The following is a 72,089-nucleotide window of genomic DNA, read 5'->3' as shown; positions in this document are numbered from 1 at the left end:
TTGTACAAGTAACGGACTACACATTTTCGAAGAAAACCTTTCCAATTACAAAGCACTGTCCAGCTGAAAATATTTGTTATTGTGGAGTTATAGTATTGCTCACTTCCTGTGGCGAGAAGAGTTAGTCACCGTCTAATTCTCCTTGTTTTGTTAGAGTACAGCAGAACACAGAGGTTTCATGACTTCAGCCAATAAGATAACAATCATACTTACGCGCTATATATGAATAAATGACTCGCTGTGTGTAACAATCCCACTGAGTGGATTTATGAGCCTGTGACATGCCTTTGTAGTTGAAGTATACTTACAGTAAATATGATACATACTCAAGGACTAAAAGCTTTCCATAAAACTGTCATCAAAAGAACGTATTAACCCATCTTTGTTTACAAGGGGTGAGACGGGGGAAAAGACAATTTGGTGCAGCGGTCATAAAGCATCTTACTCCAGTCTCTGCCAGACACGCATGAAGAGACACTGATACACACTCATAAGAATCTCTCTCTCTCTCTCTCTCCACACGCACACACACAACACACACACACACACACAGGCACCTTTAAGGCTAAATCAAGAAGGAACAACAGCATTTAAGAAACAGTGTCACATTTCTGGGTCATAAATACTCAGATTGATTTGACCCCCCGGTTGGTTTCAGTCGGTGACTTCCACAGCTGTAAAGAAAAGTGGAAACCATGTTAGTCCCGGGGGGTCCATAGTGGGAAACCCAATAGCCCACAGCGGGTTTAAAAAAACAGCCTGCTAGTATTGTCAATATGGTCTCTCTTTCTCTCTCTACACACACACACACACACACACACACACACACACACACATTGTGATACAGGACAGACGCAGGAGCACCACACACCAAACATGTCCAGCTGTTCTCAGGATAGGTTTCAGTGTCTGTGTGTGTGTGTGTGTGTGTGTGTGTGTGTGTGTGTGTGTGTGTGTGTGTGTGTGTGAGTGTCTGGGCACCCATAGCAAAGAGCAAAAAGGTTAAAAGGTTTCTGTTACTGATGAGTACACAGATGCATTTCTATTATTAATAGTAAACTCATCAATACCATTCTGCATGTCACTGCTTAAGTCAAACAGAATTAATTAATTAATGGTAATAATAATAATAATGAAAATAAGAAGAAATGTTTTTTTCCTGAAAAATTTATAATAATAAAATAATAATAACAACAATATATTATATATATAATAATTATTATTGGTATTAATATTTATTGCTAGGTTTGTGTGTGTGCGTTTATATTTTTTATTACTTTTTGGAGGTACTCTTCTGTTAAACCACAATCAAGATTTATCCCCAAAAAAAAAAAAAAAAAAAAAAAAAAAAAAAAAAAAAGAGAATACAATCAATATGGTGAGGGAGCGAGCGAGGAGTTCTTCTACCTGGGCAATTAGTACAATGAGGCCAAAGGCAGCATCATCAGTCTTACTGCAGGTTACCATAACAACGACCTCTGACCGGACACATGGGACATTTGTCAAATAAACGTGGAACCAATAGCAACATAAGACACTTTACTTTATCTATTTGACACAACTTTGTCCAAGGTGAGGTATTTCAAAGAATCAGTGATCTGTGGCAGCATGAAATGTACATAATGCTCAATAAAAGCTCATTAATGATACATGTATGCACGTTGGTCTTTCACACCATTCATGCGATTTGCTTAGGAAAAAAAAAATGGACTGCGATTTTCCAAAATAAATTTCCGTCTCTCTCTAAACAGGTTTTTGATGAATGATAGCTGTAGGGTCAATGAGAAATCAGCGGAGAGCCCTAAATGCTTATCCAGGCTGCTGACTGGTGCAAATAGTCTTCTGGAGCACCATCAGGTTTCAGGCCAGCTACCCTGCATGGCTGCACTGCCACTATAAATCCACAAGCTGATTAAACAGTAAATTTAGCATGCCTATCAACTTACCATTAACCAGGTTGCTGCTTTCAAAAACATCATTAATCAAGCGGCAGATATGGAGGAAAATATCAGTCATCGATCCTGTGCACTTATGACAGTTAACACTGCAGCATATTAGCATTGAGCGGCCGCTGATCTATCAATTACTGAGCGACCACACCATTCGCCTGCCGCCCGCACTCATTCTAATTCTGCATTTCCCTCTTCGCTAATGCATTTCAACTGTTATCTCATAGGCTAATGAAAGCAAACAAATCAATAAATATAAATTATACATGCGAGGATGTACCGCTGCCAACATAAAGCCCCTAATTAATTGCACTTGATTAATTTATATACTTTAATTATCTCTCTAAGCCGCACGAGGCATAAATATCAGGACAATCTGCTTATTGCTATGTCAGTCATAAAACGGCAGACGCTGGGAAACGATTAGCACAGCCAGAATATCGTCAATGGGAAACGCACAGTTGCTGACAGAAAAAAGTCAAAGCACTGAATAATTTAAAAGTAAGCAAAAGCAGCACAAAATGACTGAAGGCCTGGAACAAGACCACTGCTTTTATTTTATGCATCCTGGCTTTAATATGGTAAGTGATTCGTTACTGCATGTTGCTCGAACAACACGAACAAGGAAACCAGCACTTTCTCCTCTCGGTTGCTGTTCCGCATCTCATTCAGCGCATTAATATAAATAAAAATAGGAGAAATTACAATTATATGATGATGACAATAAAAATGGTTTGCAGCAGCCGATTTACTTTCAACTGTAATTTAAATTAGTTCGCTATGTTTTGTTATCTTTTGGCCTACGTTCAGTTTTAAAAGAAATAAATTAAAAAAATAAAAAATAAATATTCCCTCCACCTTGGATGCGGCATGCTCTGGAGAAATTAACAAAACTGAACGCGCTGCTCTCAACACGTGATAATATTCCATTATGAAGAAATCCGAGGAACTAAATCAATTTATGAGGCTGTCTCGCGGCAGCGGCCTTTGGGGAGAGACGGCCTAAGCAAGGAAAACGATATAATCAAAAAAAAAAAATGTAAGACGGAACGAGTGTGGAAAAAAAAAAAAAGTGCAAAAAAAGTAAAGGGGGTTGCAAATGAGTTTTAGGAAAGTGAAAGAGGAGTTACGTCCTGATTCCTGTTAATTACGGTTTTTAGAACAATTAGCCCAACAGGGAGCATGACAGAATAATTATGGTATCCGTGGTTACAGTGGAACATTAACGTGTCCAGGTACAGTAAATATGTCTGAAGTCGAGGTGACGCGACCTTGCACCCCTCACAGCCATATCCAGATACGTGCTCTCAATTGTCTGCCCTTGTGAAACCGTGTCCTAATGGGCTTTAGAAAATTACAGTGTCTGCCGCGAGTCTTATCTCTTCAAACAAAGAACTTTTTATTTTTTGAGTTTGCGCTAATTACACATCTTCGGCATCGGATTTGTGAGAGTTACGGAGACCGTTGATGTGTCCACGGTTTTGCAGTTAAGCGTCAGACCTCCGACACAGCAGCTCGCCTGGACTTTATAGAGTAACAGAAGCCGGTGTGCCGCATAGGTGCTTGCAGACAAAACAATTGGAGCACATAAATGCCAGACTGTACGTAAAAACACCTGAGAGAATTTGGCTGAAACATCAAACGCGTCCTATACACCGCATACACACATTCGTCTGTTAGCGTGCCAGTGAGCACAGGGAGAACAGAGCTCCTTGTCTCTCTTTGATTTGGCCGTTTAATCTATAGAGCTACACAAGAGAAACAACTCGGCTGACAAACTTTGTATGTTTTCAACATAAATAATATAAATGCGCCGTTTCATCCTACAACTGTACATTTCTGCCATGTGGGCATTTCTTTATAGTTACCTACACATAGAAACTATATCTACTCTGAAGCGCTAAAAATAAATAAAAAGAAGCCCATGAATTAAACAAAGAAGTCCAACCAATGCTGCATTCATTTGATCAGAAATACAGTAAAAACCTTTTTTTGTCTTTTGATTAAAAGCTGAATTTTTGGCAGGCATCATCAGTTTCAGCGTCAAATGATACTTCATAAATCATATTCTGATGTAGCGTAACTATAAATATAAAAGGTTACAGTTAGTACTTTGGCGAAAACCATGCTTTTTTTTTTTTTTTTTAAGTTAAATACACGCTTTTATTAAAAAAACAAAAAAAAACAAACACATTTTCTGTAAATTTGTTTGAAAAATCGAGTAAACTTTTGCTGAATGAAATATGATTTTATTTTTAAATCATACCGACCCATAACCATAAACAATGTCTTGCTAGAAGAACTTCGAGGTATTGTTTCTAGGTAAAATTCAATTAGTTTAACACTAAGCTGAAATATAAACATAAATACTGCGAGTGAATTTAAATAAACAGCTGGAATCGGCGCATCTGGGGCGCTACTAATCATGTTGTGTTTCGGAGATCAGCACACGCGCAGAAACAAAATGATTCACAAGAGGATTTAACACATATTATGAAAAACGCACCACTACAATGCCTTTGAAAGCAGGCTAAAACGCTTCCGCAAGCCACGCTTCTCTTTTGTTTACATAAACATGTTCTTCAGACAGGCCGAGTGTGTTAATCATCCTGATATGATACAGTCACTGTTAAAGCATAATGACGCTCCGCTGTGTCATTTAGTACTGGTGATCAATCAGACACTCATTTAGCTTTAATTCATGTAGATGCACACCTAATACTCATTACAAAGACACAATTTCCCCCAGTCACAGCAGATTAATGGTAGTCCATCTCCCAGTGTGTCCTGCATCCCGTGCGAGTGTGTGTGTGTATAGATAGATGACTCTCTCTCAGGGAGAGCAGCTCGCAGACCGACTTTTCCTAAAGACATGTTTTATGACAAATGGTCTGACACAGCATAACTTCATCAGAGAAGACAAGACAATGAAAGTGAATGAAACATCCGAAACAAGACTGAGAAGAAAAGCTCGTTTTATTCTTCTTTTTAAATGGCATACATGTAACCGGCTGATTTGTCTCCAAATTCAAACATGTTTTATAAACGAGTGAAATTATATGAGGTTGAACATTTACATTTTGACGAAGCTAAATAGTGGCTAAAAAAATAAATAAATAAATAAATAAAACTTTTTCTTAGTGCTAATTATGCTCAACAAGGCATTTATTTGATCAAAAATACAGTAAAATAATATTGTGAAACAGTTAAAGATACTGTGAAGTATTACAGTTATTATTGTTTTAGTACTAAAATATGTTTTATTCCTGTGATGGCAAAGCCAAATTTTCAGCTGAAACATCTATTTAAGTCAGTTTGTAACTTTACTGTCTCTTTTGATCAAACCCTATCAATGTGTCCTTGCTGAATAAAAAAAAAAAAAAAAAAAAAAAACTATACAAAATGTCTGAAATCTAAACATTCACAAAATTATGTAAACTGTATTTAAAAAAAAATAAAAAAAAAGCGTAACATAAATGTATACCAGGCAGAACAGCTACAGAAATATCTAGTCTAATTATTGCAAGCCAACACAACAGTCTTCTACAAGGCCATGCATGTACACACCCCACGTGCGCATGTGCGGCATTGACCTTTTCGGCAAAACTTCATCAGTCTTCAGTCAGTCGTCTTTTACCTAAAGTAATTACGCCCTAAGGAAGCTCACACAGGGACAAACGGAGCGGTTCATACCTCAGAACTGGTCAAATCTCCTCCGCTGGTCCTTTCACAGGGAGTGTACTGGCATAGAAAACCTCTTCCTGCCTCTTCGCTTTGAAAAAAAAGCTAAAAAAAAAAAAAAAAAAAAAAAAAACGTACCTCCACAAAACATGGCACAGGAAGTACCCACACACAGTGTGGCACAGCACTGGCTGCCTCACGCATTCAGTGGCACTTATACCCCTCGGCTTCAAAGGCAGACAAGCAAGAAAACAGTTTGGTATTTTTCCACTTAAACAAAGAGGCCTTTAAAAAGAAAGAAATCGAATTCAAACCATTGTGAAATCCACAACTTACACGAATGAATGGACATATTTGGTAAAATAAAGACAGGATACAAGCACAGCATGATGTGATGAATTCAAACACAATAAAGGCTGGACTCTTTCAACACTCATTTCTGAAATAATACACAAGCTTTATTATTACAGGTTATGGACCATAAGGCAATTCGGCATCAGTTAGTAAAATCCCTAGTAAACCAGAGAGAAAGATTGATCCCAACTTCTTGATAATAGAGACAGTGTTCTGCCTTTTTCCTGCGTGTTTGTGTGTTACACGCCGTCTCGCAGCGTGAGCGTGGCTGAGTGGGGATTAACTCTGAACACTGCCAGAATACAGCGTGTGTGTGTGTGTGTGTGTGTGTGTGTGTGTGTGTGTCCTCGGAAACACTAACACAAGCAAACCACGACCCACTGCCCCTGCAGACACGAACACTCATCCAACCTCTCTCGCACAATTCTCCTGCATTATTCACTTAAAGACGTACTGTACAGGAATTCCTGTGTCAGACTCTCGACCTGCGGCCCACGCTACGAGGAGAGCAAAGGGAGCCATGCAAAAAAGAGAGAGAGAGAGAGAGAGAGAGAGAGAGAGAGAGAGAGAGAGAGAAAGAGAGAGAAGCCGGTACGGTGGGCAACAATTATGATAATTGCCAGGGCACTCAGCTGAAGGATCAATCAGCTGTGATTACAAACCCTCCTGCATGATCAAATATTAATCTGCTGTACCTTCAGTCTGACCTGCCAGCACAGAGCCTCTTACCGACTTATGCATTAAGCGATTTGCACAAGCTGAACTCATAGCACCTAATAATATTGGACATGCAAGTCAGGGCATTAAAGGGATCTTCCAGGAACTGAATTGACTTACAATAAACAGGGTAAAAATAGCCCGGCATAACAGCCAGGATAACCCTTATATGACAGTCCAATTATATTAAACAAGGTATGACTGTAAAAACCAATTAGGGCAAATTCCATGGGCCACCTGATGGATTTTGTTCTTGTCATGTCCCGGAGAGCCGTGGCTGTAAAGTCAAAGACAGAAAGGTCAGCATTTAATCACAGTAAACAGATGCGATACAGCAAATGATACAGTTCATTTCACTACTCGATTCCGAGAGGATGAAGAGAAAAATTAGCAAATCATTCGTTTTTAAACGGACTGAAAGTTGCACACAAATGAGAAGAGATGACATTATTAAAAAAAAAAAATACAAACATTTCTTTACAAATCGTATATATGTGTTTAGTATAAGTTGTGTGCTAGTTTTACTTATACAATAGTGTTTGTAATTCAGACAGGGTTTATATTATATAATACCATTTATTAATATTAGTTTTACTAACATTAAAAGCAATAATGACGAATAAATTAATCTGAATATTTTATATTTTACATTAAATATAAATATTTCCCTGTAATCGAATTTAAGACTACTAGAGTACAGTTACATTAATGGAAAAAAGATTGATTGAGACGCTTTCGAGACATCCCATGAACTTAATCTCAATTTAATCAGTATTCCATTTAAAATGAACATATGCGTTGAGATATGATAATCCATTCTGACTGGAATATCACATCAAACAGGACGATGAATGAATTAATAGCCACATTAATTACTTTGTATGCAGACATGTATTAAAAGACAAGTGTCTGTTTCTTTTGTGGCAGACAGCAAATGGTGGTTAACAGGATTAATATGACATTAAATCAACTCAGACACTCGACATTTAATAACACAAAACAGCTTGTGGAAATCATAGGATTATTCCACTGGATTATAACAGTGCCCCCCCACCAGCACAGACCTGGGAGCAGATAGGGACTCCAGATTACCTAATCTACTTACATCTACAAAGCATATTTAAGTCAATATATATTTTTTGAATTACACAGATAAGGCTTATTCGACGATCATAATCTTATTTGAAACCATATTGTTTGGTCTGTTGGGTATTAGAGATAACAGATGTCACGGTTAGCCTCCTGTAAACACTGTTTGCGCTACAATAGTTTGCGTAGACGCATCAGGGCGCTAAACGCTGGAAAAAAATGCGGTGGGAAAAAACTAAATGTAGAAACAAAAGCAGTCAGGGGAGGAGAAAAAGTTTCATGTCATAATTTCTTCGTGAACCGCAGAAATGATTACATTAGCATTTAACAAAACAACTGATAAGATAAACGTGTTTTTACTTCGGGGTGATTTACGCGTTTAAAAAAAAAAGAATAAATCGAGCACACACAAAGTTAGCGTAAAATATATAAAATGAGTCCAATTTTACTTGATTATTATTTTTTTCATTTTACATAAAATAAGTGTTGATGTAATTCGTTTTAATATACACACAGGAGAAAAAAAAATAGCTTAATCTCTTATACTAGCAGGTCTAATTTCAGGCCTTTATTCAGAAAATGAATCCCACTAATAATAGATTAACCCAAATGCTGGTTGGGGGCTAAAAGAACTCTCAGCAGGGAAAACTTGGCAGTGTCAGGTACTGAAACGCTGTAGCAGCCCAGTGAGAGAATGTGTGTAAATACTCTGTCGTAAACAGGGTGGGAGATGGTCTGCTCTTTGAGACACAGCCACGTACAAACAAGAGCCCAAATGTAAACCAGACTATAACAGTGAAACCCAGACCCCACCGGATCCTTTTCCAAATAAATCAGAGAAAGTAAAGGGAGTCAGCGTTTATTTGGCATCTCGGCTGAAATTTTAGTAATTCTGGTCCCTCAAATAAATATCACATGATATTTAAAGAGTTCAGTTTCTACGGTACAGTAGTCTCAAACAATTACTGTACTGACCTCACAACACGGCAGCTTTGTGTGTTGGCGTATGTTGGATTTAAATATACTAAAACAGGCGCAGCGTTCAGTAACCAATAAAAAAAAAATGACCGTTCAGCAATTAGATTGCTGAAATTAGCCCAGAGAAATATCAAAGCACTTTGTACCAGCTTGTACGGTACATACTGTATGTTTTAGAAAAAATCCTATTCCCTTTCTTGTTTTTAGGTGGCTCATGTACGAACAAATACAATCGTTGTGTTAAAATTATTCCACTAATTATTAGGTCAAAGGACTAAATAAATGACTTGTTTAAAAAAAAAAAATTTAAAAGTCAAATTAATTTACTCTAAATATCTTTTTGGAGACTAAAACACTTAAAATCCCGTAAGGCAATATCAAAAACTGATTTAGAAATGATCAAAAATGAGCCCCGGTGCGGTTTTGTTTAGGCAACATAATAGTGTTTTACGTGTGAACACAGACTACGTGAAAAGACACAAACACAAAACATTTATACACTATTAAAGCGCACAGAAACTTGTGGTGAGCAAAAAGGATTGTATAGGATTATTACAATCCTACAGCTTTGTTTGTCTGTGAAAGGTTACAGAAGGACGAGCCATAAAGAGTTTTGGATTAGTTCTGATAACTGAGGAATAATTACAGTAAGTACAATCTAAATAATGCACATTATATTAAGTGTATGTTAATATACAAAATCCTCAAATGCGTCACCGATTTCTATTTTGTGTCTGGATGATATTAACCATATAAATAAGTACAAATACACCCTTTAAATGTGTAATTAAATCTAATAACAGAATCTGAAATTATCTGAAAAGACAAACTGTAAAAAATGACTGTGCAAAAATAAGAAACTACATACATTGAGTTGCTACACGCAGAAAACGATTCAATTATTATAATGCGACTGTAAACTATATATTGTATTCTTTATTATTTATGTTTTTAATGTTACGTTGGCATCAGCTTCGTTCTTCATTTTACCGGTCCGCAGTTTCACTAAGATGAAGTTGCTCATCTTCTACATGGCATTAGCTCATGTTGGGGTCAAAGGTCAATGGTAGAGACTAAGATCCTCTCCCCTTGTCACTCCTCTCCCCCTATTCCTTCTCTAATTGCACAATTGGATTAGCACAGAGCCTTCCCCCAATAAGAGAGCTCCCCCAGATTTAATATGGCGGTGGAATCTAGTATATAAGATAATTTAGATAGAAAACGCATGACTCGAGGCTTGTGACATCCAATTCTAGACAAAGCTACAGACGAGTGTGTGTGTGTGTGCGTGTGTGTGTACCCTATCATCCATAAGACTTCCAGCACACCTGAACACACAATTTAAGACAGGAAAATTAGGCAGACTGTTGAGCACCGTTTTCGCTGCAAGAAGAGCCAAAAGAACTTTAAGAATCTCTTCCAATTAACTTCATGAAAATGACTGCAGCGTGTAATGACAACTTCCCCCTAATTGTAACTTTAAAATAGAGTTGCAGTTCTCCAAAGATACACTCCATTAGCTGTCAGCTAAGAGAAAAACGGTGACAGAACCGCCACACAATCAACAGTTATAAGACAGCCAAGCTGTGAAGAGACTTTCTTCTGAACCTGAGCGAAAGCTTGGTTTAAACTGCTAAAATCATTGGCAACATGTAGATGAATGTCAGAGAGTTTTTCGCAAAACATAAACACGCACGCAAAGGTGTGTGTGATGCTGACACTGTATTTGGTAAAAGCTGCTGCACGGGACCTGAGTTTAGTTAGGATTTCAATCCATTATATTTAATGCTCACATTTTCACGCTGACGTAAATTAAGTATGGAAATGTTACATTTTTCGAGACGTATACCAATACGTTCACATGAAATTAAATACATTTCTTCCCACACTAAAAGTGAATAAAAGCTTATTTTTATTACCCTCACCACATACGTCGTTAACATTATTTCTTTTTCTTTTTTTTTTCTCCCACCTGTTTGTAAATTCATGGCAACAGGCATACGATCTCTACATTTATCTTTGAGTGCGTTTTTTATAATATATATATCAGGATGTGCGTTAATAAATTCTGCGTTCTATCTACAAGAAATTGTAAAGACAAATCTTGTCATATACACGTACAAATTACCATAAAACATCATTCATTCATCCATACCCAATACATAAAAACGCAGCCTATTACCCGGCTATTAGCACAGTTATTGATCCCAGATGATTTACAGCCAAACTACTATGTTGAGAATATACGATATAATATATATATATATATATATATATATATATATATATATATATATATATATATATATATATATGACAAAAACAACACTACTACAAACAATATTAGCAATAACAACAGGAATAATAAAGGAGGTCATTGTCAATTTAATAAAAATAGACAGATGTGTTTTAGATGAGTAGGCCTCATACTGTACGGTTCCCTACCATACTACAATCAGTAAAGACACTAAACATAAATACACACCTCTCTCCTCTGAATACTGAGAACTCCATGATACCGGTGCTTCCCGCCGCATCACTGCTCGACTGCCCCTCACTCTCCCCGAGACCAACAACAATTTCTTTTCTTCTCTCTTTTCCTGCTTCTCTCCCTCGCTCTCTTTCCTTTCTCTTTCTATCTCTTTTCTAGAGTCAATGTCACAGAACGAGACTCTAAATGCTGCTGCATCACACACAGCACAGACGAGAGAAAGAGGGAGAGAAAGAGCGTGTGAGAGAAGAAACAGAAGAACAAAAAGTCTGAAAAGCGTTAAATGTCGAAGCCGGTAATGACACTTTTCTTCTTAATCTTCTCGTTTATGCTCATTTACAACAAAACGAAAGCAGGGAACCGTATTTTAACAAACGCTTTGAGTGAGGAACAAATCAAACTTTCCATCACTATAAAAAATATATATATATATTTTATCTCTTTCTCTTCACTTCTCAGGGGATACTGTACACTAATTGTGTGTGTGTGTGTGTGTGTGTGTGTGTGTGTGAAAGAGAGAGAGAGATCGTGAGCACCGGGAAGCAGTATGAAGCTTGTTCTGTCTGAGCTTTTTTAAGCTTCATAGTGAAGATGCAGCAGCACCACCTTCTGGTAACAGCAAGTATGAGTAAAGAAGACACCAGAGAGGGACAGAGTTGAACTGTAAGGTAAGAGAAACCAGAAAAAGTGTGAACCATTAAAAAAAAAAAAAAAAACTTTACAGTGATTACATTAAATGATACTTTTCATCATTTTCATCATTGCGTAATGAAAACAGAAAGCTTACCTAGACCCCACCAAGCTGTACATTCATATTTCTCTACCTCCTCCTTCTCTCTATTCCAGCTGTGGTTAGAATAGAGGGATGTAAATAATCATCTGTGTGTCTCACCCCCATTTCCTACAGAGGATCTCCTGCCCTCTAATAACAACTTAATCAGTGTGATTACACATTCATCACCGCGTGTGTGTGTGTGCACACGTGTGTGTTGGGTGTGTGTGTGTGTGTGTGTTTGAGAGAGAGGGGGGGGCGTTGTTTTAGTTGGGAAATGAAATATTTGGGACCAGGTCCTATGGCCTGAGAGAGGACAGCAAGTCACACGGCAGCTGTATAAACACCCGGAATGTTTCTGCGGACAGGTACAAGAGAGACTCCAAATCTGCAACAGCCCAAAACCATTAAGGTGCTACGGAAAAGAATGAATAGAAGAGTCATATTAAAAACATGAATGATTAATTATTGAAAATACGACAGTAATGACGTTGCCATGGCTAACAAGGAATCCAAAATAAGAGAAAGCAATGGCATTTTTCATTCATTCAGCGAATTCGTTCAGTTTTAAATACGAGAACTTTGCACGCAGGTTGCTCACATCCACACACACAAACTGAAACTGCTGTGAGGATTTTTCTCTGTGTGTGTGTGTGTGTGTGTGTGTGTGTGTGTGTGTGTGTGTGTGTGTGTGTTATACAGACAGAGACTCCAGAAGCAACTATTAATAGGAAACTTCTGGATAAATCACAAAAAAGCTATATAACTCACTATCTTTTTGAACAAATCAAAATGTATAAAACATAAAAAATTACAATCCAGAAATGTTTCCGTAGTAAAAAGGATTAAAAAAAAAACGGAGAACTACGTTGTTCACTTCAGTCATCAACTTAATGATACAATCAAAAAATGTATGTTGTTGTTCATTTGTCTTGAATTAATTAACACTTTACTAAATTTCCTTCATATGCTCAAAAATAATAACTGAAATGTGACATAATTAGCTTAGAAGTGAAAATTGTTTCAAATTCCCATGACGTGTATTTAACTGCAATAAAAAAAAAAAAAAAGCACCAGCACCTGTGCTATAAATTATGCTACTTGAAAAAAAAAGGTTATGTTGACAACAACCTAGGCTAAAAACTTTTTCAACCTTGCTGCATAAATCACATGCATAATAATTGTGCAAAATAATTATGCAAATGTTTTTCAGGGCTGTGTTCACAACCTCGCACCTTTGATAAATATATTAGATGCCTTTTTGCATATGAAAAGGTGAGAGATATGCAAGCGAGATGGAGGTGTGGGTACGACGCAGGCTATAAAGTTTCAAAATGATTTTACCCCTTAATGCAGTCACACCTGTTGAGAAGACGCCAGCTCGGGAAGGTGGTGTGAGCGGGAGACAGGAAGGAAACACAATTACAGCATAGACAGAAAATCATATCGACAGCTTTCCATGTTCCAAGAATTAAGCTGCACACAGAATTATTAACGAGACGCTACAACGATGATAAACTTGTGTGAACCTTTCACACAAAGCGGCTTCTAAAGTTTTTTGGGAAAAAAAAAAAAAAAAGTGATGACAAACCACTGTCTCACTGCAGCTTGGAAGTCGTTGTCTATCTTTGAAAAGGAACAAACACATCTTCCCGATCTTTATCTTAACATTAATTCAAAACAACTTCGGTTCAATCACAATTGCTCGTGCACACGGAAGCTAAAATCAAGAATGATTGACTTTTGCTTGTCGTTCTGCTTGCTTTTTGCTTACTATCACTTCCTCCGGCATAGATCTGTGTGCTCTAATCATCCTTTATTGAAGCCTCTCCCTCTGCAGCCTTTTCAAACCCTCGTCAGCAGTAATGGCCACATATTGTTTCTGTGAGTGTGAATTGATTTATATCAGCAGTAAAGCATCCCCAGACATGCAGAGAGGGTCATTGGAACCCAATAGCAATTATATGTGTTAGTCTGAACAGAGAAGGCCGGGGAAGAAGTCGGATCAATACTGCCAGCAAAGGTCAGGAAGATCCAGGCAACAAGGAACAACAAGGAAAACATTGTGTGCATGTGTTACACCGTCTGGATGTGTGGAAGAATATTTGGACAAATCCAAGAATCAACTTTGCGGAAATCGCCATTGGATTCAAACGCGGCTATTTATATACAGGAAATTGTAGGAACCGATGCGGAAGCGTGCATTCGTCCAGCCCCTGTATTGCGAACGAGGCCCATTAGGTCAGACGGCGTTTTTCTCTGACGGCTGGAAGTGCAATTTCATCTATATTGCCATTTGAGAAAGGAATCGCTCAAAAGTTTTGTGTTTGAACTTTGTTTAAACATTCTGGGCCTTGCATATGATCTATCCCTTTCCCTCAGCCTTTAATTACATCGCCCTCACTCCCGCCATTAATATGCTGATCTCATTATGACCTACATTACCCGGATTAACGGATTCAGTAGGAAACTGGAAACCAGCAGCAAACAGTGTTTCCTTCCAGAATTCCCATTACCCAAGATTTCAGCTGCTTTCCTCCCTTTATTCTCCACCATACTCTTCCTCTCTTATTCTATTCATCTAAAGTTCTTTCTTTCTTTATATTGAGTTCAAACCAGTGCCAGATCTCTCTTTTCTCCGCATGTGTGTGTGTGTGTGTGTACGCATGAGTCTCTAAGGAGGGTTTGAATCCATATTAATTTCCTCTCTGGCAGTTATGTGCTTTTGTATGAACTGTGGGGTTTCACTTCTAATCTGTCAGTAATTCAGTAACGTGTAAACTAATTATGCCACACATATTTATGTAATTGGTTCGGGGGCCAGAAAAAAAAAAATTAAAAAAAATCAATCTGTTGGTAGAGAATGCATTAAAGAGAATGGAGTTATTATAATCATATGTCAAACGCTGATTATGTTATGAAAGTAAAAAGTGGATGTCAGCCACAGGTCAATACGGAGGCCCCCCGGCTCCATAAAAATCCACACTAGCGCGTTCAATAATGGTAAGAGCGTGCGCACACACACATCTATTAACTCTTATTCACTTTCTCATACACACACACACAGATCATTGTGCTCTCTCTGGGGCACGGATGGTATTGATATTGCTTCACATAAAAAGCAATTCTGAAAAGTTTGATCTAGTGTTTAGGATTAGCAGGGCTCATGACATCAGTAAAATGATTCCAACTAGAGGAAAATACACACACCCGAACACACATACTGTGTCTTGAGTTAGCATGGAACATTATCCGCAACATGATCAATAAGGAGCAATAGCCAATCAGGGACTAAAGATGCTATAGAAAAGAGTGACAGAGAGAGAGAGAGAGAGAAAATATTGTTGTAGAGAAGAGAAAGGGAAGAGAAAGCTTATAGCTTTAAAAAATGTGCAGCATTTTATATGACCCACGCCTATTTTAAAATAATCAAAAAAATATTTTTCAAGTGAACTTTTAGCTTTGCAAGGTAAACCAAACTCAAATTGCCAAGTTGCTTTCTTCAGTAATTCGCAACAGTTCTGTGTGCTGTCCATTTCGTCAACTTCAATCGCTTCCCTGAATGATTCCTGACCCTGATCAATCTAATCAATAATAATTAGAAAAATAAATACCATTGTGCAACGTAAAAGGCAATTTAACCATAGCACAAATAAATCCTGACAGATAGGTCAGGTTGCAACTACTGCAAAAAAACGTTTAACTTTTTTTCATAACGACAAATTTACTCACTCGCTTCATGTGACAGAATAAAAAAAACCCCACTATAGAGAACGTTCCCTTAGCCCCATTAAACAATGTTTTAATATATAAAGTATTAAAACATATAAATGGTTCGATGCCGTAAGCGTCGAACACAGTGCTAGCTCACAGCCAGTCTGGACGCGATGTATGCGAACGACCGCGTTACGCTCATCAAGCATCCTCTGCTGATCTGGTAACAATTACAGCTGACAAGGTTTATGATTGATAACCTTTGTTTACAGTGTTTAAAGAGGGGGCAGATTTCAAAACATCATTTCCCTGAGCACATAAATAACCGGGACTTAAATTGACCCCTCATCCGCAGAAAGGCATACTACGCCTGTCCCAAAAATGTTCGACAATCAAACAACAATAACAGTTTCCATCTTCAGCATGAAATTATGTCCATTTTAAACCCCCAGTCATACATCTTCAGCTGACAGCTCTCAGCCAGCTGTAACGAGCGCAGACGTAAATACAGGACGTAGCTTTACACTGTATCCTCATCTAGAAGCCTGCGCTGATTACTAATGTCTAGATTTCCATCTAGATGTTGCCGACAATGATTGCTAGTGTCTGACTCTGTATTACACAGCAGGAAAGGAAAAGAGGTGCTAGTATGCGATATGATTATGAAGACACTGAGGATTATGTATTACATCGTCTATTTTTAATTATAAGCATTTGGCTGGTGATTAAACGCTAGACTATTGTGATTAAATTCACATTTATTATACAGATTAAAGGAAAAGTGAAGAATTACAGGAAAATCCAGCAGCGTCGTGTAAACGTACAGAATAAAATGTCTAAGGTGGTCCGACAGGCTGCCTGTAGCTCGTGCAGCCGGCAGCAGAGCGGATGTAAGTCAATACGGGCTCATATGGCACGCTGGAGGCACAGAGACTGGAGTCTACAGACCAGCAATCTTCATCTGAACATCGGTGGCTCCAGATATGGATTTGAAACCGCCGGTGGGAACTCACACTTCATGACAGAAACTTCCTGTCTCTGTGTGTCCTCCTTTTCTGTGGCTCACCGCTCGCCAACGACACGTTCTCTTTCTCTCTCCTTCTCTCAAAAGACGGCTTTCTTCTTGTTTTATGGATTACGGCGCATCAGCGCTAATGTGTCTTTTCATTAATTATGGATGCAATTTTGTGTCCTTGTCCCGCTCTTATTTATTCAAAAGGAGAGCGGCATCTGAAGTCTGAGCTGAGAGAGGGGTGGAAAGAGGAAAAGTGTAATCTCCCGCCGCACCTTTTACACATTCATAGCTTAGGTCTCATTATTCACCCGGGCTTGACGCTCGGCAAACACACACAGCCCATCTGCTTTGAGAAACCCCTTCTAATGAATTCACCTGTCCTGGGAGCAGAGAAGTGGCCGCGGTCTGATCCGGGAGGCTCAACATAAATGGCGATCCAAATCCATACAGATCCTGCGAAACGGAACGGATAGCGGAGGTCCATGCTGGGAATATGTGCTTTAGGGTTAGCAGGGCATCTCAAAGTAGCTTTCCCTCTCCCACAGGCGCACGCACACACTCGCTTTTGCTCTCCCCTTTTCCTTTATTTCTCTCTAAAGCCCTCTCCTGTTAAACAAATTGCTGGTACAGGGATGTGTAGTCTGGGTTAGCTGATCAGGCTTTGATGTGAACAAGTCAGTAAGAGGTCATCTGTCTCTGAAAGCACTGCCGAGGGCTCCAGCGAGCTAATATACTTGGCATGGGCACGAGTTGAAGACAAAGAAAGAAAGAGAGGTACATAGATAGACCGAGGGGGGATGAGAAAAGGAACAGGTTGCGTAGCGCAAACGGGACCCGTGTGTCAAATATGTCATACAAAAGGCACAAGAAACTTTAAGCATGAAATGTGAAAAGGAGGGTCAATAATTAATTCTATAAGATATTATTAAAAATGTTATATTCATTATACTTCAGTTCTATTGCATTATTATTATTATTATTATTATAAAAACAATACCATTGTATGCATTATTAAATATAATAGGAATTATAAAAACAACAAGAATAGTAGTATATTATAAAACAGTATTTTTTTTTTTTTGTTAAGCACTTTTAACTGCATCCCATGTATGAGGAATGCTTCACATATGTGACCCTGGACCACAATACAAGTCAAAAATTAAAATTTATACATCATCTGAAAGCTTAATAATTAAGCTTTCGGTTCATGTATGGTTTGTTAGGTTTGACAGAACAATATTTGGCCAAGATACAACTATTTGAGCATCTTTACTAAAATATATATACAGTCAGAAATTTACAAAACATCTTCACAGAACACAACCTTCACTTTTTTTGGCGTAAAAGAAAAACGTATCATTTTGACCCATACAACATATTTTGGGCTATTGCTACAAATATACCTCACTGACCTAAGACTGGTTTTGTTGTTCAGTTCGGGGTCACATAAAAAGTTTGTTTATTATGAATTTTGCCTTAACGTGTAATGAGACATGAAAGAAACAGTCAAGTTTTATCCCCACTGTAAAACACAAACACAGAATGAATTTCCATGTTCAAGATTGGTTTATGTGGTCTGGTGCTAGTCTAGCTCTGCAATCCATTTCTTTCCCCAGGCCTAATGAAGAGGCCCGATGGGAACATTAGCATCCCAAGGACTTTTCAGCAGGGAGTGCATGTGTGTGGAGTTTTCTCCCCTCTTGAATGTTTCCTTGTCAGTCACATGATGATGATTACACCAATTAATTTTGCTTGAACTATACTGCTGAGACAACACACTCTCATAATTACCATTTTACCCTGTAACCCTGTAATCTTCAGCTACCTCTCGCCATCTCACCAAAGAAGTTAAAAACTTATAACGGGAAGCATTTATCAAACGCACATTCATCCCGTCTCTCCCATCATACACACATAAAACACCTTCATCTCACACCCGCCTGATGTCTTGGTTCATGCTGTGCGTGCTAGGATGACTCACACACACACACACACACACACACACACACACGAAGCCTCACACTATTTCAGCAGGCAGCAACAGGAAAGAAGGAGATGGGGATTTTAGTGACTCATTAATTCCACCTAATTATTCTCCATGACATCCATTTCTGACATTTCCTCTCAGTGTTACAATTCACTGACCTTAGACGTGAGCCCAGCGCTAACGGCTCTCTACTGAGCTCAATCCTGTTAAAAGTGCTCTTATCCAACAAATACACGTTGACCATTAAAGGCATTCTGTTTTAAGTCACGATGGCCAACTAGTCTCCAATTGACTAATCAGAGCGCGTGGTCTACTATTTATTACTATTATTATTATTGTTATTATTATTATTATTTAGCATTGACTAAAGCTGTCAATGCTAAATAATGGAGGAGATGATGGAAGAGATGGAATAAATTTACTAGCTGCAGATTTTGCAAAAAAAAAAAAAAAAAAAAAAAAAAAAAAAAAAAAAAAAAAAATGGTGTTTAACATCCCAGAGTGCAGGAAGTGCATCTGTAAAATAACAGACAAAAAGTTCTGGAATCTCATTATACAGGATATTAAAAATGATATGGTTAGTTTTTCTGTGTTTTCGCATCTTTAGCAAACAATGATGAAAAAGGCACACAAAAATGTTGGACTCAGTATGCAATGATCTTAAAATACAAAAACACTTGTAAATATATAAAATCCTATTTTTACAATCATTAAAATAATAGTAAATAAATAAAATTATAGTAAATATAGTAAATAAAATTAGCATTTTCAGAATTTTTTTAATTTCTTTTTGTAGTTTGCAAACAAGCAATGCGTCATGGAGTTCAAATGAGCAGTGACAGTCCTCTACAATCCCACATTACTTCTTGAATGAGTTTCCTAATGCGCCTATGTCACGCTTCATAAACAACATTTGCTATAGTCAATCTCAAGGTTGACTATTATAACACAGGAGCAATGGTTTAGAATGTCAAAGGCAAAAAATATACATTTCTGTATAATACAAACCTATCATTTCAATTCAGAAGACACCGATTCACCCTTTGTGATTGTGATCACTTTGTGTGGTGTTTGAAGTATCAACTTTTACGTTACTACCCACTTCCATTATAAAGAAGAATCACAAACTTTTGAAAGAAAGTTAGAAACATCTCTGACGGTTTTAGTGTAAAGAAATCGTTTTTTAGAAAACGTAAGGGACAGCTTTCACAATCTTTCACTGTATTAAAACCTGAAACCGACCTAATGATTAGCTGACCAGTCGATTCAGAAAAACTAAGACTGGAGTATCATTTTATTCACGACACAGAGAAACAGCCAACATGATTTTAGCGCTGACCAGAGAGGGAGGGAGAGAGACAGACTGGCTGACTGACAGATGGAGACAGCGTGACTGAGAGAGAGAGAGAGAGTGGCAAGTCCCATCACCTTCCTTTTTGATCACGTTCATCGGCTACCATCACCCCAGCGCAGCGGAGGGGTTAGATTTACCCAGTTTACCTACTTTCAGTACAACAGAGGAGCCACACGCATTGATCTCGGCTGAGAGGGAATCGAGAGAAAGATGAAGAGAGAGCGAGGGAGAGAGAAAGACCATTAACTCTGCTGCTGTACAACTGTACAGCTATTGATTGATGGGGGTGATGCTGTTAATATTATTTATGGAGGAGCAGCTCCTCTGCTCTCTGCCTGAGCCACAGCCCATAATAAGCAATAATTGATGGCTCGGGAGACACGACTTCCCCCCACACGACCCCAGAGCAGTGGGAACTAGACGGATGGCCTCCAACGCAGTTATGATTGATATTATCAGATTACATAAGCGGCTGACATGAGGCCAGGCCGGCCAGCTCAAGTGGGGGCATTGATTTTTGATTAGGACGGCACTCAACACATCATAGAGCAGGGAGGCAGGGGGAATGCACCCCGCAGGCCTGGATATGGGATGATTATCAGGGTATGTCTGCGGCTGCTGCTGCACGGAGACGGTGGCTGCGCAGCGAGAGCGCACGTTTGCTAAAGTCGGCAATATTAAAGACTGCATGTGCAACAAACCAAAATAAGCCGAACTGAAGCCTTTCATTTGTCTGATGTAATTGTGCATATGTGGCTGTAAATAGGCAGGCCTGTAGGTCGTAAGTATGCATGTGTTTGTGTTTGTATGTCCGTGCACGCTCACATATTTCAGAATAGAGACACGCAGATGTGTGCATCTAATTATCCCAAAGATAATAACACCGCAGCTATACTATTAGACATCGCGCTGCACATGATGAGCAAAACTGAAGTTACATTTATTCAGCCTCTCAAACCTCAAGCCTGTAGTTAGCTGAATTAAAGGTGAACTGTGTAATTTCTGTCACTAGCGGCACCAAACCGAATTGCAAAAATTATGACTGTTGCCAAACAAGTCTCCAAAACTCTCGCCCAAGCTGCCATTGAACAGAATAATTAATAGTCCCACCCTACATTTTTTGAATATTAAGTTTAAAAGGAATAATTTTTAAGTAATATTTGGAAGAAATAATATTGGAAGAAAAATGCCTGTTATATTGTTTTTCTATCTATCTATCTATATATATATATATATATATATATATCTATATATATATATATATATATATATATATATATATATATATATATATATATATATATATATATATACACACACAAACACACACACACAAATCTGTCAAAAGTTTGAAAGGTTAAACAATTTTTAAATGTTTTAATTAGTGCTGTTAAGCGATTATATCGCATCCAAAATTAAAGTTTGTTTACAAAGTATATGCGTGTGTACATTTATTATGTATATATAAATACACACCCATGAAAGTATACATTTAAGAAAAATATGCCCATTTTTATTGGGTCACTTGACAACTACTATTTAAAACTTTTTTTTATATATAAAACCCTAGTGGAAACAGGGCATTGAAGACATTTTACCCTTTACCCATGATCCTCTGCTTGACCCATGCAACAGCTGGATGACTCTTTGTTGGACCACCATGACAGGCAGTGGCCATTAACGTGTCATTTCCTCCTCCTTTTATCTGAATGAAGAGTGACCTCTCCATTTGACCCCAGCTATCATAACATCCTCTGTTTAAAAATGGAGGCTATTCACTATGGAATAACAGTTATCAAACTGCCCAGAGGCTGCTCTCATCAGGCCAGTGATTAGAAATGATCACAAAAATGAAAAATGAATGGAAAATTAACCCCAAAATGAACTCTCTCGATCTTAAACACACACAATCAGCCATCTCTCTTTTTCTTATTTTCTCAAGCCCCACATTTACTCATACACAGTCAAATGACTACGTAGTGGTCATCTTCGGGGTCTTCATGTTCTTTTTGGGGTCTGAGCCAGTTTTAATAGCTCAAAACATAGTTAGCATTGACGCCAGGTGGATACTTGATGACATTTCATAATCTTATAAAAACTCACATTTTTGAAAATCAGATTAATCATCCATTAATCAAAATGTTACATTACATTATGATTACCTCTTGTCTCAGAGATACTAGATATAAAACGCTAACAAATGTAATTAATGTTTACATGCTAATATTGAACAATGTACACAGAAAATCACTCCTGACAATTTTTAAATGATATTATAGCACAGCTACTACTGCTGGACAAGAGTTATTTCTGAAAAGTGCTTAAAACGCTTAAATAATATCTGCCTACATTACTTTAAGTCAGAAAAACAATTATTTGTCTAATATTAAATTAATTATTATCTATTACTATTATAAGGACATCACTGTGGTCTTTGTGGTCATTTAAAAAACTTTGTCACGCTAAGTACACTACAAGTACATTTTTACATTTACGTAGTAAAATAAATTTCTTGCAACTGTAATTTTAATATATTACACTGGTATATTTATTCTGCTAAATTGGAGAAATTAAATTTGTACCTAATGTATATTAATTGTGAAGAAGTAATGCTAAAGTACAATTAAATATTTGTTTGGTGTAATTTATTGTACCCAGTGTAACTACTGCATGTATACTTCAAGTACACTTTAAATATTTAACATTTAAAATCTGGTATTGTTCAAAGATTATACAATCCCCATCAAGAGTGGCAATAAAACCCATTTTAGACTAAATATTAAATGCATTGCGGCCAAATAATATGCAAAGTTTAATTATATCAGCAAGTCTCAAGTTATCTGTCATCAAATATATTAATTTCAACTTAGTATGAATTATTTTATTTTATTTTTTTTTTTTTTAAATATACTACTTTTTTTTTTTACTAGGGATGTTTTTTAATTACCATTTTTTTTTTTTACATATATACAAATATGACTACTTTTCAGCACAGTGCTTCCACAATGAACCAACTGTTGTGCATCAGACTGTGTATGACCCCTCTAACCTTTCCCCAAACACACACCTCCCTGAGGTACCAGCTCAATTACTACAGTCACATGGTTTGTGCTCAGAGCCGCAAATTTCTTGTGTATGATCATGTGTGTATGATCATGTAGCCAAAACAGACAGATTTTAAATGAAAATGTGCGTGAAAACCATAATAAAGTACTGAAAAGAGTTCAGTGTGCTATGAGCGTGTGTTTGTGTGTGAGAGAGAGAGAGAGTTCATGATTAATGCTTCTTCATCACTTCTCTGACACCTTTCCTTGTAATGGTTCTGTACTTTAGAATCAACTAATTATCCTTATTTTAGATGTCTCGTGAGCAATATTTTCTCTTTTCCTCACTTATTTACCAGCCATGGCTTGACGGAGATGTATCGAAATTGAAACTAACTGCATTTGGGTGTATTCAATAAACGGCATTAGATTTTTATTTGCACAGTTCATAACGGTATAATTGAATACAAATAATGGGCAGGTATCTGCTTAGCCATCATGAGAACTGACCCTTGGCTGACCACCTGAAGAGAGACAAGGCCAAAGCTATGCACACCACCTCACACACTAGAAACTCTCTCGGCTAACAAGAGCAGGTATTCATAACCATAATATTTCCAACATTCCAACTAAGTAACGTCAAATCAAAGCAGAGCAGAAAAAGAAGTCATTGAGGGAATGTTATTTCAAATTTTTTAATTTCCAAAATCTTTTCGCCAGACAGAGGTAACACTCAGTCGGGTGAGAAGGTGAGAAGAGTGGACTTAAATATGATGGATGACTTTTTTCATAATTACATTCCAAACATTACACAGCGGAATTCAGCAGTGGTGTTACTTTACCATTAACTATTAAATGCAGCTGGGCTTTCTAACATGAATCAACTAATTCATATCTTTCACTTCGCATTCATATTCAATTCATATCTTTCATATAGGCTTCTTTATAAAATAACACAATTTAAAGGTAAGTCCTTCTGTCTTTGATAAAACCTCTCTTAAAAATACTGATGATAATAATAATAATAATAATAATAATAATAGTATTTTTTTCATAATTTACTCATCTGCATGTCTTTCCAAACCTGTATAAGTTTCTCTCTTATGGTGAACGCAAAAACAGATTTTTCTTTTAATTTTGAGGTTTTTTTTAACTGTTCAAACCAAACAGTTGTAGATAAATAATTACTATAGAAAGTCAATGGGAAACATTAAATGTTTAAATCACTAGCTCTTATTAACAAATCTTGTTTTATCTTCAACGAAAGAAACTAATACATGTTTGGTGAGGGTGAGTAAATGATGACAACATTTTTATTTTTTTATGAGCTATGCCTTTAAAACAGGACAAAAGAATACCACCAAAAAACACAAAACAATCCACACAATTGAAAAGTATGACTATTTAATATAATTTGCCTTTCATTAAGGTTGAGGCTTTGAAAGGCTTTAAAAGACCTTAGAAGACTTGGAATGTTTAAGCCGATCTCAGTCCAGTGGTTTATTGTGGGGCAGCAAAAATGATTAATTCAGACATGATTGGGTTTAATTCACCCCATGATGACTCACAAATCAGCCTCTATGGATTATCTGCTCTAAGGATCTATTGTGCTGAGTTGAGGGTCATGATATTGGCCTGAACTCTGAAATTTATACCACTGAACTAAAAGGCTTTACTACATGTGTTAATGCAATGTATAATACATTTTATAACCTATCACAAGTTCATTATGCCTTTCTACAAGCTTTGACCAGGAACTTTGACTTAAGGTACAGCTGTAAAGATCGTCAATTAATTAGCAGCGTCAATTAAAAGCCGCATCTAAATAGCCAAGGGCCAAAAAAAAAAAAGCACTAATCGTCTTATCATTTTAATTAATATCAGTTACAAATATGCATAGACACCAAGGCCAGGCCAAACAGTCAAGTCTGAACACAGGCCTGTTCATTGCAGGACAGTCTACATGATTAATGACCCCCAATTAAAGGCAGGATGACAGATTTGACATTCAAATGATGCAGTCCCCAAAGATAACCTCTCTCTCACACAAACTCATCGTCTGCGCCAGGGCTGCCTCAGAACATCAGCACCGACAGATCTTAAATGCTTTAAAGCTGGGCGTCAAACAGCTCAACATTTTTCCTTACTCAACAACATTTATTGATGTCCAAGCAGACAGCTGTCAAATACTGACAGAAAGGACTGCACTGTCGCAACTTTGAAAAACCCACACGGAAGAACGAAAAGACAAAGCAGCAAAACGATGCAGTTATATAGAACGGCTCCAAAGATAATACCACAGCAATTTCACCTAATGCACGTTTAATTGCTATATTCACCAATTCTAAACTAAAAAAAATCTTTCTAAAAGCAAAACGCAAACCTTTATCTGTATCCCACGTCAATAGCGGCAAGAGTTTTGCAATGCATCAAAAACGCAGTAAAAAAAATTGTACCTAACAAGGAAATTGTTTTAACGCATTTTAAAATGTGGCAGGCAGATTTTGTAAGGATCTGAGAACAACGCAAAACTTCCCAGATTCCCTGGATCCCAGCATTGTTCCGGGTCCAAACACATTATTGAAGATCTTAAGGCTGCTTTCGTCTCTAAAAAACACCCTTAATAATCCCCGTGGCTGGAAGTGTGTGTGTGTGTGTGTGTGTGTGTGTGTGTGTGTGAGAGAGAGAGAGAGAGAGAGAGAGAGTGAGTGAGCATACGACACAGTGCAAGAAGCAAAGAGAGGAAAAAAAATCTGCCAACAATTAAACACAGACAGCGTTTTTACTTAGGGAAAAAGTAGCTGTTGTACTCCGAGCTGGAGCTGCCCGTGGGCAGCCGCGGAAGTGTCATTAAAAGGAGAAAGGATGCGTGAACAGCTGTTTTCAGTGCTGGCTTACACTGCCTGCCATGTTTCCCTTTTGTAGTCACAGCGCGGGAATACCACAAGCCTCTGCCACGCCCACCAAACTACACCTCACATGGCCAACATATGCCTTGGGACGAGGGATGGAGGCCGAGACTCAGAGAAAAAGTGTAGGAGAAGAAAAGGCGGGAAAAACGACACGCTATTCGGCTTACAGTAGCCTTGTGCTGCCTCATGTAGTAGTGGTCACTGACAGCATGATCTCTCAATCATCACAGCATGTGTGTTTTATGTAATGGGCTACACTTCATAGAAACATGCTGACTGAGAAACAGATGTAACGCTGGCTATGTTCACAGTGTCTGGGCGAGACAAAAGTTCCCAAAAACAAAACTATCTTGCAAAAGTTTGGGGTGTATATACATATACATGTACATATACATATATATTGTGTTAAATAGTGGTATCAAACAATTAATTGCATCCAAAATAAAGGTTTATGTTTGCATCAGGGGTCACCAAACTTGTTCCTGGAGGGCCAGTGTCCTGCAGAGTTTAACTTTAACCCTAATCAAACACACCTGAAGCAGCTAATCAAGGTCTTGCTTGGTATATGTGAAACTTCAAGGGTGGCGTGTTATGTTGAGGCAAGTTGGAGCTAAACCCTCCAGGACTGAATGCGCTAACCCCTGGTTCATATATGTATGTATTTATATACATATAGTTTCTATTTTAGATAAATATATATGTAAAACAATTATAACTAGTTTTTTCGTAAATATATGAATTTGTGTATGTATACTTACACATGTGCAAACAAATACTTATTTTCAATGTGATTAATCACGACTAATCATTTGATAGCGCTAACACGCATACACAATTATATATCGTTTTGAAGACATTTACATACACTGTAACAAACAAAACTGAAATACATAATTTTATTTATTATGAAATTACGGATTTGTGAACATAACCGACTTCATTAATGAACATTAAAATCTTACCAACCCCAAACCCATGAACATGACTTTTGTACGCCCACTTTTTTTCTTATGCGGCCAGATGCTCAATATGAATTTTGTTTTGCTTGGCAATCGCGCTACAGCTATTCAAAACATTTTTATAACCTGACAGGGGCTGACAGCAGCCTTAACATTAGTAATTGCCCGCAAAAGAGAAACTTGTGAAGCATGCTGCTCATACCATACATTCTTCACGTCGATAACATGAAAAGTCGTAGACATTTGTCTAATTCAAACAGCGCATACTGTATGAGCTCTTCAAACCTGGCTAATGTAAACATTTAAACCTCCCTACACCTATAGAATGTGATTGTCAATCATGTCTTTCATCACCAAACTGCGTGTGAACATGAGTCTTCGCACTCCAAACAAAACTGACACTCGCATTCTGCAGCTGAACGTCGACACTTGGCCTGAAATCAAACTATTTGTGAGGTTATTTTTCATCCAAAAGACGCAAGCAACATTCCGGTTAAACTTTTCATTTCCAATGTTGTGACTTAAACGGTGTACTAACCCATCAGCAGTGTTCAGAGTTGAAGAAAGCCTGTAGGAGAGAAGATAGAGTGTGTTTATATGGCCCATCAGTGCCACTCAGGAGCAAGCCCACCTGTAGTCTGCAAGCCATTACACTAGGGTCACGGGATATCCTCCATGTAAACGCACACTCACTTCACTTCAAATTGGGTGTAAAGATCCCATTTCCTCTCATTGGCAAACTGAAACACCTGTCCAAGGATGGGATGTGTGTGTCATGGTACCCTGCCATCCGTTACTGCATGTCCCCATTACCTGCAGATAAACAATGTTCAGAGACTGTTTAAAAAAAGTTATATAGACTATGATATTATTCAGAAAATCACTTATAGTTAAAGGTTACTCCACCACAAAATGAAAATTGTTTTCTGGAATCTGGACTGTAGGACAGTCGCAAGCCTCACAATTTTCATCCAAAATATCTTTAATTGCGTGTTCGAGGACGAAACTAAGCTTTGGGAAACGACTCGGAGGTAAGTGATTAATGACAATTTTCATTCTGCGGTGGAGTAACTCTTTAAACGCATTACATTTTGTTAGCAGCAGTTCAAATAATCACATTTTTAGATACCGTTACTGTTGTTATGAAACAAAGTCTCCATTTTTTCAGGAAATTCAAACAATGCCGTACTGACGCTCTTTGATGTGGCATGACAGACAGCTGTATTAGCGCCGCAGCTCAGCCGGCAGCGCCAAGCGCCATCCTTTTTACTGCTTGTTTAAATGGGAGATAAACATGAATGCACGTCTCATGCCTCAATCAAGGTTTCAACCGCAGGAAGACGTAAAAACTAAATGTCACGCAGCATTTCATTTAGTCATCAGTGTCCACGGCTTGCTAGTTCACTAGAAAAATTTTAAATATTACACCATGAACTCATACTTTACAATACTTGTTAGTGGTGCCTTAATTATTTAATGTATGTTTAAATAAATCTGTTATGAAACAATCTTATAAAATCCAACGTGTAGGGCAATGTACAGTAGTCTACTTCAGCAACAAATAGAAAGAGTATAAGAAGTTAATTTAAAAACTGCATTATGTGCAACACTTTTTTTTTGTGATTTTTTTTTTTAATTCAATTTTAGGTTTGGTCTCTGTTCTTATTAAAATGGTAATGATGATGAAGATGATTATTATTATTATTATGAATGTGTGTGTAACAGGTATACTAAGTAATTATTAAATTATTTTTTTTGAATATTTTTTACATGCACACGTACAGTACTAGTCTTTCCTGGGTCAGTTTTTATACAGTAAACACTTAGAGCTATCACAGCAGATGCCAGAAGATGATATAACAGCCACATCACTTCACATTTAACTTGCTTTGCTTTGATCACTTCCATTTCCAAGGCTAAAACCCGCAATGCATTTGTAAAAATTGGTTATTAACAGCAATGAGAAGACGGCTAAACGGAGACTCATTTTATTCTGCGCCATACCTCGGCTAACCCTGAAATAACTTACAACCCAAGGCCTGTTTGACACCACACACCTCACAATCCCCCCTTCACCCGACATGCTTCTCCGCACTAAATCACAGGAGCTGCTGTGACCGCTGACATGCTAGATATGGCCTGCAGTCACAGCACTCAATCAGCCCGTGTCACTGCGATAGAGCTCCGTCCAGCGCCCTGTGTTTCTCCAGCAGAAGAGCAATGAGTAACAGACAGCAAGTCCACTCGCGTGGATAAAGAGATCAACCGAACCATCTAGCCTGGAACTTCACTGAGCAGCAGAACTTGTCTACTTGCATAAACATTATCAATTAATTGCCGCTGACTGTTGTGTGAAATACATTTTAGTTTTATCACGAGGGATTACATCTACTACACATCCTAATCAGATTCTACCAGATATCTACGGTGGTAAGCTGCTGTTATCGTAAGCCTAGAATACTTTGGCGCCGATAGTCTTTTGGGCAGTGTGCCAACATAGAGGGTGGTTGCGCTACAGGCATCCCAAGTTCAAATTCAAGATCTAAAATATAAACAATTTCCGCAATGCACAAAAACATGTAAGGAATCACAGAATCCAGTAATACACAGGGAACTTACAGCATAACACGGAATGTCACAGAACTTTTGTCAAATTTTGGATGAATAAATAAAAGCATTTCACGAGTTCGCACTTACATATAATTAATCATAGTAACGGTAAAAGTAAGCGTGTTTGGCGTGCTGTCAGAGAGAGGGCTCGGAACTCGGTGGACTACTGAGTCCGGAGTTTTTTCCTTTTGTCCGTAAAAAGCGGACAGGGCTCTGCGTCCGACCCGATCCCTGAGTGCCACCCCCCTGAGAGGGAATAGTACAACTAGGAGGAATGGAGATTGGGGTGGTGGAGGGACGCTATGAACGAGATATCGAGGTAAGAGGCATGTGTGAATTTATAGTAGGCTTCTCTTGCTCTGGTTGGATAATTGCGTGATTGGGAAACGAGAAGCCAGCCGGGTTAATTATCAGGTTATTAAACTCTCTCTCACTGGATATTAAACTACAAAAGTACTATTTGACATGGCACTTTTCATTTTCATTATTTGTAGCACATGATTTAAATTCAATAGACATGCTGTTTGTTTACTAAAATGTAATATAACCATTAAAACTGAATCGAAATAAAAAATAACAACAATTAAAAGAATAATTAGAAGAAATTAAATACATTTCAAGGCCACTAAGAGAAGGACAGAAAGTAAAAAAAAAAAGAGCATTTTGAAATGGATAATTATTATTCTTTTTTAATTATACTACGGGGTTGTTGAATGCTTGAATCTGATTGGCTGACAAACATTCTAGGGGTGCAATTATTTTCAGGGAACCACACAACATCATAATCAAACAAAACACTTTTTTTCATGTTTTAATATTAATAGTAAATAAAAATGAAATAAAATAAAAAAAATAAAACAATTTTGGGAAAAAATGAAATGGATTTCATAAGGCCCTACATAAGACATAAGCACTTTAAAACCCCAATGTCTTATCTACGGTTTAACAAAGTGAGAATAGATTTGGTTACTGCTTAAGACAAAAGTTCTACTTAAGTTTTCTATTTTAATAAATTGTAAAACACAATTATTCCTGATAGAGCAATATTTGCTCCAGCATCACAAAATCAGGATCATTTAAATATGCTAATTTGATGCTTAAGAAAATAGTTCTCATTATTATCAATGTTGACAACATTGCTTAATATTTGCTGCTTAATATTTTTGCGTAAACTGAGACACAAGGCTTTATGACAAGTAGAAACTTCAAAAGGGCAGCATTTATTTGAACTAGAAATATTTAGTAAAAATAACAACGTGACATCTGAGCCTGAGCTTTTGAACAGGAGTGTTTAACAAACACAGGTTACAGTAAAAAGCCAGTTAAAACAAGCCTGCAGCTGTACAGGCCATTATGTACAGTATGTATGCCAAACAGGTGTATTTACAGCAGGTGTTTTCCTAGACAGCTGTAATCAATCCTTTAGGCAGCCCGTGTTGAATTAACAAGAAATCATACACAAAAAGTACCAAATATAGTTAGAAAACATGCTGCTCACCTGCTAACAAACCAACCCAGAGCTGCCAAACCGAATAAACATGCCAACTCATTCATACAATCACAAAGCCACAGAAACACAGATGTGAGCAGCTCGTGATTGATCAGTCTGTGGATCGCGAGCGTAGCTGCACACACATCCAGCAGTTCTGGAATGTCTGATAAAATGATATTAATTCCACACATTAATGAGATTAATGAATTTCAATAGTGAGAAGACAAGAGAAGTACGTTTTCTTTTTGTCTGGACCTGAAATAATAACACAAAGGCAATTACTGCGCATCCATCAATCTGCAGCAGACAGTCTAATTATCTCTCCATTTCTGAAGCACTTGCAGTCCTACAGCACTCATTTGTATTCTTTGATATGTTATTTTTTCATTAATAGTGGGCTGCATTAAGGCTGTGCAGATGAGTACAGTGGGACTCAGATGTTTCAGAATTGTGACGGAGCTCTTCCCCGCTCCACTCCGAGAGTTGCCGAATTCTTATGATTGATGACGATGTCACCGCGTGAGAAATGGCCGTCCCTGCAGCTATGGATAAGTCATTGTTTTCCTGCTACAGGAAATAAAGCCATATCTACCACCTAGGATCAGGCTTATTCCTCAGCCAGGAGTCTTCATTTACATCGTCTTGAGAAATAAAGAGTCATCTTTTGAAAATTTTGCCTAATGACCGCATTCCGCTGGCCCGTTAACATTAAAGTGTTTACAGACCTGCTTTGACCAAATTGTTAGTAAAATTTGTAGTCGTTTGGAATGCACAAGGATGATCGCTTTGATTTGGAATATGCCTGTGAACCGCTCGGAAATTTTCACAACACGGCAAAATCAGCACAACACAATGCAAAGCAAAATTGTTTACCCATTTAAAAATATATTAAAACTCATAATAATTATTAACTCTTTTGTTTGTTCTCAGTTGTTAAACCACATCATCAAATAAGTACCATTTTGTGTCGTGACCCTTGACATTTAATAAATGGCCCCTCCTTTTCCTCATATCGGTTCTTTGCATAGACAGCTGCAAAAATAGCCTCCAAAACTATAATCTCGCTTTCCTAAAACAAACACGCAAACGCTGCAGGGGAATTCTGCAACAATTATAATTTTTTTTTTCCCTTGCTGCACCATTACACTTCAGGCTAATTGAGTGCTGAGTGAGAAGGTACTTCCTGGTTCACTCTTACAAATGAGGAGGAAAATTTTGGTGATTGTATTCTCCTCAGTGGCCCACTGTCCAACAGTGAACACATACCTAAAGGCTTGAACAATTCTGCCTGCTTCGATTTATGACGGCCTACTGATCCTCACGTGCGTTCATTTGGTCTGTGGCAACTGTAAGCAGGCATCACATCAGTCTCAGCATTTACTTAGGAAACACAATCTGGCAAATATCCCAAGTGCCAATTATAGCTAAATATGCTTTTCATTTTTCATTACCATGTTTGTGGAACATAATGCGCAAAGCCGCATCACACAAGTCCAATTGAGTTTCCATTCCAGCAGCGAGAGGATAATAAATAAATATTTCCAAGCCATTAGGGGTTGGACGAGCTCCATACAAGGGACGAGACAGCGTTATGATGTGTATAGTGTTTCAATGGAGGGTTGTCCTCGGGGCACAGACAGTCAGTCTGATAAACACTCTACATGAACATCTCAGCTTTCCATTAAAGGTTGCAGAAGTCGACGCGAAAGTGTGCGGCAGACGCATGTTTTATGACAGAGCCCGGCAGCGTAGACAGGTTAACTGTAATAACCAAAGCGGTTTCAACTTTAATTTCAATAAACTCATTACAATCACGGCCTGCCTGGTTCCCCCCTGCGTGTCCGCCGGTTTCAAAAGCCTAACGGCCCCCTCATAAATAGCCATTACTTTTCATAAACATCATCAAAGTTATTTATTGAGCAAAAGAGTTATTTATTGAGGCGGTAGAGAACACACACTCATATATATATACACAACGTGTTCTCAGCTTTCTCCTCCGTGAATTAGTCATATGTATTCCATTTTGGAAAAAAAAAAAAAAAAAAAAAAAAACCCTAAAAAGATGGATGAGGGAAGAACAGAGTTCTTCCTCAGAGGGCAGAGCGCTGTCATTCACATATTATACCGTTACGTTTTTTAAATTAATAGGAGCCAAGCATTTAAATTCACAAAAACGGTTTGTCATCCAACACTGAGGGGATCGATTGTCTGTCACTGTCAAAACCAAGCAGCCCATCATCATTAAGTCACTCCTGATTGAAGCCATTCTCCTTCAGACAGGCCCATCCATTACATTCACACATAATCCACAACTCATCTCTCTATCCACAGGCTCCAACCCCCCCGGCCCCTGAGGACCCGTGTCCAGCAGTGAAAGCGGGGGCCTCTGGTGTTTCGACCAGACCCTGGAAGACCTCTCTACCACAACGAGCCATATGTGTCATCAAGTGGTCAAAACAGATGCAGGGTTAAACCCCCAAGCGAAGTCTGCCGTTGGGCTAGACACACTTTTGATATGTCGAACCACTTTATGCAATGCCACTGTGCCAGATTACTACATTGTGCCATAAAAAGAAGGATAATAATTAAACAAGCTGAAAGTTTCTTATTGGCAAATGCAAACGCCAACTCTAGAAAGCACATTGACAACCATGAAAAGAAATCAAGGAAAACCAAAAACGCCATTAAAAAAAGAAATGTATACCGAAACGACATTCTTAAATGGAAAGAACGTTTGAAAATGACTCAATGCTTACTAGAAAAGTTAAACTACTGAAAGAGGATCATTCTAAAATGTACTGCATTTGAGTGTGAGTTTTTTCTAGTTGGCCTTTTTCAACAATAAAAAGCATTTTGCTCAGCTTCTTGCGGTAATAAAACGGGTTTGTGTGGTTTCTATTGTGTCTATTCATTGAGTTATTTCCTCAGCTCTCTGACGTATTACCCAACAGCTCAATCCATCTGCTTTGGGGCGATTTCCTCTCTCACCGGATATCTGAATGGATCACACAATAATCTCTCCTGCCCTCAAACCATACGCACAATGATTATTTTGTCTTCAAACATCTCTGACAGGAAAAATTAGTAATCATCATGGTGAGAGCAGGTGTTTTTCTTTCCCTGCTTTTCTTTTCTTTCCTTTTTTTTTTCCTCCCCAGAGCACCGACACAGATGCTTGTGTACAAGGCCAATATTGATTTTTAAACCATTTGACGCGAGCTGAATAAGATGGGAGAGAAGGGAGGCTTTAGCCATGAGCTTTTTTATCAATCAACGTGTCAAAGCTGCTACTAAATTCGATTCTTATTTATCAGAATTGCCCGGTCGGACAGTGTGCCACGCACAACAGTCACAAATCTTCACGCAAACTATACCATAACTCACCGTCTTAATCCAACGCAACGCTACTTCATCGCGGTTGCCAAGATGATTGACTTAAAAACAAATCCAGCATTATTGCCATGTTCTAATATGATGTGATCCAGACTCAATCAAATAAGTAATGATCTTCAGCTGCAGTGTAAGACCAGGTAAACGGGTTAAAACAATTATGACCGGGTCAAAAACAGGGTTTAGAATTTATTAGCAATATTAAATCACATGTAAACGGCATAGTTTGTTCCTGTTGTCTGTCTGGGAGGCATTCGTGTAATGCATTTACCGAGAAACGGCAACACACAAATCGTAAACATGTTCGTGTCAAAAATTTCAAGCCCAAAGGTCAGGACTAAGCTGTAATTTGCCCGCAATACAGCCTGATGAACAGGGAAACATTACTTTCCATCTGATCATACGTGCCTGATTACCTTGTGTACCAATCAATTTCTGAGTGAGTTAAAACACCAGCACCAAACAAAGGACATAGATGGAGGATAGTAAATAAAGCCGGAGTCTAAAACACATGAATCACGGTGTTATTACATTCCCACACCTCTCTTAACAGGTATTGATCACAGAGTGTGCTTGAAATATAGGTTGCATTGTTAAAAGACAGCACGGGTGAGATTTGATAGAGGGAAGAGCGCGATCAAAGGCAATAAAGACAAAGGCCTAAGCACTAATATGCACACACACATACACACACACAAAGGAAATCCAGAGAAATGCAAGTTTTACATCTAATAATATACTCTCAGAGACAAGAAACTAATTATGAGGGCAGCTCTTTCAGATTTATCATGGAACTTCTTTTTTTTAATGAAAGACACTCAGTTTTTCCATGTAGCATTTAACCAACACACACACACACACACACACACACACACACACACACACACACACACACACACACACACACACAAAAGTGAATTAGATTAGCATTTGAAATCCTCCACCTCTAATGGAAAATACCTGTTTGTACTGGTCCACAGAATGTTATAAAACCTTTCAAGCCAAGCAAAGATTCAGCAGATTTAAGATGAATAGTACCTTGATGAAAAGATGCAAAAGATGCATGAAAATGTATCTTTAGAAGTGATTTAGCTACAATCTCCCTCAAGCTAGTAAAATGTAAAAAATGGATCAACTGGGGAAAAAAACGGCAAAATTATGAATGAAATGTCACATCCAAATGCAATGGTGAAATGAGGGTGATCAATCTAAGGCGCTTATGACGATGAACAGAGTGGAGAATAGAATTGAACCTGTGTGTTTTGACAGCTTTGATTGGATTAAACACTCACTAATGGGATCATTTTTCATGGGAAAAGGTATTCCTTTAAAACAGGGGCAATCAATTATTATGAATTATACATAGCTTGAGTCAAAGTCAGCCATCATTAAAACATCTCATTATCATTTTCTTCATTTTCTCTCAGAACTGCGAGAAAGAGAACAAGAAAATGAGAAAGATATCATCTTTTTACTTTGTGTGTGGGTGTGTGTATATATATATATATATATATATATATATATATATATATATATATATATATATATATATATATACACACACACACACACACATATATATACATATATACACATATACATATACATATACATATATATATATACACACACACATACACACATATATTTTTTTTTTACAAATAATATTACAAATGTATGTACAGTGTACACACACGTATGTATACATTAAATGAATACTAAGGGAAAATAAAAAAAGACTATTTCATTTGTATTAATGTCGGATGGCAGAACTTGGTAGTTCCTGTGTGTCTGTGTTATTGTGTTCGGAGCATGCGTGTGTGCATAAACATGTAGAGATTACTTTGAAATATTTTCCACTGACTGATGCGTTAGTGTTCGGATTTTCCAGTTCCATCTTTCATCAGGCAGACCTGCGTGTGAGAGTATATGTGTGTGTCACCCAGTCAGGCCGGTGTGTCAACACAACACCACACACTTAACTATGACATCATTTGACTAGAGGTTATTGATGGTGATTTTTAGAGGGTCAAAGTGGCCTTGTTTTCTTTGCACGTCTCCTAAGCTGCTCCTGGACCGTGAGCTTCTCCTGTGCCTCCATTAGGCTGATGGATGTGGAAGGCATGCAGGCCAAAAAGAAGGGAGATGGTCGACTGGTTTTAAAACAAAGGGAACCCACAGCACTGATTGGAGGGTTATGGGCAATGGCTGCTTTTACAATGGAAGATGTTGTTAGGGAGGTTGTTGCTTAAAAAGATACCACACACATAACATAAAACCACACAACATAATGAAAACATGCGAGTAAGATTACGCAAAAATTCTGAATGGGCATGGATGGAATTGATAAAAATGGGGAAAAAATATAATAAAAACGGGTTTGGTAAAGTACTGTTAAATAATTTAAATATAAAAAAGGTTTTACATTCAGTAGGTCATTTCAGTAATAATTAAAATAATTATGAAAATTGGAAGTCTAAGTCTAAAAAGTGAGGACAAAAACCATACTGTACATTAAGAGATATGCTTGGCAGTTATTTAGCAGAGCAAAAGGTTATAGACACAGATTTCCTATCCGCGATTCCAAGGATAAAATTCTCCGTAGGAAATCTCAGTAGAATCTGACATGACTGCCACTGATCGTTGATTCTGATTGGTTATTAAGTGTCAGTAATGCAAAGGCCTTGGGGTGTAATGGGCAAGAAGCAAGCGGTTTTGTAGTTATTCCTGGTCATGTTCTCAATGGTCTTGTGAGTTACAATACACAGACCGTTTTATTCCAGACACACTCTCTCCCTGCCCAAAAGCATCCACCAAGCATGACCATAACGCATAAAACACTGCCGCCTGGCTCCGCCGCTCGGCCATTATAACTGCCATTAGAGAGCAGGCCTCACAGAGAGCATCAGAGAGAGGCTCATTGATTCAACTGCTTAGTCCAAATCACGCACTGAAATGACCCGAATAATTCACAACACGAGTCTCAATGCGCAGTAGCAAATTGGCATATTAGCACTACACCGTGTGTGGGACCATTTTGGAAAATCTGTGTTGCTGTAAATATCCACAATAATGTAAAATAACCACACTAAGTAAGAAAAATGTAAACCGTGCAGAAGAAATAAAAGCATTTGATCCTGTAAAAGTCAAAAAATGGTGAGGGTGTGATGAACAACTGAATTGCATCATAAAAGTGACCATATGATGGAGCTAAGGCAAGTTATTTAAGGTCTTACAAGACTTTCCTAACTGACCAGCTACACCCAATAAATAAACAATATCAAGAATCCCTTATAAATTTCTATACGTGTTCATTTTACCAAAAGCAAAACAGAAATTTAAGTTAATGACATATTGGTAACACTTTACAATTATCAGTCTAACTGATTATCAGCTTGTTATTCTTAATTTTGACATTAACTTTCCATTTTAACACCAGGCCTTTTTACTGGTAATCCGTCTACTTAATATTAATAATCTACTTAATAATCGGTGTCAGAGTTGGCCCTGAAAAATGCTTTCTCACCCCAGTGAGTAGCCCATACAAACCGGCTACTCATAAAATTCATATAATTTAGCAAAAATCATATGAGGCCGTACAAATTAGCCACCTCGTAAAATATGTATGAATTGCTGTAAGATCAGGTTGGGGCAACCAACCTCTGTGAAAAGAAGATGATGAAATGGAAAATGGGTGTAAACATTGTTTATAGAGGCTTGCTCTACCCTAACTTCAACACAAAAGCAGTGACGTTGCAACATTGCTAAAAGCACTGAGGGCGGATTTGATTCTGTAGTGAAAATGCACCGTTATTAATAATCAGTGAGATAGTTGTTAGGTTTAGGTATTAGGCAGGATTAGGGATGTAGAATATGGTCATACAGAATGAGCTTTATAAGCATTAATAAACAGCCAATATGTTAATAATAGGCCTGACAATAAGCTACTGGACAATAAAAACCCAAATAAATACTGCAACCGAATGTATTGCTCATTTAAATAAATATTAAATAACTAAACTTGTTTTAAAAAACACTGACTTAACATTGACATAACTAATGAGATCTCACTGTAACATACTTAATGTAACATGTTTTATTCACTACAACAATCTGAACAGCTATGAATGTATTCATCTTTTTCCTCAACGTGAGCCTATGGGTGAGGCTTCGGTTCGGTAGACGCCATAGGTAAATAACAACATAATTTATCTTCATAATTACGATTCAAATAATATGTTAAGACACAGCCATTTTTAATAATCAAGCAGCTAAATTTTATTTTAGCTTTTGTACAGCTAACAATAGCTACATGCTGGCGAGACCGGAAGCTGTACCCATAGAATTTACAAATGGCGGCATCCATTTTTACAACAGGAATAAAGTGGATACATGTCATTGTTTGCAACACCGATTAGTTAAGGCTAAGCTAAGCACAAATATCAGGCACCTTAGAGTGAGCAGGGCATATCGTTGCCCACTTTCAAATGTACTTTGCCCCGAGCATCTCTTCAAGCGCTATAAAGACAGTCGCTGCAAACTGAGATGCTTCATCTCCGCGAGGTAAGGGACCTTCTTTCTCTCTTTCCGATTCTTTTTCTCCCGCCCTCATTTTTTTCTCTTGCCTTGTTGAATTCAATACAGGTCCACTTTAATTAATTAGCCCTAAATAAATAATGTGGGAGCAGCCTATTTAGAGGTTTTTATTCTCCAGACATAAAAGTCATTAATTATAACACTCGGTGCAAGAGAGTCTGATAAGAGACACTAAGTGCTACTTCAACTCCAGGCAGCACATGTCCACCTGAATATCAAATTCGGAATAAAGCACGACAACACAAACAATGACAAACAGCTGCAGGAATCACTTAAGTCATACTCTGATATCATTCTTTGTGTCTGTGTGTCAAAAATCAATGTTAAAATGTTGTTGGAAGGGAATAATGGAAACGGATCGGGAGTCGGCAGTCAGAATCACTCTTGTTTGTTTGTGAGAGGCTGAGGAGACAGGTGAGATTTGCCCTTATTACCAATGTCAGAGATTCGATTAGGCAGCAGGAAAGCAAATGATCCCAATGAACTTGTGATTAATCCGGCTAAGGTCTATTCACTAATGTAGCAGAATGCATTAAAGGCATAAGCTAATGGGGACAGGACATCAATTCAGATACAAATGAACCGCATTTGCATTGGGCGCTTATTGACTGCTGTAACAAAACGAATTACAAAAGGTAATCTACTTATGAACCGCCTGTATGGATGAAGCATGATTTCCTCCATATCTGTGCTTCCGCTTAGAATCAGGCCGGGGTTTGCCTCTACAAAGGATTTATTTTGTCAGTGCCTGTTGACTGACAACTCTGAAGCTGAAACACAGGTGTGCACTGTCTGCTCACAACTTTGAAAATACAGATTAAACCCCTGTAAATTGACAAAAAAAAAAAAAACATCTAATATTACACTGATTTGTCACAAGCTATTCACAATGTTAAAACTACATTATGTCTTATACAGTAGGTTCCTATTTGTTTTTGTTATAGTTATGAACTGAAACAATTTAAAATGTGGTTCGACGTTTGTGGTTCAAGGAAGTTCGTTTAGCTCACCAAGGTTGCATTTAATCAGTAAAATCGTGAATTATTATTACAACTTAAAATATTTGAACAGCCTAAAATCAAAAAGGTAATTTATTCCTGTGAAGGCAATACTGAATTTCCAGCAGTCTTTACTTCATTCTTCAGTGTCACATCCTTCGGAAATCATTCTAATATGATTTGCTAAGAATTACCAATACATTTTTATTACCAATGTAAACAGATTTTTGTGTAAACTTTTCAGAAGTCATTGATGAAATCATGCTCAAAATACATTTGCAATGTAAGATTTGAAATATATTTTAACTGTCTCTTTTGACGAATTAATGAGCATTAATTAAAAAAAAATGTGTATACAGTATATAGATGACCACAAAAATTTGAACGAAAGCATGCTTTGACAAATATAAATTGCTTTGCGTAGAATGCATACATTTAAATGCATTAACTATAAAACGGCACCAATCAATGACTTATTTTTGTTTGTGTGTGTGGCCATCTGTTAAAATGGGGCTACTTTTCACCTCTGTAGCACCCAAATATCGTAAAACAATATATCGAGTTGTTTTGTTTTTTTTATATTCGTGCCAGGCCTTTCTCGATCTGTAGCGTGTGTAATCTGTCTGAGAATACATTTTAAGTTTCCACTCTCCCAGAATGTCATTTCAGGCATCAGTCAATGCCGCCAGGGGCCCGGGGTCTCACGAGATCTTCTCCGTTATGCCACATCATCCCAGACACTCTCTCTGGCACTGCTACCTCTTTTCCGGATGCCTACCTCCTGACACCTCCACCCCTGGATGAAAGACAGTGCATTAATCCTCGCTTTGTTCTGCTGCACACACGGACATGAAAGAGCTCTCGGGTGGATTGCTCTTCTCCGAGTCCCCTGGCAGTGGGACGGTCCGGAGAAGGCGGTCTTATCAATAATACCACGCTCTTAACGTGAGGGCTTAGTGCACGGGAAATATTCCACAAACCGACAGGAATCTATCTCGCCTCTCTTTCCCAAGGTCCCTCTAGTAATGACACTTTTGCAAGCCTGTCTAATACCACCTAGTAAGTGATTTTTTTTTTTTTTTTTGGAAAGGCAGGAGGGGGAATGGGAAGGAGGCTAAAAATGAAGTAAGAGAGCACGGTTCTATTTGATGTTTCGATCGGGGATTGATCTAGGTGGAGAAGCAGGGATGGAGAAAAGGGGATTATTGGCTTGCAGAGATGCGTTAGATGTAGAGGATCTGTGAGAAGTGTTGCAAAGAACTGCTGTTTCCACACAGATTCTGAACTGCTCATGAACTCCTCACAAAAGCACCTGCGTCCATCTGAATGGGCGTCAAAGTCCACTAGCTGAAACTTCTTTCCCACACACGTATATATGAATGTATATCTAGACACAAACAGACACACGGTGGAGTAAAGAAGTCTCAGACCACACTGAGAATAGTCTGGGATTTTAAATATTTAAATAAACAAATTTGTACATGAAATGTAGAACTCTTTATTATTATTAGGTTACTAATCAATTAAGCAAATTTGTGACACTGATCTTGTGAACAGTAGGCAAAGTGGTCTAAACATGCTCTTTGAATAATTCCAGAAACTAAATCTCAAATTTCTTTTTTTTTTTTTTTTTTTTGGATGGGGGATAAAATATATATAAAAAAAACGTACTTATTTGTTATTTCTAATTGTAGTAATTATAAGTGTATACACTTGTATCTCTCATTATATATTTAACACATGATATAATTAATAAAAAAAAGTAACACTTTCCACTTTCCCAAGTGCTAACAGACTTTTTAACCCCATTTTATACACTCACACAAAGAATGCACGTTCTCAATGACAAGTTTTCTTTAATCAAGACCTGTGCAAATACAGCTTTGAAAACATTGTGTACAGCGTGCTGATATAGGTGACACCTCAAATCAGAAGTGACTACAGTAAAATAACACCACAATGCCTTTTACTTTTTTTTTTGGCAAGAGAGAAAATTCAGCGAGCATGCCAGCAGGAAGCCAGACATCTGCTTTCAAATGAACATGCTCCACACACAGGGAGGGTGAGATGAGTGTCGTGTTCTCAAATAGGGAAGATAGAGTGATTTGTGTGTATGTGTTTGTGTGTGTGTGAGGGAGATAGAGCGAGGTGGAGGGTGTCTGGGAGGTTGTGGGGTGTTAGCAGAGCTGTGATGTTGCCAGTCACAGTGAGGGGGTAGTATTTGTGTGTGTGTGTGTGTGTCTGTATGTGTGTGAACTGTAATGGATAATGTAAAAGCAGATGGGTATCTCCTGGGAGACGGAGAGAAATTCAAACAGATGGTCCTATTGCTTCTTATTTATGTCTTGCCGGGGACACACACACACACTTATACACAGACTCTAACCATATGATGGATCATTATAGAGTGCATTGCATAAACACCAATATGTTTTTAAACCTGGATGGCAAAACTTAAAAACCGCAAAGGGAGAGAGTGAGGGTAATAACTCAAAGCCCGCTGACAGGAAGTGAACCCCATTGCCATGCTAATATGAATAAACCTCGTTACAGCCAATCCGGTCACTCTATTAAGAGTTAAGTTAAAACAGACTGAAGACGAGTGACTGGCATGTAGAAGAACTCAAGAAAGCTGCCTGTTTTTATTATAGAAATACATAAAACAATATTGTAGAATTGCCAATTTAAAGAGATTGAAATTTTTTCGGAAATTACCATTATGTTGCTTAAAACCTTTATCACTTACATTCTTCTGTGGAACATAGCCGTTTCCGTTCATTCAATCATAAAAAATACAAAGACTACTACTTCTAAATATTAAATTAAAAATATTTTGTCATTAACAATTGTCATTTTTCTTTCCATTTCTTCCATTTTCATGTCTTGAATTCAATTCAAATACTTTTTTTTTCTAGTGCAGTCAAAGTAAACAGGGTCCAAAACAATGTTCTTAAAAAAAAAAAAAGAAAAAAAAAAATCGAATGTCCTTTTTAAGGGAGATGACATATCATAAGAGCAATGATGGTTATGATTTAACGAATGACTAAATTAAAATCCTTCAAGCCGACACAAACCAAACTGACCAACGTAGTCACGACCTGTAATCCTACTGCAACATTAACCATTGCGCAACACGTTTATTGCTGTTCTGGAGGCTTTTTCTGTACGCCATTACCATAATTGTTCCCTTTTGTTAATGATTGGCAATTGCATGCAAAGGCCAAAGGGTGAAAGGGGTCAGTGTTCAACAGGCACACACACTCTCACCCACGCACAGGCAATGAAAGTGGTTAGTGGTTATTCTGACTCTTTGACCTCCTCAACCTCAGCAGGGTTAATTCTGTCTCCATGGACACAGACGGATTGGGTAATATGGAGCCCTCTCAATCCAGCAGGTTATCTCCATTAATAACACACACACACATACACACACACAGACATAGTAATTGGTGTAGTAATGTGGGAGCACTGAAGTGAGGACCATCTATTGGATCCAAGATTACATACTGCCCTCTCCCTCATAAATACAGTCCAATACTAACCCACTTTCTGCCCTGGGAGATTACCGCTTAGAGCTGCCTAGGTACATCTATTCGCTGAACAGTTCATCTTTCTTCCGAAATGTGTAAAAATGACTTGGAAAAACACAGGGAAGATAAACTGTTGTATTACAATGGCAACGGGTCTAAATAAATTTCTTGAGGCTACTTTTCCATTGCGATGGACCCTGAATGTAGCGAAGGAAACTCTGAAAAATGTACTTAGAAACAACAGCAGTAAACACAAAGCAGTCTTTTTTTCCCAGTAGTTTTTTTTTTTTACTCATTTCCACTTACTTTTAGATTTTTTATATATTTTAGTTACACACAAGTTCTATACGTTATCTGTATATGTTATTGAAATCAATTTACAAACATTTTTTTTAGCATAATCACACTAGGAAAATGTCTAAAAATTACATTTTTATTAAATTATAGCCAATTTAAGTGTCCGATAAGATATGCAGAACCAAAATATTTACAAAATACAACAAAATAATAATCTACCTTAGATTACAGTAATGAGAATATAATAAACATCATTATTATTACAAAGACTGTTCATATAATTTATATAAATATTGTAAATATTATTAATATCAATAATCAGGCAAAGTTGTTTTGGTGATTTTAAAAGCCTACAAATGTAGTCTGTTTTGGGTTTTTTTTTAAGCGACATTTCTTATATATATATATATATATATATATATATATATATATATATATATATATATATATATATAAATAAAATATATATATATATATATATATATATATATATATATATATATATATATATATATAAAAAAAAGAAACGTTCATGTATCTCTAATGTAAACGTGAATTAGCAATTTAAAGCAAAAAAAAGTGTGCCTCTATGATGCCTCCCACCCATATCATCAGCACACCGAAGTGTCTGTTCAGCATTTACAATATATTTACTGTAGTAGCAGAGAGAAATTACTTGCTGAACTCCCAAGCGCAAGCTGTTATTAATATTTGCTTTTCATTTTAGCCACGGGCACCACACGGGACAGGAGTGTGTTCTTCCATAGTTAACATGACCCCGGAGCAGGATATTACAGCTGAAACGTGTACGGCCCACGCAGGTGAACACATTGAGCTGTTGTTATTTGATTAAGTTGCTTCTATTTTACGTGCATTTAACTTGATGATGCAAAAAGGAGGACAGAGAACACACAGCAGGACCCAACCTCATACACGTACATCACCGTGGAGGAGTAGACGGCACCGAGTGTGGCGTTAGCAACTTTTCTCTTCGCATTTAGAGGAGATAAAACACTGAAACACAAACACAGATGATTCCTCCTCTTCAGACGTTTATCAAAGTTCGGGAGCTGCGTTGTCTTTTCTAGCACCCTACATTTGTTTTTCCGCTGTTAATCTCAGGCAGTTAGGGCCGCTACCCTGTGATGATGAGAAAGAAAGTGTCCTGCTAAATACAACCTTTCTATAAATGTATAGCAGTTAGAAACAAAAAAGATCATTTACAACACACACACACACACAGACGGAACAGAAGCCAACGCTAACTATTAAAATACATGGTTATGCTACTTAAAGCAATCAGTCCACGTAAAGACTGTACCATACTACTTCTGAAAAGATAATCTGTTAAATCTGTTAGATGTTGTCAAACATAAGCGTGTAACTGGATCAGTCATACCATGTCAAATGCTGCTCAAATTTAATTTGACGAATTCCAAGAACGCTTTGGGAAAGCATAGAACTAACTATTGTATGAAACGTGCAGTTTTCAATTAATTTTCCTTACAGATGTCCCACCAACCCCCCCTCGATTGCATGCGCTCACAAAGGCTTTCCTTGCGTTTAGTATCATGTGGAACGCTTTAACTCTATCCTCACAGACAGCGACTTCAACTAACAGCCCGTTCTGTCTTTTGATAAAAGTGTGCTTTATCAGACAATCCGCCCGAATATGGAGCGAATCAGCCCCTCTGTACATTCACGCAGGAAAAAAAGCAGGAGTGATTTTTATAGCATTCCCCAAATTTTCCATGATCAAAAATCATTCCTGATCTTCCCTTTGTTGTTGAAAATTAAAGCAAACTAAAACAGGGAGTTAAGGAGGGTAAGCGAATGATAGTGCAAATGAGGCAGAACTTTAAGGGCTTGTGTAGCTCTCCGATTCCATGGACGAGTCTGTATTCTGCACTTCAAAGTCCTCTGTCTGATTCCGCAGGAACAGTGTTAGAGTCTGCACTCAATTTCAGAAATAATTTGCTTTGAGAAAGAATCTGGAAGCAATTTGTGATAATGCGGCCAAGTCTCTTTACTTTTTTTTTTTTTTTTTTTTTTTCCTTCCTCCTTTTTCACAGAGAAAGTTATTGTAACTATTGACCTCTCTGGTGCTTGAATGGCATTTCCAAGCATCCCGTGTGCCACTGTTATTACAGAACGGAACTTTTTAATCCAGAACGTCAGTGTTGTTCTAAGCCTCACGTTCCATATACAGTGTGCAACTACAACAGCTATCCTTCCACCTCAGCGGAAAGCAAAGTCTGCTAAAAACACTCCTGAAGATGTCCCGAGTATCCTCAGTAGGCTACTCGATATCATATGTCTGTGTTTTATTGAGAAACAAATATTCGCATTTCAAGCGTTACTGGCAACAGCTATTCAAGCACCAAATAAGTATTCATCTCTTCTCATGACTATAAACGATTTTATTCTGCCAAAAAAAGTGGTCTCTGCATCTATTGTATATAATCATCAAAATGCATCAATCTGCCGGCAAAAATGCAATGCAGAGACAACAGAATTAATATTGATTATAATTGCTATAATAATACCCATGTATTATGCATTCACTGCTTATCCAAAACACAATTCCTGGATCTATGAATGTAAAAACTGGTTAATTGCTTTTGTCAATATTCCATTACAGTGTAAATCCACTTACTACTTCAGCAAATTTTTTAAAATAATTTACATTTATTCAATAAGCACACACTTCTATCTAAATGGACTTAAAAATGAGGAAAACCGCAAGCGATTTATCTTAAAGAAGCCACAATATTAGAAGTGTCACTATCTCAAATTTTAATAGTACTTCAGAACAGTGCAAAGCTAAAGAAGCAAAGCTATTGAGAGAAAAGTTTATACACATATACACACACACATATATATACATATATCTAAATTGTTAAATGTAATTATGTTTCCTGCCTACTAGAATTCATTATCATTTAGTATCTCTTGGTAATGAAACAAGCTTGATAGAACAAACCCTTTTGTAAAATAATTAATAACAGTAATCTCATAATAACCATAAATGCATATATATATATATATATATATATATATATATATATATATATATATATATATATATATATATATATATATATATATATATATATATATATATATATATATATGTGTGTGTGTGTGTGTGTGTGTGTGTGTGTGTGTGTGTGTGTTTCTCTCTATAGCTTACAAATAGGATAAAATTGGATATAAGCATTAACACGTCCACTTATTCAAAGAATTACTACTCATAATTGAAATATGTATACAATTTGGAACTAAACTATAGGGGAAAAAATCATTTATCTGTTCTACCTAAAGTATGGCTGACAACAAAGTGAGAGAGTGTGATGAAGGTCTTTGACAACTATTGAGAAAAATAAGAAATGTGCAGTATGAAAGGATTGGGAAGCCATATCCAGATCCATTCTGTACTACTGAAACAACAGCGGAGAGAGAGGAAAAAGTTGTTAAGTGGAGACACAGATCAGGATTACAAAAATTACAGAAAGAATATACTGAAATACATAATTTGCTTTGAAAGTGGAACGGATAATATATAGAGGCATTATAAGATGGAGCATTACTCTACATTTGATAAATACATTCCTGCAACCTGTCATTCTGCTGCCCTCCTGTGGTACATATAACTAGTGTGACATTTGTACTATACTGTACCTTCACATTAAGCTAAGAGAATCATTCAGTAACACTTGTTAACTATTAACTATGACTTTTCCCTCAATAAAGTCATAATTTACTGCTTATTACTAGTTAGTAAGGTAGTTGTAAAGGTTAGGCATTGGACAGGATAAGAGATGTAGAATAAGGTCATGTACAATAAGGCATTAATGTGTGCTTAATTAGCAAATATTGCAATAATATACATGCTAATAAGCAACTAATATGTGTAACCGTAAAATAAAGTGTTACCAATCATTTTATATAATATATATATATATATATATATATATATATATATATATATATATATATATATATATATATATATATATATATATATATATATATATATATATATATATATATATATATATATATATATATATATGTGTGTGTGTGTGTGTGTGTGTGTGTGTGTGTGTGTGTGTGTGTGTGTATCACGTTATGGGGACCAAATGTCTCCGTAAGGATAGGAATACCAGTAAATTGTGACCTTGTGAGGACATCTAAAATTGCCAATAGTTTCCTGTAAGGGTTAGGTTTAGGTGTAGGGTAGGTGTGGGAGAATAACACATACAGTCTGTACAGTATAAAAAACTTTACGCCTATGGACAGTCCTTATAAAATATGAAAAATAAGAAAAAAAACCTTTAATAATGAGAGAAAAATTATAAAAAAAAAATTACCAGTGTCTACATGACATGAAAGCTCGGAGGAAAAATGTTGATAGCTCAGTGCATGTTAATTAATTAGTGGTAAATAAATGGCCTGTCATATACAAGACACTAAGAACAGCCGTGTCTTCTTCTTCCTCTCGGTCAGCACACTGCCGTGACACCAACAGCTTGCCTACCTCATTCACTTCCTGCTTTGGCCACCCAGTTTTCAAAAACATTTGTAAAACCGCTTGCCCACCTCGACCGCCGAAGACCCCAAAGCACTCCTTTACAGGACTTTTACAGAGCGTAGCATGCGAGAGCGACACACATGGCAGGACTCAGTCGGGAGGGAGAGAGAGAGACAGAGAGAGCAGACGACGACTAGAGCACCAAACCGCTCGATTCTAAATATCTTTCCTAATCTATTTCAAATCCCACAGTACTTTTTAGCATGTACACCTCTGGCTGTCGTGCTCAAGAGTGGCCATTTGTTTCAGCACACAAATAATGATGAACAGCTCGTGCTAATTGCAGGTAATGTTAGTATATTGTTTCATGCCAGGTTTTATATGGAGCGTGGTAGAGCAGGTTAAACCAAGCAGGCTGGGAGCAGATCAGGTATCCCTGCGTGCACACACACACACAAACTTCTCAATCTCACCTTCCAGCCATCCATGACCCTCCTACCTCCAGCCCCTCCCCTCCCACACCAGTAATCAGGTAACTCCCACATTAACTGGCAGGGAAACGGGTCATTAATATCTCACTTGTTTCCATCCCTGTTTGCTCTATATATCACTGCCTGGCCGCTCTATTCACATCCATACATTACAACTATTCTCAGAATACTTCATTGTCAGCCCATGGCAGTCTCATTACTTATTAAGATAAGAGGAGAGATGCGGCGGAGAGCTCAGCTTGCTTTAAAAGCTCTTCTTCTCCTCCTCTTCTACCCCTCCTCCTCTTTGATTCTCTCTCACCTTTTTCCTCCTCTCATCTCTCTCTTTCTGGCCACCCACCCCTCCTCCTTCTTTTGATTCACCCATGTTCACTTCGGTTGCCCCTAATAGAAGCTCAACATACTTAAAAGGATTGTTAATCCCGAAAAAATCTAAACCTGGTCATCATTACTCACCCTCGTGTGGTTCCAAACCTGCCTGAGTTACTTTGTACTGTGAAAAAAAAAAAAAACTGGGAGAAATTATGAAGATTGTGCTGGTATCACGCAGCACGGAACGCAGCACATAATCTGCACGAACCATTTTATGATAATTTTGAAGCTTTTGAAGGTTCATTCAAAGAAACTTTAAAAATGTCTTCTTTTTACGTAGCCAGGAAGAAAGTCGGTCATATGGGTTTGGGGCTAAATGACAGTAAGTAAATGATGACAGAATTTTAGTGAAGTAAATGTAATGTTTTGATGTTGTGAGTTAAGAGTGGAGATAAACCATCCCAGAGCATCCCGACCTCTCGCCCTTTAACTGGAGACTCTGAGACTGGAGCCCGCTCATCGGCCACTCACACGCTATAAAACAGCTCATTCTCATAAAGGATGTTACAGCAAATTCATTCCCATTACAATCATTACATCACCATATTCTTTTCCATTTGGTATAGTGGCCATCAATGCAAAATAATTATTGTCGCAATCAGTATTTTTATCTTGCATTACAAAATCTATACAGTATTATATTGAAAAACAAGATAAAACATCATTTATGTCACTGTGCAAAGAGTATGTATTTAAATATAAGGAATAAATGGAGTCAGCTCATTTCAAAAGATTAATATTAAATAAATATCATAACTTTATCTGTCATGAAAAGTTCAAGGCCATTTTTACTACAGATGCCTCCAATGAACCTTACCTTTTTGTGTATTGCTATACGTTTATTTTTCTGACACCATTGAAAAAATGTTTCTCTCATTTTAAGCATTAAAAAAAACTGAAATATATTAATAGTAATAAAAACCGACCCTAGGGTAAGAAAAACTTATGATATATTATCTCAATACAAAGATCTCATGCACTGAATATCTCAATAACAATAGTAAGTCTCAATATTTTTTTACTTACGACAACAAAAAAGGAATTTACATAAACTTTACATCTGTTTAAAAAAAAAAAAAAAAAAAAAAACATGAATAAATCCTACTTTACTAAAATCTACACCGAATGTTAAATGCATTTAAACACAACATAGGTTTGCCTAGAAATATTCACTTTGACCTACATTAATACAGCACCATGACACCGTGTAAATACATACACTCACACAGGCCACAGCAGAGGTCATGATAAGGTCAGGGAACTATCGTGTCTGGCATCCATTTCCTGTGTCCTGTGTCACAAACTGCTTTAATAAAGCGTTCTCGTCTCAAAGACGAGGTCATCTGGGTAAATGTGTGTGTGCTGTCTCTGATTTTATCTGCAGAAGAAGGATGACTACATCACATACAAACTGTCACGATGGTGTAGGTGTGTGTGTGTGTGTGTGCGCAGAGTTAGCCAACTTCATGTTTTTAGTCAAGAGAGCATTCAAGAGAAGTCACATGGCCTGAGATCGGTTAAAATCGAATGCATCATGTCAGGCTTCTGGGGGAGGATTTTTTTTTTTTTTGGATAAATGTAAAGCTGCACTATAATACATCTAAGGTGCTAGTAATACTCTTTGTGTGTTGTGGTTATTGTTTTTCCGATGTATATCATCATGCTACTGTCTTACAATGATTAAAATGTTTAAAGTTACAGGAAATCAGTGATAAAAGAAATGTTTGTTTGATTCAATGAATACAAAAGAGCCATCTGAAAAAAACATTTACAAGTTTTTTTATTTAATTCGATTTACACCTTTCGTCAGTTGATTGTAAATGCGCATACAAAAATACTACGATTTGAATATTTTTGTTTAGTATACGCTAAATACAGTTCACACATTTTAACATGCTCAAATCAAAGACGGCACAGACACTTTTTATTTGCAAAGCCTTATGCAATTTGATTACCACGTCATAGATCCTTAATGTCTCCAACATGGCCCTGCTAGAGCTCCAGGACTGGGTTTAATTACAGGGGGCAGAGCCAAACTTGGTCCCCAGCACAGTGTGCCCACTCTCCGGGAGTCAAACACGTGCCATCCCCTCCTTTACTCTGTTGTTTACCAAATGCCTAACACATCATGGAACCATTTAATCTTGCTTGAGTTGCTTTTTTAAATAACTTTAGAGTATGTGAATAAGTACGAAATTATCAACAACACGGCTCCCCCCAGTGGCAACAACCCTATGAAGAGACCAAAACACTTGATAACCTTGGTATTTTTGGTCCATGAAGAAAACCTTGATGTTACGGTATGTGCATCGCCTAATTGTATACAGAGTGGTTGAACAGAGGTTTTTTATCCTTGCCCTTTCTTATATTATGTTTCATATATATGTATGCATATGTGTGTGTGTATATATACAGACACATGTATGGGTTCCAGATAAACTGTATGATGTGGGGACTAAATGTCTCTACAAGGAACGTAAAATCTGACATTGGGGTTTTGGTCCCCATTTTTGTTGTAAAAATGCAAACTGTGACGTTAGGTTTAGAAGTTGGGTTAGAGAGGATATAGTTTGTAGAGTATAAAATTAAAATATGATGTCTACAGAAAGTTCAAATGAAACATGAACACCCAATGTACATCTCTCTTTTCTTCTTAAATATTTGATTGCTAAGTAAAGTCAAAATGGTTGTTAAAACACGGTTTACCCAGAAATTAAACATTTGTCATCATCGTCATCACCATCATCATCATTATTGTTATTTCAATGCTCTAATCTCCCCTTGCTGTGGAACATAAATATAATTCCTCTTCATACAAAGAAAGTAAAATGGGTCCGGTGTAATTTTGTCTTTAATAATTTGAAAATAAATGAATAAAAAAATCCAGTATTGTCTCTCTACTCAAATTCCTCTTGAAGTAAGAAACCTGTTATAACATAAAATATTAAAGCAGGAGTGACTTCACCACAGAGGGGTGCATTCTTCACCTCTAAAAACACACATACAACTTTCATTAAGGGAATACGCAACACACACTGCAGAGACAGCGTTACACTGATTTATAACAAAAAGGAGTCGTTTTACTCATCCCAGTGCAAGACCAGTTCACTGTAGTCTCTAGTGGTCTTAGAGTTGTGTGTTGAACATCATATGAGAGGTAAGCAGAAACTGCACAGGCTTACAGTGCACTCTGATGCACATTACTCATACACTACCATTATCCTCCATCTCAACGCAGGCCATCCATCACAGCAGGCCAGGGGGCAAGCCCCAAAATTCAACATTTACTATTGGCCTGAGATAGATGAGGAAACATTTCTGTGGCCATACATCAAACACATCAGATTTTAAAACATCCAGCTTCCAGGAAGCCAGTGTCTGGTCTTGATATTACCATTCCTGTAGTGTTACATCACTTAAGATGATATCAGATTGTGGTTTTGGCTTCTTTATCTGATCACTTCGAACGGCTCACTACAAATATAAAGCTTTTCACGTACTAAATGTACAAAAACCCGAACAGCGGGAGGTTTCTTGTATTTCAAGTAATGCGTTCCTGTGTCTGAAATCCAGAGAGAAGGAATGAATGGCCTGAATTGCTGCCGACTGCCTTGTTTTCTAACTTCCGTGTTTTCCAACGCAAACACCAACAAACACAAGAGTCAGAGAGGGCCGCAGTGGAGTGCGGTGGCCACACACAAACACACACAGTGGGTATGTTTGGATGTCTTCCCCCGTTCTGTCAATCCCATGACACACGGTCTGCACATGCCAGCAAGAAGCCAAGCTAAATCAGTGCTGAGGCTGTGCTGCCACCTAGAGGCAACGGCAAGCGTGGCAGCCTGAACCGAGAACAGGAGGCTGAAAAGAAAAAAGATGGAGGGAGGGAGAGAGAGGCTTCCTAGCACCCCTAGGGTATGACATTCATCTCTGTCTTTTTGCCAAATTTGATTTTAAATATTTACAATGCCATAAATCTTGGCTGAAACAAATTACCCGCAAAGTGCTATTGTCTGAGAATTGGCTCGTAAGAAGGATGGCACCTTTAGAGGCTGCATCAATGTTTTATTTGGTGAAATATAAGACTATCAGGTACACAGCCGCCGCACTTTCTTCCTTTAAACAGTAATGATAAAGTAAAGGCTTTAACTTTTTCACGAAGTAAATATAAACCTAAAGACCCGTAATAAACTCACTCTCCATTCCCTCGTGTTACTCTCGTCAAAAGGCGTGCAGGTAGCAGTTTGTATTCATTTCACAATCACCATCACGTGTAAAGTGTGTGAATAACCGATTCCGCTGAAATAGTGTTCTGTAAATGTAAACGTGCATTCAAACTGCTTGTATGCTAGGTAACTTATTATTGTTCAATAAGGTTTACTAAATAAAATGACTTAAGAGACCTTGTGCATAAACAATGATTTTGAAGTTGTTTGATTAAAACTCATAATGATCAAACACGTACTGCATCTCACATTTTTGGCAATTTTATTCAAGTCTGATTCACAGCAGTGATTGAAGAGCAAGCCACTCTCTGCAACACAGTCGATCTATTTTGTCACTCGCCATAAATAACAGTCAAGCTATGTGTAAAAAACAGACACAATCTGTCAAGTAGACTCATTTGCATTTAGAAATATTTGTTCATACCTTATATTATCCATTTTACTTAAATTTAAATTAATCGCTTAACCTACGTGGTTTAAGATCACACTCATTCAAAAAACACCAGCATATTACATCTGTAATAATTTCTGTAACTGCATTTAATTACACTGCTGACTCATCCTTTACACCATAAAACAAACCTTAAACCTACCCATACCAGCAAACCTGCCTAATGCCACCCGCATCCATCAGTAGCAGCAAAGTGCAACAAATTACGAAGACAGTAAGTGCAATGAACTTAAATACAAAAGAAATACTTCAATGCTTCAACAAATTTTGCTGATTATATGATTGGTTGAAAAAATGTGCAAAGCTGTAAACCAAAATAAAAAAAACACTTCACTTAGATTAACACTTTTTCTCTATTAGAAATGATCCGAAATTGTAATTAACAATGTGCAGGTGTCCACATCTCTGATTGGCAGTACACAGAGAATTAGCACCAAATGCACAAAGTAACAGACTGTTGTTTGCCGTTGTTGATCTGAGTATTTAGGGTTGGGTTATTGAATTGTTTCATGGTGTATACAGTAAATGTGCCCAGTAGGCCTAAAACACACAGGAAGCAAAAACATTCTTCCTGATGATAAACAGTTTTAATTAATCTCTTGCCAATTAAAACATGAATAATCCTACCGTCCCTGTGCACTTTGTTTGAAATGTGGGGTTTGGAAAACCTCTCTTCCAGTCTCTCATTAGTTTGAGATCACTTTCCATCTCTAGTAATTGACTGGCCTCGTGAGAAGGGAGATTTGAAATGCAAACGCTGGCAATCAGTCTCCCTAAGGTCAGCATTTAAGCATTTTCACAGAAGGATTCGGGATTAGTGGATTTGTCTGCCTCTTTTGATAACATCCGATCTTGAGGTTTGTTGCTGTGCGCTAGACTAAGGCCACGTACACACCTGAGCCAACATATTAAGGCATAGTTTTATTCCCTCTCTCCTAGCTAAATTAGTTTTTTTTTTTTTTTTTTTCCCTTCACTCTGATGAATTCCTGGAAAGCAACTTTCATGTACACAAGTACCGTTACGTCTTTATTTTCCACATTGTCTGTATACTGAACCCGATACCCAGTTTGTTAAACTACACAATTAAAGCTAAAAAACATCTAAACTCGCTTTAAATGGACTGTGGAAAGCTCACAGACTGCTAATAACACAACTAGATTACAAACATGTTTAAATATTCATGCAGTGTGTGGGAGGAACGGACTTTGATTTGCTATTATTTGTGCCAAACAACACACTGGAGCTTTGCAGGACAAAAGTTATCAAAGGAAATAAATAATTAATAAAAGACAAGTTTCATCGCACATAAACTGTAATAATTTTGACTATTTATGCACTACGGAGCCTACAATTAGAGACGATTACATACACATTACATTTCTCATTTAGTATAAAAAAAAGTCCATTGCAGTTTAACGGTCTGAGAATAAAAAAAAAAAAAAAAAAAAAAAAAACTGTGCCCACACATTCGACAATTTATAAAAGAATAAAAAGAAAAGAAAAAAGGGAAAAACCCTGCCTGACATCTTGTGATACCTGCCGACTACCACTGGGGGAAGCTGTTTGATCAATATTCCTCTGTGACATACCGCATAATGCTCTTATTTATCTCTTAAGGTAAATAACATTTTACAGGGTAATTCAAGTTATGGTTTAAAAGTTGGCTGCCTGTGTGGTTAGTAGAGACATGAAACAAGTTGGTGATTAACAGCTAGAAGAAAAGAGGGGAAAAAAAGGCTGTGGTGAAAAGGGTTGGATATTGTCTGCACCCATAATGCAACTGGCTTGATCAGACTTTGCTGTGAGCAGGGATAAAAAAAAAGGAAGAGGTACTGTCCGATTTCTAGTTTTCACAAACTTAAAACACAGTCTTTGCGTACAAATGAAGAGGAACGCAGGTAACACACAATACAAATTATTAACAATACAAAGTTGTAGGTCTCTGGAAACAGCCTCTCTGTTACAATTACAAAAAAACAACAGTTTCATGAGGTGGCGATTTCATATGAATTTGTCCGATATGAATCATACCAAAAGCATGCAATTTTTTTGTAAAAAGTAAGCATGAAGGTGCACCATGTAAAAGTAAAGAATCTGTGAGATTTATGAGCATCTTTCCAGCGATGGCCCATCAACTGTATGCATTCTGATATGTTTTTTCCAAGCAACACATAAATTGCGAGTTAATGGAAATATTTCCCCTGTCTACTGCCTTTGACAAGTAATCATTCACATTACAAATGTTCCTGAAACAACATTCAGGTCTCATACTTCCAGGGGCCCTGGCCTGCACCGATTGATAAATTGCCACCGAGATGAATGGAAATGTTAGCAGATACAGTAGCTTTCTCCTTTTTTAGACCTACAAGTCGATAAAAGATCATTCCTTTAATAAATCCATACCGTCCTGCTATACGAATGCTCCAACGGTCTAAAATGATAAGCTAACACATGAAATCTGATCTAACAAAGAGACGGATTAAGTCAACTGCTTACGCTGAAACATCTACCTTGATATCAGACCCTAATTAAACGGTTTGCAACTATTTCCCTGCACAATTTATTGAAAGGAGAAAAATCGGCACAAACTAAGGAATCTTACGAACGCGGCCATTTTGGATTTGAAAGCCCATTAGCACTAGATGGCACTGTTGTAGCACACCAGGAAGTGCAGCCCCAGCCTATAGAGACATTGAGCTGATGTCCTCATTCAAACAACAAACATCATTATTCTAATCACAATCCCGTGCTGGGAAATAGGATGGCATGATAATTAATTGTTAGTACATAACTGTGCCAGCAACAGACAGACTGATTGCTTTATTTGGTGAAAGAGGAAAAATGATAAGACATCGTATGAGGCATGTTTACGCTAGATGGAGGATCGGAGTCAGATTTTTAATGGTTTGTTTGTTTCAAGTGTATTATTTAAAGACATTAAGAATGATTGTTTTTTAGCGACGTTTGCGCCTGATACTTGATTCAATTTTTAGTTGTTTATGCACCGTGTTCTGAAACAACATTCCAGCTGCGAAACAGAAAAAGGACCTGCCTTTTAATGAGCAAACAGCAACATATCAAGACTGTTACAGAGTCATTTATTGGCAGAACTTGAAATGTGGTCAAATAAATAATAGAAAATGCTGATGAACAGGAGTGAATGCGGTATCATTTCAACTGTCATATTCATTCACGCACGCTAGCGCTTGCTCATTTTTATAGTCTGCCTCCACGGACCATTTGCTAAAGGCTGTCCAGCAAAAACATTTAAGTAAAAACTCAAGGATACTTAGGAATGGTGCCATTGCTCTTCCAGAGTGATCAACTGAAGAGTCATTTTGCAACATAATTTCAGGAAGACACAGCTTCATTAAATTTTCCTATAAAATATTTGCAATAGCTCATTGGCTCTTGATGGCTATAATAAAGGATATGACTGCCACAAATCGGAAGGCATTAGAATTAATTTTCTCAGTACTTCACAGATGGGAAATGCATTCAGAACAAAGTAAAACCCTCTCTCTATTATTTCTCAAAAGTGTGGATGGTTATATACTACTGTTGTAAAAGCAATATTACTGTAAAGTTGGGACGCACCGATGTCAAAATGAGGACACATATTCAACAAGCAGAAAATTACTTTCATTTTGTAGCAAAAAACTAATAAATGACAGACATAACAGTTCTGTATGTGTTTTATCTAAAAGACAAAACCTAAAAAAAAAAATAAATAAAGGTTTTCAGTAATGTTGCGTTAAATAACAAAAAAAAAACAAAATTATGAACATACTAATTAAAGAATCCTGCAAAAACGCATCATGATTTCAACAAAAATATTATTAAGCAACATACACAACTGAGCATCAAAGCAGAAAAAAAAAAAAAAAAAACACACACACACACACACAGAGTGTGTGTCAGCACTATATTTGTGTGGAATGCAATTTAGCGTGATTATCAGTTGCCCAGCAATACAACTGTGTCATATTTGTCATGTCAATGGACAAAAATCTCTCAAATAAGAAGAGAATTGAGAATTAAGGCAGTTCAAAAGTCAAGTATGGGTAACTAGGTACTAGCAAGGTGTGCCTAAAAAGTGACCGGTGAGTGTGTATCAGTCTGGCAAGAGTGTTACGAAGCCGTTTCAAAGGCTTTGAGACTCCAAAGAACCACAGTGAAAACTACTATCTTCAAATAAAAAGAAGATTGGCACAGTAGTGAACCTTCCCAGAAGTGGTCGGCCTTCGAAAATTCCTACAAGAGCATAACGACAACTCATCCAGCAAACCACAAATGACCCAAGAACAACATTAGACCTCTCTTTCATCAAATAAAGGTCACTGTTAATGACACCACTAATTTTGCCAACTCTCCTCGATGATCTGCAAATCATTTAGGAGAATATTTTTTGGACCGATGAGTCGAAAGTGGAACTGTTTGAAAGACAAATGGCTTCGAAGCCAAATTGCAATAATTGACGCAAACACGGCTTCTGCTCTCTAACAAAAAGAAAATACTATGGAGAACGTCAGATCTTTAGTCTGCTAGTTGAAATTCAAAAGCAGCTAGGTTTTGCGAAAAGACAATGCTCCCAATTATTCCCAAGGCATTGGAGTAAGTTCACCTCTAAATGATAAAAAAGGTTTTGGAGTGGCCTAGTCAAAGTCCTAACTTGAACCAGCTGAAACCTAACCCTTAGCAAAATCAAAATGCTATTCTAAATTTTTTAACTTGCATATTGTTCACCTCAAGACACATAGCAATAAGTACCATCAAAGTAAACCGAGTCAGTTTGGTTGTCATGAGGACTACATTTGAGAGATCAATTAGAGTTCCACATGGGTCATAAATGTTGAATGGCTTTTTTGGGGGGGGCTACGAACTTCTTTGTTGATGCAGGCTGATTTATGGCAGATTTCATTTGAAGATCTTAAGTTATTCACTTTCACAACACTGTAGTGGTGCAGCGGATCACAAAACACAAGGTTCGGATCACACTATAGATTCTGAGTCAAAGATTGGATAATTTTATTACTTAAAAAAAAAAAAATCTTATTTTTGATTAGCAGACAAAACAGAAGTAGATGCTTCTATGCTGCTAAACGCACAGAACTAATACTCGCACACATTCGGTTTCTTAGTCGGCTGTATACGTTAACTTAAGACATGGACATAACCTACTGTGTTTAGTTTGCCAAAAGGCTTCTACAGCTGAATGGTCTTCGCTTGCAATAATGTGTAAATTGGCAAGACAATACACATGTAAAAGACAACTTTGATGACAACTTTTTGATGGTACAACTTCACAGTTAATCTGCAAATCATGTGCATGTCGAACCGCAGGGACTGGTCCGCACAGATTATAGATCATCATCTATGATCCGTCACACCCCTACGGCGCTGTACATACACTTGTCCTTTGATTTCTCAAAAAAAAAAAAACTTAAAAACAGCTGCATCAGTAACACTGTACAAGCAATTCTCATTGGCTATTTATATTGGATCTGAGATATTTTTATTTATTTATTTTTTTAAGTTCAGCTTTCTGCGGTCTCGGAGTCAGTGAAAATAGATAAAAGAGAGCGGGAGTCTGTCCCACTGTGACGACCAGCTCCACAAGAACCACCTACAGCTTAAAACACCACAGAGATGCCACGGTACAGCCAAAAGTCACTCTAACTAAACAGATTTCCAACACTGAACAACAGGCGAGAAAGGCTAGGGTTATGTCCACAATGAGTATGTGGTTTTGTGTGCACGTGCGAATGTCAGTAGTCTGGTAAATTGATTGTGACCTGCACATGACCCCTAGCAATGTTCATTAAATCCGTAAAGAGGTGCGTGTTCGAGAAAAAGAGAGATAGAGAGGGGTCAAGAGTGTTTGGTGTGTGTCAAATAGATCCAGCTTCTACGAGTCACCGAATATTCAGTGCTTCAATTAAAAAAAAACTACATGGACCCCTACAGCCTTACCAACATGATCCCAGTAAAAAGCAAAGATAGCGAGTCTTTGATAATAAGCTGAGCTGTGTAATGATTACATTATAGAGTTGGCTGCTCTGATATGAATAATTATATCCATATGACATACAAAAGGCGACGTGATGCTCAAAGGCTGAAGTCAGATGTACCACCGTCACCCCCGTGACCCCGATGACCAGCATTACCATGTTAACCATGTTCTCAAGGGTCAATTAATGAGGAGTGTGATCTGTTGGGATACAACGTCATTACAGAGATCGTATACGTGCACACAACCCAATTATAGAAGCTCTGAGAGCACATTTACATGCACATAAAATACGTAAGAAAGATTTAAGATTTAGGCAAATACACACCAACGCATGCACACAAAAGGCCCCCGATATGGAGCATGGTCACGTTAACCTAATTCAAAGTGATGTGTGGTTAATTCGTTTCTGGGAAATGACCCTGCATGCAAACACACACCATATGTATGACCTTCATAATTCTTGTTTGTAAAAATGTATCGGTAAAGAAAACCAAATAAACTGTACAGATAAAATCATGTTTAGTATAATATTATATTTATACACACACATACAAATCTTTCACATATATTTATTATTATATTACGTATATTTATCATATACACATACTGAAGTATATTTTAAATGTTTACATTATTATAACGTATGGTTATAATAAGATGTTAGACTAGGAGAAAAAAAAATACAAGTTTTACAGATTAATTCAAATGTCATGTTTTGCCATACTCCATTTCGTTATTTAAAAAAATAATTTGTTTTTATTGAGTTTTTTAGTGTTAGTTGAATTAATGAAATCTGTGAAAATTGCTAAAAACCTGTTTAACAAATTAACTCTTCATATTATGTATGTGTGTGTATATTATACATATATACACTTACACGAGTACAGATGCAAACGGCTCTAAAAGCCGTTCTCCACACATATTTTCACCAAGAATTTTTACTTCAAATGCACTAAATGCCAGCCTCAAGCCATTTAGAAGTACCAGCACTTACACAAAAACTTATACTAAGAAGCCAGAAAGAAATGTTCATTTTAAAGAACAACGTTAGATGTACTGTACTTTTTGCATCTGAACTCATAAATATTACATTAGTATGTTTGATCAATATTTTTTTCCTTCATATTTTATATGCAAATAGTTAATATGAACTGAATTGGTGAAAAAAAAAACTAAAAGCACAAAAAAAAAGGTTTTTTGTCTCTTGCACCCAGCCCTAGCTAAATTTATAACTATTTGAAGTAAAAAAAAATTATAGAACTAAAAGATAAATGACATGTGTGCCATTCTAAATACTCCATGCACTTCTCTTCCTTCCATCTCTATCTTAATCTCTCTCATAGTCACCCACAGAGACCTCAAGATTAAGAGGTCAGGAACATAACTGTTCTGTTATCCATCTATGTACTCTACTGTAAGATGTCACTGTCATTTAGAGGGTCTAGACCCAATGAAAGTAGTGCTAAAGAGCAATGACTATCATTAACAAGGGGTTAAGATTTGGCTCATTAGCATGGGCTAGTTAGCCCTGCTGGTAAATGCCATAATTACTGTAGTCTTGGAACAAACACCATCTTTTTTTGTTGAATCAAGCATTTCACTACATTAAAAGTATATGTTTCAGCAGTGACAGGTTATTTTTTGTAGAGCTCCCGGTTATGTTTTTGCTCCCTTTGTTGCATTTGATGTCAGCTCAGAATAGTAACTATAAGGGCTTAAAAACTATTTTAATTGTAAAAATATCAAAGTGTGCACAACCAACATTGATGGAAGATCTGCGTCAGTCAAGCAGCTACCCTCGAAATCAAGAGAAATGCTAACAGATGTCTTTTTGTGGATATTGTGGAGTTTCTTGTTTATTCCTCCCTTTAATGTGATCTAGTAAGACATGGCAGGACCTTTTTATTTAGTTGGTTTCTTAAATAAAAATCTATCAAATAATATAAAAGGCTCATTTTATAACGTACAATCAACTAGCGTTCCAAAAATACCCGTGTTGTCTATTTTGTTTTTGATTATTCACTTCCAACACGATGTAGACCAACTGACAGGCATACTAAAGAGACAAAACAGAATAAGCTACAATTTATCAGCACCTTTCATGTTTCGGTGAGACAAATTACAACAACTGAACTGAGTAAAATCTATTACCCAGGTTTAACATTTGCATGTGAATACAATAAACATGATGCAAATGTAAAAAGATGCTACTCACAGCACATTATGTTGCTCCATTTGCATTGCATTAGTGTTTAGAGCACTCAGACGGCTGTTCTCCATTCGTCACTCATGTCTGTCCCATTAAAATGGAACTGGGACAAGCCAACAGTCCTTAATGTACAGCAGCAGAGGACAGAACAGGAGGACAGGACATATTTCATGTGATCTGTGGTTAACTATCTGTGCACTGCATGATATGGAATAAGAGTATATACTCTAGTGTAAATGGATCACACATTCGTTACCCTCAGAGAGGCCAGTTATACTTAGATATCATTTTTAAATTCATTAAACGCTCAAAGAGACAGGATGTTCGTTATGTTTGCATTCAATTTGTCAAAATGATTCTAACTTCTTCGCTAAAACTAAGTCGACGCGAATGCACACGCCAGTATAAACCATTCTACTTCAAGAAAATAAAAAAAAGTCAAACTTGCTGAAGTGTAGCACAAAGCTTAAATCGCAGACCCATGCCAATTCCACAAAGTAATGTAGTGTGGAATTTTGCAGTTTTCGAACAGCGAAGCTCACAAATCTAAATCTGGTGTCATGAATTATTGAAGACTCTTTATGGAGCTTTCTCCGCTGCTGAATATGAAGCTCTGTACAAGCCTGAGATCAAACACAACCTTGGCTAGTAAGAGTTAAATGTAATGCTAAAAGTAGTTTCTACTAAAAAAGCTCTCACTGGTGTGCAGTCAGGTTTAATGAAAAATGAACTTGCCAGGGTAAAGGGTGTCAAAGTGTGAGGACAAGGCACAAAGACTACGCCCTCTTGAGATGGTCAGTGTTAGTATCGTCCACGGCAACCACCTCTATGAGAAACTACACAGGGAAATGAAAAAGGTAACAGGATGAGATTAGATGACAAGTTGATGTCTAGATGGATTTTTCTCCACTCAAACAGTCAGGAAAATGGAGTCTGTTGTATTATCAGCCATCAGGAAACACAATATGAGAATTGGCCTCTTATGAGCCCTGAGGTAATGTAGCAACACCAGAGCTCCAACAGTGTAAGGGGTCTACGACAAAACTCTTCAACCATGTACAGAAACACAGTTAATGACAGGCAACCGATGGGGAGGCATTCATAACTCGAATCATCCAACAAAGCCGACGATTCCTCCTCCGGCTTTCCTTGCATTCACGCTGACCTTCACTTGTGTTGACCATAAACCATTTAAATAAAATATTAAGCTGTTTTAATTGATTCGCTCTCATTTATGTTAGTCTTACATGCATTCATTGTAAATTCAAGTCGGTTTACCATAAAGTTAGCTCTCAGCATTGCTTTCAATTTTATTCAACCTCTCTCACCCCAGTTGTTGAGGTGATACAGCTGAATTGCGTCAGTGTAGAAGCAATTTTAAAACGTATAATGAGAATCAAGAAAAGGTGAAAGTGTTTTTGCTTCCAAAACAGATAAAGCCTGAAGCCAGATTTAACCGTTTTTTTTTTTCTTCAGAGAAAAATATTTCTCCCAGTGTGCAAAACATTTAAAACAGCTATATATTAAAGGGGAACAAAGCCAGTAATTTATTTTTTGCAGAATCTTCACTAGAGTGAATGTGTCTATAAAATTCAGAGAGAAAAGTAGGTTGCTAAAATGCACTTAATTTGGCATGATAGATTGGGTGCACGCTTCAGTGACTGTAATTGAATCTGTGACCTATTTCCTCAGAAGAAAATTGTCTCTTGGGTTTGTTTTTTCCATACATTTCAATGGAACTCAATAGACTGTCTTCAGATTTGTACATTTACAGCCTAGTGTTAATAATTCTCCTTGTACTGCGTACGTAAAGCAATTGATCTCGGTTCAATCATTCTTGCCTTAATGAAATAGATGTACATTTACGAAGATGGCATATTTTTAAGAATGGCATCTTGCATGATTGATTTTAATCAAATCCTTGTCACTGTAATCACAACAACATGATTACAATTAATCAATAATTCAGCTGCAGTAACCTGAAATACATCAAAATCACACTGCAGTCTACAGTCTAGATGCTTCTCGTTCATTTTTTTCTGCCTTTTCCTTTGGGCTTGGGTACAGTCTGATTTTAGTAAGTGTCACAGCTAGCAAAAAAAATCATGTACAGACGCTTTTTGGCTCAGAGTCTGATTCACTTGTATTTGCCAGGAACAACAGTAAAGTACATTTTCCCCCCTCTACTGAAGTCAATAATCTAATTCGGATGTTTCACCATCCAAAACAATCAATGCTCTCCATATTTAACTTACGGTCAGAACACAATCGTGGTCCTTCAGAGCATGAGGGAAATAGAGAGGGTAGCAGGTAATGAAAAGACATGTTTGGCATTTAGTCTGCGCTGTCAGCTGAAATCGTTGCAGAAATAAATGCTTGCAGAAACAGATGTTGTGCAGACGTCTAACAAAAATCAGCCGCAAATCAGCACAAAAAAACATGAATGAGTGAGCTGATGAAAGGATGGATTCTATTTCTCTTGCCTGCCAAAAACTAAGTAGATTAAAAAGATATCCAATTCTTGAAACAGCTCGAGACGTTAAAAAAGTGAGAAATAAAATTGTGTTGACATTAGCAAAGTTGAGAACAGAAGACATTGCCTGGCATTCAAAAAATGGTTCATTTATAAGCATTCCACACTCAATATGACCATGCGTAGATACATAAATTAGCAATTCCTATTTTCAAGTTTGTTAATCCATCCATACAGGGATACACTGGAATTAGAGGTGGCCAATCCCAGCTAACCATAATACATGGCACAACGTAACTCTGCAACCAAACTTTTGTTGTGACAACCGGAAAAGTGAAGTTCCCCGATACGTTGCTACAATGTAACTTGGTGACGTTGCTAGTTAGCAATCATGATGTTGTGACAAAGTCATGTAATAGGTTGATAATAAAATTACGTGCAAAAATACAAATAAATACATAAATTAATTAAAAAAACGTAATCTTCGAATTTAACCTTATAAAGGCAGGGTGATTTGGTTCGAAAACATATTTCAATATGTTGGTTCACATTCCGATCACTACGTTAAGAGTTCTAAATGTATTTAAAACTGCTGTGAAAGGCATAGGACCATAAAATGTTCGACCAACCAGATTATTCGGTCCGAATGTATTTGTACACTGTTTGATCAACATGTGTTTTGGAGGAGTGGCTTTTCAGCGTGATTATGCAGGGAAGGTGGCATCTTGCCTTCAAAGCTAGTTTGCTATTACTAACTTTTCTGAAAGTTGCCTACCCTAACTTTAAAGTTGAGTAAGTGAATCAGCCAAGAGCAGTGTGTATGTCGCAATAATCAACATGTATTGATTTATCACATAATATACATATACATGACCTCAATAATTTATGGTTATGCAATATATTGCCCATTATATTTATATATAAATACTCATTTCCTTAAAAGTTATTAAGGTATCTAATACATTTTAAGAATTAAATGTTTGTTGTCAATTAAAAGTGTGTAGGCCTTTTTGAATTATTATGCTGTTAATGGGGCAATATATCACTCAACAAAAAGCGGTTTATCGTGACAGGCCTATCTGTAGACTTCACTATTCTCACAGAAGTAAAGTAAATCTCTGTAGCCATGTTCCAACATCTAGCAGAAAGCCTTCCCAGAATGATGAAAGCTGTACTAGCAGCAAATAAAAAAAAAAAACACCTCCCTATATTTTATGTCCACAGATTTGAAAAAAAAATATTCAGCATGCACATATGGGGGAGGTGTTTATGGTGCACAGACTTTTGAGCCTCAAAAACGCCCAAATGTATGAACAACAAACAAGATTCCATATTTTTCAAAGCATTATTTCTAGCCACAAATTGAGCGTTACGTGTATTGTAAATGTATTTTAAGACCCAAAATTCAACCTCAGAAGAGACTTCGGCATTTTGCGATGCATTTAGGCTACTTACAGAGCATTCAGGGCATATTCTATCAGTTTGTGTGCTTCAGAGTGAATGACATTGATATTGCTAGCGCCATTCAACGCTAGCAGAGCTACAGAAAACACAACAAAAAGGAGTGTGCCGATACGTGTATCGGCCGGTTCACAGGCATTTTCCAAATCAAAGTGATCATGCTTATCCCCTTGTTAGTGGGGACTTTGAAATGCTCAGGGCATGTGCAAGCATCCATAGTTTTCTCATGAGACCAGACAGCAAACAGTAGTGCATTAACTTACTTTTTTACCAATCTGTATTTAATTCTATACAATTTCTGCTCACACATGCATTTTTTTTTTTTTTTGGTAATTCCATTGCTGTTGTCTATACATAAAAATAATACCACCAGCACCCTTATTAGAATGAGCATTAATTGTAGTATCATTTAAGCTGGTGTCAGACTAGCCGACTCAACACTGACTGCTGTTGCCGAAATCTCACCCTCCTCTTACGAGATCTGTCACACTCAACGATTAAGAATGGAACAGAGGTGAAAGATTTAACGACTGCCTCTGACATTTCTCTCCAATTCCCTGTCATGTACTGCAACACCCCATTTTGGCAGCAAATCAACGTGACACTCGCCAAAATAAGAACAGGAGCACTGTGCGAACATAAACAATTGTGATAGACTGAATTAGGATGCAATTCATGGAGTGATTTAACCTTGTAAGCGTGCGATGCCGTGTTCTTTTGGCCTTACAGATCATTACATAGAACAGTTTCCCAAAGTTCACACACAAATAGGGCCTATATATAATATCTCCGATCTCAGTGTATTTGTGACTCCTTTAGTCATCAGCCATTCCAGTGACAAAAACTAGCTTTGTCAGCTCAGAAACCTAATGTTTAATAGTTAAGTGATACATATACGTATAGGTATTCTGTGTTATACTTATTAACTTAACAGCCCATGCAAACAAGTGTTACGAGAACTAGTTATAATTGTGATTGTAGACAGTGGCGCCTCCAGGATTTTTTTATGGGGTGGCGGAAAGGGGACAGTAAAATATTAGGGTGGCACTATGGCAATGGTGCAACAAAACCGTACAAACGCTGGACATCCACACAGCGCACCACGTACACCTCCGTGTAACAATGTGCTTGATACAGCTGTCATCAAATAATAAAGCACTCACCTGTCCATGAGCATGGCACGTCCCTTTACTCGTATTAAAAACACGGCCAACAAAATAACTTATGTTTGGTGCTAGCTGTTAGCCACTCTTAGCAATCTTTAAAATGGCGAATAAAAACTTTGCCGGCCAGCGAAATCAGTTTAGGTCTTCCTTTCTTAGTTGTTGTCTTTAGAAAAGGCATTTTTTACTAGATAGGCAACAAGCTCTGTTGTAGGCGCCGATGACTGCGGCTGTCATTTACTTTTCATTGAATTTCACTTTAGTTTCTCGGAAATCCGTGACTAAAAAGGCGCGCTGGGCACGTGGCAGTACCCAGGGGGCGGGCTGTTATTGAACGTCAAACTTTGATTGGTTGATGATTCTGTCACTATCGTTCATAACTCAGATGTGACATCTTTCAACAAAAGGGATGCAATAGGTGTTGACAGGTTTGTAGGTGTGCTCGACTTGAGGCGGCGCTGCAGTGACCGATCGGTGTTGATGTACTTTGATGTCAAACCTACTATCTGTAGATCTGGCCGCAGTTCTTTTGTCTGCCCTCACCGTTAGGTCGATGGCACTGTCGTGTAATAATCGTGCTTTTGTAAAATAAAGAAGAGCATACCTGTTCAAACATGTAAACGAGTCAGTAAGCCAAGTGCATGTGACCAGCGTTCAGCTCCAGCTTCTTCATTTTCTATTCACTCAAAGCCCGAGGCCATTGTTGAGCTGTTATGGCTATGAAATGTTCGTCCAATTTGATAGGACGTCCTACCTGCCTGTCAACCTATGTATTTGCGCGCCTCCGCCGCAGACCGAGGGGCGTGTCTATTCTAGTAGGCGGAGCCAGAGGGTGTTTAGCCAGGTAAAATCACAATAACTGACATGTAAATAAACAGCAATAAGGTGATTAACATTATTAAGGTGGGTGTGCAATTTGCAGATAAACATGATGTAGTAATGTAAAGCCTAATTAAGTTATTATTATGAAGAATATTATGGGATGTAAATATAAAAATTACTTTGTATGTTGTTAAAAGAATCATTTTAATTGTGTGAAGAAATATTTCATATATCAAAATAAACAGACAATAGTTCAAAGTTATTGTTTTGAACAAGTATGAGCTTAAATATTATGTATCTAAAGCCTCTTTTCCACTATCGGGCCAATCGGTTCTATGAACTGTCAGGTACGGTTCCGCTTGTGTTTCCCTGTGAGCCTGGAACGGGCACGGCATGATTACAGACCGTTCCCGCAGTTGAAAATGAAACCGTAACTGTACTGACTGGCACAGATCAGCGCAGAATGGTGTTTTTTGAAACTTGAACCACATAAACACATTGCATTACACCAAATACACAAAATAATGTTGTTTTTAGCAACATCACATGACCCCTTTAACTGTATAAATAACCTACTATAACAACACAGTCTAAATTCATATTAATTTGCTGAACTAATCACATAAACAACAGTAAAATTAGCAGCCGTCTCATTTAAATGTGAAAAATGCTGGAAAAACTAAAGTGGGTCTCTGCTTAGCCAATTTAACTAGAATGAGAATGTTTTCCCCTTCCTCTGATAGCTCCACACTGTTTATCATCGGGAGTTCAATTGCCTCTGTCTCTCCATTGCTTTTCTGTGTTATCCATATCAGACTAATGAGTTCCTCGTCATTTCTGTTCTAATTAATGCTCCTTATTATCCTTAATTAATTGTAGCCAAAGCTTGTTCCATCTGCTAAGTTGTGAGAAAAGTAAAATTAGGTCAGCGTTAAAAGGACCAGAGTGGTACGCAGGGGCTCCGTATCATTAGTCTCACTCATTTGTTCACAAGAGGAACACATTGTAAATGTTTGCTCAGTAATGCGTTTTGCATGCCAATGAAGTTCTGTTGATGGTGTGCGCTAACTTTACAATGACTATGCAGAGGGAATTGTCACCGAAAGTAATGCTCGGAAATTATTAATATATGCAAAAGGACGTTCATAGAATGGGACTTGAGAATCTCTTTTATATTTGCATCATTCAATGCCACTTACCCTTTCAAAAATAAACCTGCTGTGAAAAATATTCACTGTACAAAAAAAAGTGTGACAAAAACCCTCGGGCTCCTTTATTCTTGTTTTGAACATATTTTGTTGCTTTTTATTAGTACTCTCAGGGGTATTAAATGTCTGATTGTAAAAGAGCAAAAATGATACATGAATCCAGCCCCCCCCACCACCTTCCTCCACCCCGACGCCACAATTATACTGATTACAGCCGTACTGACTCTCATTCAGTAATCATGCCTAGGGGTGGATTTAACACATATCAGCCCCTCTAATCCTTAAACAACTCTAAGATGGCTGTTTTCAACCCTGTCCTAAGTGATTACAGGCACAGAGCTAATTTCAATGTATCTATGGGTTTTTTAAATATGTATAGACCCGCATGATTCCATAAAAAGAAACATTTTCCATTTACATAAAAATGTTGCTCACCTCAGAAACAAATCAAAATTCTGCTCCCTACTGCAAGTATTTAACTGTAACCTCACAATATTAATTTTCTCAATTTCTTTATGTGATGCTTTATTAGATTCTTAAAAAAAATGGTTGGCATTGTTGGTTTCGCAAAGGCTTTTTACCCATCCATGCAAAAGTTTCTTTATAGTGGAGAAAGCTTCTTTAGATTATTAAAATTTTCTTCACATTAAGAACAAGAAAATGTTCACTGATAGGTTCTTTGGGGATCGCTGTGGAACCTTTATTTTTTAGGAGTGTGTTATATGTCTATTTAGCATCCTGCATAACAGGCATAGATAGAGGGTTCTGAAAATGAAACCAACTTGCTCTATACTAGTCAAGTGTAAAATGCAGCGATTTGATTGATCTATATGGATACTTCGGGCCTTTTTGATGCAATTTCTTGTGAAAGTGTGTCTTTTGAATAGCAGGAATGTGTTGAATAGGAATAGGAAATGAAACGGGAAGCCAAAGATTTGCCCACAGGAATCAAGCCGGACAGCTTACACATAAAACCTGGCTTCCTCTCTTTCACACCCCCTGAACAAAACAAAGCAATCTAGACATAATCTTACACTTGACTTGTGCTTTTCATGAAAACTCTTGTACTCATCTTAATAGAAATTCCAGCGCTAAGGATTGGAAATGCGTTTGTGTCACCATTCCCTCAAACAACAGATTGTCAAAATGATTTCCATCAGGAAGTGCAATAAACCAGACTGTTGCTAAGGAATAATCTGTGTGTCTCTTCTGGGAAGGACTGTTGTTTGAGCACAAAGAGAAGTATCTAAGGAGTGGGTCTCGTAAAGGCCCACAATTATTATTATAGCCATCCGACTTCAGCCATTGCAATCCGCAGGAAGAGTTTTGGCTGCTAAATCAAAACCAGCATTTTGATACAAGGCCGCATTCAGTGCCTTATACAATGATCCTAAAACCTGGTCATTGGTCCCTTGGCTTCTTTGCTCATTGTGTCTCTGTGGTGAGAGATGAAATCAGGATGGACCGCATGCTGACATGTTGCAACCTATAATGATGTCTATGCAGGAGCGACGGTGTAAATGACTGTTCTGCTGTCCAGCTGTTTGTCTTTCATTTTCAACCCATATCCTCTGAAATGCCAGGGCGATGTTTATTCACAGTGGGGAATGTAGAGCCTTTATTAGAAAAAGGCAAATGGGAGCCTCAAAATACTGCAAAATAATGGCAAACTGGCTGGAGAGCATTTTTGTTACTATGAGCTATTTTATCACATAAAGCACTCCCAGCTGACCAAAAGCTCACCAAGGCAATAATTCACAAAATACGGGAGTCATTGATAATAGGAATGAGCACAAAGTGAAGGCTGAAAATATTGTTGGGCAAATCTTTAATACGCAACTGTTTGATAGCGTGAGAAGAAATAAACAGCTACTGTGCATTTGTACAGATAAATTCTTAAATGATCATAAGTGATTATCTTCATTTTCCAGTCCTGAGAGAAAAATGTGGTAGTACAGAGCCAGGATTTAGATCAAATCCCTAAACAGAGGCAGAGAAGGCTGACAGCTGCCTGTATTAATAACCATGTTTACCTAGACTCAGCTAATTGTTTGGATGCTCTGGGATTAGCCACCACATTTACCAACAGCTTCACAGATACGGCAGTCCCCAAAGGTCTCTTAAAAGACCTGCGCACAGCATAAACAAATGAGAAAAAACACTGCAGCCAATTACAGATACAAGTCAATATAAAATAGATGATTTAAAAAAAAAAATGCATACGTGTTCTATACTGCCTGCTATATTTAGGATGTTAGTATTTGACAAATTATAAACAGCATAACACTATCAGCAAACGACCACCATTATTTTAGTATGTGCACATTAAGTACAAATCTGAATATAAATCATTTTACATTAACTCAAAAAAAAAAATATTAGCATCATTTATTAATGAAATCATGTTCAGCTGTTGAGGGAACAGATGCAGAAATATTCTTACAAAGTATTCACTCAAAATTCGCCTAAAGAATATTAAAACTTTTATTTGTTTGTTTTTGATTTTATTTATTTGTTCATTCACTATGCAAACGTCAAGGGAATACTTCATTATATAATATAATCCAAAAAATGACGTTACCTTGAATGTTCTCTGAACTTTTTGAAACAACTCATCTAACATTTAAAAAATGCTGGATGAATGTCCAAATCAAATGTTCCAGAAGTGAAACATTCCGTGAGCATTAGCACAAACAGTCCATTAACATTACTCAAAGAACAACTGTTCATATTTTG

At 37.4% G+C, this 72,089-nt stretch overlaps 2 long non-coding RNA genes across 3 annotated transcripts; one reads left to right on the top strand and one right to left on the bottom strand.

Annotated features, from left to right (window-relative positions):
- Window positions 1-11,425: 11,425 nt before the first annotated feature.
- Window positions 11,426-26,414, top strand: LOC122348266. Its single transcript, XR_006251296.1, has 3 exons — window positions 11,426-11,554; window positions 11,775-11,927; window positions 26,071-26,414. It is a non-coding gene; the product is annotated as an uncharacterized LOC122348266 (long non-coding RNA).
- Window positions 26,415-26,822: 408 nt separating this feature from the next.
- LOC122349434 lies at window positions 26,823-67,624 on the bottom strand. 2 transcript variants are annotated; one of them, XR_006251454.1, is made up of 4 exons: window positions 67,324-67,624; window positions 27,710-27,829; window positions 27,555-27,584; window positions 26,823-27,461 (listed from the first exon to the last, which is right to left on the bottom strand). It is a non-coding gene; the product is annotated as an uncharacterized LOC122349434 (long non-coding RNA). The 2 variants fall into 2 exon arrangements; XR_006251453.1 differs by having other exon boundaries at window positions 26,826-27,450.
- Between the last annotated feature and the right edge of the window lie 4,465 nt (window positions 67,625-72,089).

Source organism: Puntigrus tetrazona, chromosome 7 (assembly GCF_018831695.1).
Source record: "Puntigrus tetrazona isolate hp1 chromosome 7, ASM1883169v1, whole genome shotgun sequence".
NCBI classification, from domain to species: domain Eukaryota; kingdom Metazoa; phylum Chordata; class Actinopteri; order Cypriniformes; family Cyprinidae; genus Puntigrus; species Puntigrus tetrazona.
The sequence above is the reverse complement of the archived record's forward strand: the minus strand, read 5'-3'. Positions and strand labels throughout refer to the sequence as shown.